Source organism: Dendrobium catenatum, unplaced genomic scaffold, assembly GCF_001605985.2.
Source record: "Dendrobium catenatum unplaced genomic scaffold, ASM160598v2 fragScaff_scaffold_405, whole genome shotgun sequence".
In the NCBI taxonomy this organism is placed as follows: Eukaryota; Viridiplantae; Streptophyta; class Magnoliopsida; order Asparagales; family Orchidaceae; genus Dendrobium; species Dendrobium catenatum.
Window position 1 is genome coordinate 77142 of NW_021318867.1, and position 68685 is coordinate 145826.

Genomic DNA, 68685 nt, shown 5'->3' on the forward strand with positions numbered 1-68685 from the left:
GAATCCCACGCCACGGCCATCAAAACCATTCTCCTTCTTTCTCTCTCTCTTCTTCTCTCCTCTCTCTCTTCTCTCTTCTCCAGCCTATTGGTGGTAGGGGGTTGAATTAGATTTTAATATATAAAAATTACAATGCTCCAACCTATAGCTCGCCTTGCTGGGATAGAATATTTCAGATGTTCTTAAGTAGAGAGCCCATCATCATAGGCTCCATACAATATTCCCCTTATATAGAGAGGGCACTGCCCCTGTGCTACCACATTTATTTCTTTCAAATAGAGAGCGAAACATTGTAGTGCCCCAAGGTAGAGAACCACAATACTTTTAGAGGGATTATTCCAACTCCAATCCAGACTTTTTCACTTCAATTCTGAGCTCTATAATTAAAATCTAAGACACACATAAAGACATTAAAAAGAAAATTTTTACCAAGGTCTATGGCAGCAAGTATCACATTCTCTCCTCTATATAGAAAATATTCTCTTTGATATGTACTTAAATAGATGCTTAAAATAGGTCTGGATACAACACCCCAGGTGGCTTCTCTTTCATCTCAATTCTTCCACTAAATCTTGATCATATAGATTGCTTTATTCCTTAGCTATTTTACATCATATGTTAGATTACGTTCAGGCTCCTACCTATAGATATGATTAGGCTTAATTTCATATTCGCCTTCAGATATCTGTTGTTCCACATAAAAAAACCCTCTTCCTCAGCACATATACATAAAGTACATTATGAATGTTTGACATTTGATAATCTATAAATAGATCTTTCAATCCTTTTAATCACTTCAAAATGTTCAATGTATCTGATACTTAACTTATTGTCTCAGATTGACTTTCTAGAAAATAAAATTATCAATCTAAAATTTGACTGATTTATGCTTTGCATCATAATATTTCTTATGTTTGTTATGAGCTATTTCTAATCTTCTCTGATCAATCTAATTTCCTTTGTAGCACTGTCTATGAACTTAAGACCCATCAATCTATTTTTTCCTACTTCTGTCCAAGCCAATGGAGTTCTGGACCATCTCCCATATAAAGCTTTATATGGGACCATTCCAAAGCTTGCTTGAAAACTTTATTAAAAGCAAACTTGATTAGTAATACATGATCTTCCCAGCTTCCTCCAAAATCTGGCACACATAATCTAAGCAAATCTTTTAATATCTGAATGAACTGCTCAGACTGTCCATACATTTGGGGATGAAATGATGTATTGAATTTTAATTTTATCTCCAAACCTTCCTAAACAATTTTTAGAAACATGGAGGTAAATTAGTCATCTCAATTAAAAATAATGACCTTATGAATCCCATGCAATCTAACAATTTATTTCACATACAATTGAGCTAATTTGCCAACAAAAATAATTTGCCTTACAGGCAAAAATTGATTTGACTTTATCAATTGATTTACAATAACCCAGAACGCATCATGACTCTTCCTAGAATAGGGAAAATCCATAGTAATTTCTTCTGGTTATCAAAATAGGTTTATTGGTTAGGTTCTAGACTAACCCAAAATTGACTTGACACAATTCTAATCAGCCCAGACCTGACGCATTTAATATACAGGTCAACAACTCCAACTTGAACCCAAGCTGCTAGCATCTCGAATGATCCGAGCTTGACTCGTTAGCACGTTTTGTTAAAAAAAAAATTATAGCTTCTTAAATATGAAGTTTATGATATTTGAAAAAAAAATAAGAACAATGCACCCATAAGTAAAATAATTTAAGGAAAAAAGATATTAAACAAGACATTTTTGAATCAAAAATGAGTTTGTCGGTTCACTTGAACTTGACCCATTTAATAAACAATTTAGAAAATCCAACCCAAACCCCAAGCAGTTTATTAAATGGGCCAACCTAAACCCAATTTATTTTTAGGTTGGGTTTGGATCTGATTGGTGAGTTAGGTCATTTATTGAAAGCTCTAAATTTCCTTACATTTCACCTCGAGAATAAACAAAAGATGCAAAAGACTACTTGGCGTCTTATGTTCAACCTTACCATTTGACAAGTCTCACACTTAGAAACAATTTTTGCTATATCCTGGTTCAATCCAGGCCAAAAGAACATCAACTTCAAATCATGGTATATCTTACTATTTTCTACCTGAATGATGTATCCAAAATACTAAGCTTCATATAAACTGATCTTCCCCAAGTCTCTATTAACAAGGATCCATAGTTTACTGCCATAAAATATAATACCATGATCATTAATTTGTAATCCAATCTTCCTCCCAAGCTAAATTTGATCCAATAATTTAGCATATTCTTCATTCTCCTTCTGAGTTTCCTTAATTCTTTCTTTTGATGTAGTCCAAACAATCATCTAAGAAATAATTCTTGCCTTCTATGGGTCTCTAAAAGGATTATACATAGCGAGAAATAGAATGCAAAGGGTTCAATCGCACTATCCAATAGGACAAAATGGTCATAGGCCTTAACATTCTACACAAATAGGCCAATGGAAGAGTAGATGAGATCATATATACGATTAACCATGGAGGATAAATGTTTTCACATACACATCTTAATGGGTAATAATATATATGACCTGATCAAAGTCAAGAGATTTTCCCAATTCAATACTTCAGCTCGAATGATGTTTATTTAATGTGGGATCAGTTTCCCATGAGTGCAAGCCGCTGTGGTTAATTATATCTTAAGCCTCAACTTAAGAAAACTCTCGATTAAGGATGCTATATTATTCTATTCTTAATTTGGTGCACATAAAAAGTTTCTAAGTTCTATTCCAAAGAGGATAAGCTCTTCTCTTTATCTTTAGTGATGATCATACTTTTTTAAATGTATAAAGATATGATTAAAATTTTGAGTTTAAAAGACTAAAAATTGATTTAATATCTAAGAAAGAATAATATATCTAAGACTTACTTAAAATTTAGAGAAGAGACACTGAGGAGTGTACAATCTAGGCTTATACTTGTTTGAAGTGAGCTGCTAGCTAACATCCTAAACACAATAATCACTATATATATACAAGATAAGAAGACTCTATCTTAAGAAATCAAATATTTTAGTTCAGAAATTTAAGTCAGGGGATACATAAAATATGCAAATAAATTTACCTGGAGCTATGTATGATGATGCATGAAACAAATATATAAATTTTATTTATTTATTTATTTGGAAAATAAATACAACCTAGGGTCTATAAGAAAGTAACGTGGCCAGGCTTCACCACAATAAATCTAATTTCTACACCTATAAGACATGTAAATTTAAATATATTTACTTATCATCTTTTAGCTGTGTATTTCCTTATAGAATTCCAAGAGGGAATATCTTCCAAAAGTGAGGAAATATCTTTTGGAACACTCTATATGCATAGAAGCAAATTCTTTTAAATCTATATAATTCTTGACACCTTACTATTGACCTCATTTTTTGTATGAGGCCATTTTTGACCCCATTTGGAACTCTAGACCCTACCCTTTGACTCTAGGTCTTAGGATCGCGTTAGTCCCCAGACATTAGGATTAATCTAGATCTTAACTCAATCCAAACCCAAAATCCAGGGTTATGGACTCAGGTCCTGAAACCTCTTCTAGGTGATTCTTCCATCACCTTGAAACCTAGTCAATTGGCATCTGACTCAGGGTGTTGATGTTACATGTCTCTAGCGCCAACCCTCCAAATTTGAGCTCATTTGAAGTACTCTAACCCCATAAACTAAATCTAGTTCCAAAGGTTGCAAAACCTTCAAATATTTATGACCCATGCCATTTGACCTATCACCTAGTGGGATTTGACCTTGAAGCTCTCTCCAAACCCTTTGATCACTTCTAAGACCCTGATATTGACTTGTTAAGCATTAATATACATTTTTTTTATTCAATTTGACCCAGAATAGACTTGAAGCCAAAATGACCAAAATGCCCTTAAGGGGGATTTTTGGACTTTTGACATAAACTCAACTTGACTTAACTCATCAATCTTTGAAACTTCCTCCAATCATTTCGAACATATTTGGGATCTTTTAGACCCAACTCCAAATCTTGAGTCAAAATGTTTGATTAGGTCAACCTAATTGGACCCAATGACCCTTTAAGAGCCTAAACAAGCTTTTTGACCCAAATGACCTCTCTAGACTTTGACACCCTATCCATTAAGTTTATGTCATCAAATGGGATTCAAGGGACCCAACTCTTGGTCCTAGGTCAACTTGGTTGACCAAGTCAACCAAGTTTGACCAAATCTCCCATACACGTCCTTTCATTCAAACTCTTTGATCAAAACCATTCAAGCCTTATTTAAACTCATGGGATAATCCATTGGACCTCCAAGATCCTCCCCTTGAAGACCCAAGTCTTGGGCCTACTTGGGTTAGCCATTTGGCTTGACCCAAGTGTCCAAATAATGGTCACCTTTGAGTCAAGTTCTTACCCTAGCTCAATTGGATCCAATCAATGGTGGCATTGGGTTCCCCTTGAACCAATGCACTTTCCCTAGTCGACCCAGCTCTTGGGTTAGGAATTAGGCTAACCCAAAGTGGCTAAAACCACTTGGGATTAAGCCAACTCCTACCCTAAGCTCAATCGAACCTAGGCAACACTTCCACTAGATGGCCCTAGGTCCAATAAATCTTCCCCAACTAGCCCAAGCTTTGGGTTGACTTGGGTCAACTTTTGAGCTAGCTCAAAGTGGTCAAAACCACATGGACCCGAGCCGTTTTCCATCTCAGACCTAATTGAACCCAATTTCCACTTGCATTGGGTGGATCAGACCTAGACCCACTTCCCACATCAAGCCCAGGGTTTGGCCTGACCTGGGTTGAGCCCAATTCGACCCAAACTGAGTAGGTTTGGGTCAACCCGAGCCACTCATTCGGATTAACCTCCCAATGCCCAATTGAGCTCACCCTTGAGTCCAGCACATCCCCATCATTCTTTTTAGGTCAACTTGACCCAGACTCCGATTGGTGGCGGCTGGAACCAATGGAGTTCAAGCTCCGGTCGTCCCCCCCCCCCATTTCGACCCTGACCCAAAGCCTTCTAAAGACTGACTGGCTCGCCGGCTTCAGGCTCACGAGCCATCTGGGAGAATCTGCCCTTCCACCTGGCGCCCATCTGAGGCCCAGCCCAGTCGATCCCAGTCGTCCAAGCTCATAGGAGTGAGCTGAATAGGGCAGCTCGTTCTAAAGGGCATCATTCATCCCAAGCTTTAAAAAATGTTCCCAAGAGCTCCCTTATCTTTCCTCTCTCATTCCCTAGTCTCCCAGATGCTCCCGTCAATCCGTTCGAGCAAACTCCGGTGAAAGCGTCTTGCACTCCGCTCGAAGTCGCACCTCCAGCCATTCTCTGGTCCCGGCATCTGAAGGAGATATGCTCATCTTCATCCCCTGAAACTTCTTGATAGAGAAGCTCATCCATCGAGACTTTCTCTACGATAATTTCTTGATCACGAGCTCTCTAAATAAGTAGTTTGGTCAAGTGTGAAGGAAACCTTTACCCCAACGGATCTCCACAGTTGGATTGAAGGTTTACATGCCCTAGATCCTCCCTATGTAATTTCATCAGAATTCACCTGCGGGATCGCTCAGATCACTCCAGAATAACTCTATGGATTCGGGTTCGTCCAGGAGGTTGAAGATACAATCTTAGCCATTGATTTCAATCAACAGCACGGATTAAATCATACGGTTTTGAAGGCCATTTAATCCTGGCCGTCCGATCGTCCATTCAATGGCCACAGTTAATCTGACTGTTATCTAGTCAGCTGTTAATGATTGCCTCGCCAATCATGACGCGTCACTTGTAAAGCGCCGGCTGGCTAGGTAATTGGAGATTAATTTCACAGAAAATCATGAGAAACTTCAAAATTTTATATCTCCCTACACACTTGGCCAAATTAGGTGTTCTTATACTAGTTGGAAAGATCTCAAGGAGATATACAAAATCCCTATGGTTTCAGGCTCTAATTGCATATGTATAAAATTTAATTTCAGTTTGAATGTTTTATGTATTATTGCATTTTTTTATTAATTTGAAGTCACCAGAGCTTGGGACCTTGGGAGAGTAAATTTGGGCATGTCCCTAACATGCCCAAATTTTCTCTCCCCTGTTTGAAGTGTCTAAGGGCAATATCATGCCAATTTTTATATAAGAGTCATGATTTGACCATTAAATTCAAATTGGAACCATGTTCTATCCAATGAGAATTAGGATCTGATTTTGAGTGTGATAATGATGTTTAGCATAAGGAGTTTAGTGCTAGTGAGTTTGCCCCAATCCGACTCTAGGCTCCCTAGGATTTTTTTCTAAGGTGATTTAGAGATTACCTTAGGTGGCTTGGTTAGCCACCTTAGAGAATTCCATTTGAGCTCAAATTTGGTGTGTTTAGGCCCTGAGATTAGGTGATCTCATGGTCCAAATTTCACTGGATTTGGTGGCCATTTGGTCCACCAATTAGGAGCAAAAAAAAATCCCTCCATAGAAATAACCTAGATTTTCATTAATTCATTAAAAATTATTGTTAACTCTAAAAATTTTATTCTAGGACTCTAATTAACCATATTTGAACCATTAATTAGTGAAAATTAAAATCCATTTAATTTAACATTAAAATCCACCTTAATTTAATTTTAACCAAAATCAAAGTTTAGTTAATTTTAATTAATTAAAAAAATTAAAAAAAAAACCCAAAAATTAGTTAAACACTTGCTGATCTCTCCTTAGATCATTTTGGATCTTTGGAATTGATTTCAAGGAGTTTAGGACTTATTTGGGTTCAAATCATTAAAAAGAACCCTTAATTAAAATAATTAAAAAATTCAATAAATACCAAATTTTTAAAATTCATAACTAATTATAGAATATTCCAATTCAGTCAAACTTAAGGGCTAATGACCCTAATTAAAATCTAGTATTTTCTAAAAATATCAAACCCCCAAAATCTGGTTAAAGTAAAAAAGTCAATAATTTGGTCAACCCTAGGTCAAAATCGGGTTAAAACTTTTAAATTCATAACTTTACATAGAAAACTTCAAATTGAGCGTGCTAACAGTCTAACAACTCATAATAAGGTCTAATATTTATTAAAAATCTGAAACTTTCAATATTCACTCTAATTTTAAAATTCAACTCTTAACCCCTTACTTAACGCTTTTAGACAATTCAAAATTTGATAATTCTTTAATATTCCAGAATTTTCAAATTTAATTAATAAAAAGCTTTACCAACGTCTTAAAATTAGTAGCTAATTCTTTTTAATATTAATCCATCCTTAATTTTAGTCAACTAAATTAACTTAATCGATCCCGATTACTACTCGGTAACTCAGGCCTACGAGGCTATTAGCTTAGCCCCAAGGAAGGTGAGATAAACTTCATGACCTCGGTGTGAAATAAATGTAGTAATTATTTAACTCTTAAAATATTTTTAAATAAATTCTTAATATATTAATATTTAAATTCTAACCTAAGTCTCCCTTTAAGCCTTAGCAAATCTGAAACATTAGATAACTTTAACTAATTACCCGACTTAAGATCTACCACAGCCACACGACCTTCTACACACACTTTAGATGATTTGCTAGGACAACCGACTCTAGATCTAGGTTAGGCTAGTGTTTACTTTTTTGTTGTGTGCTAGATTTTTCATGATTTTATTGCATGTTGTGGATGATTATACTTGTTGTATTTGCTTACTTTTACTGCATTATGTAGATGATTGTTGTGTTTGGCGACTAGATTACCCTTAGGATAAGAACGATCTGGATATTCACTGAGTTTTCCACAGGTGGCCACGTTAATGCAGGGTAATAAAAAGGGGGGCTAAATAAAAATTAATTATAAATATGCTTGCATAGGTGCGTCAGCTGCTAAGCCCCCAAGTAATAAAAAGAGTGTGGCCAGTGTGTTTTTTCATTTTTCTGAACATATACATAACTACTTGGAAATATTTTTTTATTTATCAAATGCTTAGGATAACATTGCAAGAGAGTCTAGAATTTTCATTTTCATATAAATATAATTTGTGCAAATGCTTAGTGTTGTGAAAGTGGAGTTTTTAGTTGGGATACATAAATTCAAAGGTTGGATTCCAAAGAGAGAAGGACACCCCTTAGGGGAGTAAACCTTTGTTATTTGGAGATCCAATTTTGGATCACTTATTCCTTACCCAAAGAGGAAAGTGTGGCATTCCCCTTAAAGGAATAGCCCTCTTATCAATTTGGGTAGCCTACTACGAAGGATTCAAGGAGCTCGAAGGAGAAGGAGACTGAAGAGCTGAAGATAAAAAATATCCCACTCAAAACCACTTGCGTCTTTATTAGGTTTAGAATCCGAGTTGTTGTTAATGGTGCCCGACCACTTTACTTTCTACAGACCCTGGTTTGTAATAAGTAAGATAATTTTGCCTATGAACATTTATTAATTAATTGATTTAATTATATCATATGTTTTGATATGATTGCCTTTAGGATTTCCTACTTTTCTTAGTTTTTTTTGCATTTATGTGCCGCTTTTGTTTTCGTCTGAATACATGAAACTCGTAAGGGTGTGAAAGTTTTATACTCATAATTGAAAAGTTTAAAATTTAAGGAATTAAATAACATAAAAAGATAATGAATACAGGGAATTAGCCGAGGATCGACCACGAAATCGCATGCATATTTCTGCACTTATTCTTTCCTTATTTTAGACCCTTCCCTGCTTATGGGTAGAGTCCGGATAATTTGACCTATGAGGATGAGGTGTCAGACCTGGAGAAGTCCAGTCTTCTAAAAAATTATTTTTAAGCTTGTTTTTAAAATTCAAACATACATGATTTGAAGTTATCGACTAGCATGTATTGCATTAGAAACACAATTAAAATAGTCAAAATTTTAATTGCAGTAGTCCTTAGCATTTTTCACCCAACATAAGTCAAAGGAGCTAATTAGGAAAATCTCTAAATGTCGGCCCCAGCTTTCCAAAACTATAAAGAAAATGTCCCTACAACTATTTGATAAAAAGATCGAATTCATATACTTTAAATCGACAAGGTGGTTAGTTGGCTCCCCAATCCAGGCTAGGATAAGTCCAAGTTCTGCACTACATTAGTTAGGTTCGGACGACTGTGGTCTAGTATCCAAATATAGATTTAGGATATGGGGCAGATCTTTAATTATAAGACCCCAATATCTGGGAATATAATCCCAAAATTTTAATAAAATTATCAACTTTAATTAAATCCTCTTTAAATCCAAAATGTAAAACCCAATGTTTAGGTTGGGACACTTCTAGATGGTTCTGGAATCTCAAAGTGTCCCCTACTTTTCTTCCCTTAATTTCGTTATTAACTGCAAAACCTTGCTCCAATCCGTTTTAAAATTCCAAAAATTCACCTCTTTTTTGTGTCACTCTTAGAAAATCATTAACAAAATTTCACCACTATTTTAATAAACACGTGATATTCTATGTTTTTGTTGACTTTTTAAATACGTGCAATTTCAATGCATAATATCAACGATTTACAACAAATCTACATTTATATAATTTCACAAACTTCATCATCAATAATAGATGCCACGAAAATTTCACCATTTATAGTGTACTGACAAATCATATTAACCATTAAATGTATTTGTTTAATCATTGAAGAATTCCCCTTTTAAGATCATCAAACATAGCCTGTTCAAGAACACATATTGAACATTTTCTATATGCCAACAACTTAGATGGGTATAAAGTCCTAAGTTAATGTTGCGTCAACTGACATATTTCTTTTCTATTTGAAATATATAATATTAATTCCATAAGAAAATCTTAAACAAATTACTTAACTCTCCACTAAATTATTTACTTTATACATTTTCTAATTTTATTAGTTTTTAAAAATAGTAAAATAAATAAGTTACTATTATTCTTCAAAAACTACTTAAGATAGTAAAAATAAAAATATATAGAGAGAGACAAATGGTATGTTTGAGACAACTTTCTGGTTGCTTTATTTTCTTGTTGCTTTATCATTGTTTTTATTTTTTTTTGTGATGGAAAACAGGTTTGTTCAAACATAATAGCGAAGTTATTTTCTCCATAATAATTTCACAAACAACTTTATAACATGTAGATAGACCCAAAAACCAATTTCTCAAAAGCACTTTTCATTATTGAATTAAGGCTTTGTTTGGAAAAACTTTTTTTTTTTTTGCTTTCTAAATAAACTTTCTAGTACACAAATTTCTAATTCCAAAAATTTGTTGTATTTAAAAACTTCTTTAAAAAGCAATAAGAAAGCTATCTCAAATGAAGCATAAGTTAAGAATTATTTAATTTAATTATCATGTATGTAAAATAATGAATGAAAGAAAAATAATTATTTTTAACGATAACTAATTAAATTTATTTTAAATCACAGAGAAATTTTAAAATGAAGGCTTTCACGTAATCTAACTTCTGATATACTTAAAAAAAGTATAGGGCTGCAAACGAACCTAACCAAGCGGAGTATGTGAGTGTTCATTTTTGAGTTCGTTTATTATTAGCTTGTTTAAGTTTAGTTCGTGTTTGATTCGAGCCTTATTGTTTGTGTTTTTGTTTGGCTCGTTTAAATTAATGTTGCTCATGTTTGGTTCATGTTCAGTGCATGTTTGGTTTGTTTAGTGTTTATCGAGCTTTAAACAAATAAGTCTTAACGAGATATGTTCTAGAACATATTTAGCGAATTTTTTTACACTATCAAACAAGCATGTTCATGAACAATTCTAATGAGTATTCTTGAGCTATCGAATGAGAAAATTAATGAATAAATACATAACTAATATTTTCGAGCTATCAAATGAGCTCGTTCACGAACAAACGATCTATGATTCATCTTATGTTGGTTCATGAACATCTTAAACAAACAATCTAGCAAACATTGATAAATGTGAAATGTCTCTTGTTCACGAACAAATTCATTCTATTGAAGGTATAAAATAAAATAATATTAAATTTATAACAAAAGCAGTTGTCAATTTAAAATGAAATTATGGTTAATCTTGATATATCCTCAAAAAATTATCTTGATCGGGCAAGAATCTCGAGGTAAAATCGAGCCGGAAACTTCAAAAATTAAATCCGGGATCACCTAAAATTCAATTTCAGCGAACTTATAGTCAAACTGAGCGTCTCAGAAATATGAACTCAACGACATAAAATTCGACTCAATCCGGGCCCAAATGAGTCCAAATCAAGCACCCGAAGCGCTGTTAGATAGTTCAAACCATAATTTTAGTTACCAAACGATTTCCAAATATGATGTTCTTATAATCGAATCGAGCGACTCGATGAGAGAATCCAACAAGCCCAAGATCGCTGAATTCTGACATCATTAAGATCTTCAAATGTCTGCGAACGGTGCACGATCAAGGGATTCAATATCGGCCATCTATTCGACCACTCCCTATTTACCCCTGATCTCACACCTATTTAGAAGTCATGCCACTCCAGAATATCTATAAATATGCCCCTTATTTCTTATGAAAGGGGCCCAAGCAAGAAGAAGAGAAGAAGAAGAAAGGATAGGAGGGAAGAACTCCATCTCGACCACTATTGGAGTTCTCCCTGACGCCGGACTTCTGCCAGACTTTCGAACAACGCCAAAATTCCACCCAACTTTCGAACGATGCTGGAATTCTGCCCGACCTCTAAAGGACGCTAAAATTCTGCCCAATCTCCAAGTGACACTAGAACTCTGCTCGACGTTGTAACTGATTTTTAATCATGAAGAGATTCATTGTAATATGATCGTCCTAAATTTTAAGGACGAGTCAGCATCTTGTATTTCAAGCAAAAACTAGTGGAACTCTTTCAACTGGGCATGGTCTTGTGGTTTTTCCCCTTTAAGGGTTTTCCACGTAAAAATCCTTGTGTTGTTATTTCTCAACTGTTTGTGTGCTAGATATCCGTACAAAGCTGAGACAAAAGTTTTTTAACTCTATTGCCGCGTATATTCTAGCCCACAATAGTTTGACACCGTCTGTGGGAAATATTATCCCATGTTTTCAAATATTGCTTCAATGGTCAAGAGATGTAGCAGTCGCATCATTTTGGTTTCTGGCTCCAACTCTCACCAGTCCAGAAATCAATCTATGAATCATATACGCCTGATGTCTGTCTCTCTTTACCCTTGGGGGGCAAAATGCTACTGGAGAAGGAACCTCAGGAACCTCTTAGAAGAGAGAATCCAAAAGATGGAAGCATCTCAGAACGAGATCCTTCAACTCCTGCGAGAGACTCGGCAGCCCGCACTAGCGCAACGGGAGGAAGTTCTTCTCCCTCGAGATCCACCACTGGCTGAAGATGTTGAACTTGAGCATCTTCGAGCAGAGATTCCTCTTCCTCCACCAAGGAGGCATATACATTCACATATGTACAACGAACTTGTTGATACAGCAAGTTCTACCCATCCTTCACACATCGGTCGGCAACCTCGCATTCATTCAGATCTCCCAGAAGACTTAGTCTAATCACACATTATTGAGCTTCCGCGCAACACCCTACATCATGAAATGCAGAGATTAATATGGCAAGAGTTCCTTGTAGGAGATGTGAGACAAACTCTTCGACAGTGGAACTTCCAAGAGTCATCACCTTTAACTGAAGCCATTCTTTAACACCATATTCCACTTGGCTTCCAACTACCGAGCATTGAGACATACAAAGGGACATCCGACCCATACAAGCATGTCGACCACTATAGAACCATCATGCATATTCAGCAAGCCTCGGATGCACTCATGTGTCAGGTTTTTCCTGACACCCTTAAAGGATAGGCTCGAACATAGTTATAGTCTCTTCCATCCGAAATGATCCCTTCATTTGTCAAATTGGCCAAAGAGTTCACTGTATAGTATGTAGCCAATTGAAAAATTGCTAAGAATTCTTCGTACCTCTCTAGGATCAGTCAAAATGAGAGAGAATCGTAGAAGGAGTATTTTTAGCGGTTTTATACTGAGGCTCGATAGATTCCAGGAGTAGTCCCTGAATTGCTTATAGGAGTCTTTCTTGGAGGCCTTTGTCCTGACCCCTTCTATTTGACACTCATGTGTGATACTGTTCATTCATATGATGATCTGATCCATCGTGTGGAAGCACAAATCTCTGCAGATGAGACCATAAATGCTCATAAAAAATAGTTTGAGCAAACCAATGGCAAGCACAAAGGTGTACCTGGAGTGGATAATTCATCCTCATAATGAAATAAATAGGGGAAGAATAATCGTCCTCTAATCCTCTAATGTTGCGAAGGGAATCTCGATAGGAGAAGGAATATAACCCACTCAACACTTCTCGAGCAAATGTATTAATGACTATTCGAGATCAAGATACGGTGAAATGGCCGATCCCATTGAAGCCAAATATAGGAAATCAAGATCAGTTTTGTCACTTTCATCATAGTCATGGTCATACTATCGAAGCCTATAGGCAACTGAAGGAGGAGATTGAAAGACTTATCTACCAAGACTATCTCCGACAGTTAATTCGGGATCCACCTACCCGAGAGAAAGCTCGTCCCGCTGGGGGCAAAATCAAAAATAGAGACAACCGATGAATAATAGAACAGTAGTTGATGAAATTAAGATAATCACAAGAGGCCCTGTACTATCTGATCAAGTCTATTTGGCTGTAGATGAAAAATCGACGCCAAAGAAGGCTCGTATCGATCATTCTATCATATTTTATGACTCTGATCTGGAGAGAGTAAAAAATCGTCATCAAGATCCGCTGGTTATTAATGCGGGGATACGTGACCCATGTTACAATGTTAAAAGAATTCTCATGGACAATGGAAGCTCTGTTGATGTTATGTTTTACTTAACTTTTTTCAATATGGGTCTCACTTGAGAAAAGCTTCAACCTGCTGCAGGTCCACTGTTCAAATTTGACAACTAACTTGTACGAGCAGAGGGGATAATCATTCTCCCAGTTATACTGGGAGAATTTTCTCAACAGACTACACACTCCATCCAGTTCATTATTGTAAAATCAGAATCATCTTACAATGTTATCTTTGGGAGGCCGCTCCAGTCAATTTTTGGGATCGTCCCCTCTATCCATGTAGGAGTCAGTGTAATATACGGAGATCAACAAATAGCACAAATATGCTATCTTAGATAGGTTAAACCATGCCTAACAGTTACTCTGAGTATCGAGGACTTTGATCTCCGGGGCGAGGATATCCCTCAAAGAACTTTCCCTATAGAATATCTCACTACTCTATCAATGTCAGAGGAACACTCTTCAAGGACTATACATATATAATCCCTTCTCTCTAACGAAGAGAAGTAAAAATACGTAGATTTTCTACATGAGAATCAAGATATTTTTGCATTGATTCCGGAGGATATGCCCATAATTAACCCCGAAGTGATATTACAGTCCCTCAAAGTCAATTCGATGTGTGAATCGATTATCCAGAAGAAATGAAACTTTGCACTTGATCGTCAGCAAGTGATTGAATAAGAAGTGGATAAATTTTTTGAAGTCAGATTTATACGGGATGTACACTATCCTACTTGGTTGGCAAATATTGTCATGGTTCGAAAGGGGAGTGAAATTTAGAGAATGTGTATAGATTATACATATCTTAATAAAGCCTGCCCAAAAGATAGCTTTCTACTTCCTCATATTGACCAGTTAGTCGATACCACCTCTATACATCATATGTCAAGCTTTATGGATGCCTACTCTGGCTATAATCAAATAAAGATGAATCATGTTGATGAAGAAGCGACAGGTTTTCAAACAGACAAAGGTGATGCATGCCCTTCGGGCTAAAAAATATTGGAGCAACTTATCAGTGCCTCATGAATAAGGTTTTCAAAAACCTTATTGGATGTACTATAGAGGTGTACATAGATGATATTTTGATGAAAAGTCTTAAAAAATCTCAATATATCTCTGACTTGGAACAGTGCTTCTACTTATTGAGACATTACAATATGCGACTCAACCCTATTAAATGCACTTTTGGAGTCGCTTCTGGAAAGTTTTTGGGGTTTACGGTAACCCACAGAGGGATTGAAGCTAATCCCGAGAAGATTAAGGCGCTAAGGGATATGGTGCCACTTAAGAATATCAAGGAGGTCTAAATGCTAAATGGAAGAATTGCAGCACTATCTCGTTTCCTAGCACATTCATGAGACAAATATATGCCCTTCTTAAAAATACGTAGAGGTGCTCGTAACTCTAGATTCCAATGGATTGATGAATGCCAATAAGCATTTGAATAACTACGAAAGTATTTGGCTTCCCCACCACTACTTTCTAAACCAACACCAAGAGAAATGTTGTATTTATACTTGGCTGTTTCTACCCAGGCTATAAGTTCAGATTTGGTACGAGAGGAAAATGTTGTGCAACGCCCCATCTACTATGTCAGTAAGATCTTATCTGAAATGGAGGGACGTTATCCTCTAGCAGATAAGACAGCATTGGCATTAATTTATTCTGCCAGAAAGCTACGCCCTTACTTTCAAGCCCATACAATCAGAGTCTACACAAATCTACCGTTTAAAAGTATTCTGCAAAAGCCAGAAGCATTAGGTAGACTCGTTAAGTGGTCTGTAGAACTCGGAGAATTTTATATCCACTACTTGCATAGGCCCGATATTAAATGTCAAGCACTTGTAGATTTTGTAGTTGAATGCACCATCCTAGTACCTGATGTTAAACAAAGTGCTTTGCCTTCTCCTCCATACTGGACGTTGTATTTTGATGGAGCTTCTAGAAGTTCCGGTGCTGGGGCTGGAATTTTATTAATCTCTCCGTAGAAAGTTACCCTTGAGTATGGGCTCCGACTCAAGTTCCCGGCAACAAACAATACAACAGAATACGAGGCCCTCTTTGCCGGATTAAGACTAGCAATTGATTGTGAGGTCCAGAACTTAATAGTCCACACTGATTCCCAACTAGTCGCCTCTTAGGTGGAGGGGGAGTTGCTATCCAAAATTCGTAACTGGCCCAGTATTGCAGCATTGTAAAGTTACTTTTGGCCCGTATTAGAGAGCATTAGATCATACATGTTCTCCAAGAGAAAAATGTGAGAGGAGATGCTCTTTCCAAACTTGCTACATCAATAATGGGAGATGTTTATAAAAGAAAAAGTATCGAGGAGATCCACTTTCCAAGTATTCAAGGTCTGTGGGTCATACAATCAATCAATGAACCAAGAGAGGTGTCTTGGATCGATCCCATCTTGTCTTTTTCTATAAGATGGGATACTACCTGAAGAACCCATGGCTGCAACACGACTTTGGAGACAAGCAGCAATTACACCATTATTGGTGACGAGTTGTATAAACATGCCTTTACTGGACCGTATCTCAAGTGTCTCCCACCTTCAGAAGCTGATTATGCACTTCTAGAAGTTCATTCAGGAGTGTGTGGGGAATATATGAGAGGAAGAGCATTGGCAAACATGATCATGAGACATGGATTCTATTGACCTACAATGAAACAAGATACACTTGAGTTTACTCAAAAGTGTGAAAACTGTCAGTTGCATTCCAATCTCACCCAAACACCTGCTCCATAACTTGCATCACTATAGAGTCCATGGCCTTTCACACAATTGCATCACCACAGAGTCCGACGGCATCAGTGCTTACGTTTCAGTTTTTCACTTTCAATTCACACGTTCCCTGATCTATTTCACTATATATTTGTATCTTGTTTCTATTACCATTTTTTTGATATTTTAGAAGATGAAGGTGTTGATATTTTGTGTTCTTCATTTATTCTTTATTTCTCTGCTATGGTGTTGAGATTTTTTGAAGTTGAAGTTGTTTCGTGATCTCTATTTCTCTGCTAGGGTTTATCTTGGCTAGGGTTTTAATAATTTGTAAGATTAATTGTTATTTTTGTGCAAATATTGTTGGCTACATTTTTTAACCAACATATTGATTTGTCTCTACTCTCTAGCTAGCCCGGTTTGAACTTTTGTAGATGCCAGAAGCATTGAGGCAGTTAGGGCATCATGTATTTTTGATTTGTTTCCATTTTTGTTTTGGTTATTATTTACTGGTTTATTGGTTAGTGACTGGTTTGTTGGCTATGGTGTTTAACCAAAAAATGCCATATTTTTTTTCTTTTTGGCATTATGCTGCAGCTGGCTGCTGGCCCTTAGGCCTTTATGATGTTCAAGTGTTATGTTAAAATATATTTTACAGTTTTAGTTAACTTCATATCATAAATTTCCATATTTGACATGCAATAAATATTTAAATATTCACATTATGAATTTGTGATGTTTTCTAATATTTTTGATAGATGGAGGGCTCTAATACCATTGCTGATAATTTTTGTATTGATGAAAATGAAGAAGTTGTGCCATCTGAAAATGTGATAGAGCCATGTAACATTGAATGTAATGAAGGAGGTGAAGTTGCTAGGAAGCGGAGAAGAATGACTTTGGTTGTTTGGGGTTACTTTGAGATGTTGCCTAAGCCAAAAGATGGTAAGCAAAGGTGTAAATGCAAGAAATAAGGCGTGACATATTTCTGTCATAGCAAAAATGGCACTATGAATCTATGACGACATTTGAAAAATTGTAGAAAAAGAAATATATGTGATATTGGACAACTCATTTTACAAACAAACTTTGAATCATCCATTTCTATAACTGATAGTAAGTTTGATCTATCAGAATTTCGTGACCTATTTATTGCATCTATCATTATGCATGACTTGTCCTTTCAGTGTGTTGAGTGGGTTGGAGTTCGAGCTCTTCTAACGTATCTTCGTCGGCACTTGCAGTTATTTTCAAGAAACACCCCACGAAGTGATTGTAAGAAATTATTTAGTAAAGAGAAGTGTAATATACGTTCATAGTTAGCAAAATTGACAAGTAGGGTGTGTTTAACTTCAGACCTTTGGACTTCTATTAATTCAGATTGATTTATTTATTTAACAATGCATTTTATAGATAATGATTGGCATTTGCAAAAAAAAAATTATTAGCTTTGGTTTCATGCCGCCCCCTCATGATGGCATTGCATTGTTTGAAAAGTTTCAATCTCTTGTTATGGAGTGGAAAATTGTTACCAAACTTTTTAGCATTACTTTGGATAATGTGTCAGCAAATAATGCCTCAGTTGAACATTTAAGAAATCATTTATGTTTACGTGGTACTTTTCTTTGTGATGGTGAGTTCTTTCATATTCGTTGTACCGCACATATTGTTAATCTCATAGTTCAAGATGGTCTGAAGGAGGTTGATGCTTCAGTAATTAAAATTCGAGAGAGTATTAAGTATGTAAAAGGCTCTCAAGCGATGAAGCAAAAGTTTCTTGGTTAATGGGTTTGTCAATTGTGGTGTTCCTCCTTTTACTAATTGGTGTTTGACTATTTGGTTATTGGGTTTGGTACTTTGGTTACTGAGTAGTCTGGGTTTGTGGCTAGTCATGTTCTAATTTCTTATGGATTATGTTTTTCTCTGTTGGAATTAATGATGCCATGTTAATTTTTTTTAATTGATGTTTTAGCTTATCATAGGAGGTGAAGTGGTGAAAAATTGTGGTAATTGGTAACCATTTTTGTGGTAAGCTATTGTGGTTCATATGGTAAGTTATTGTGGTTCATATGGTTTCTCGGGCCTAAGGCTTTGTGTGGGTTGCCCATTGCTAGCTGTTGTTTAGTTCAGTTATTGGCTGCTTGGTTTAGTTTCGGGCCTAAGGCTTTGTGTGGGTTGCCAGTTGCTGGCTGCTTGGCTCAATATTATGTTTAGTTCAGTGAAGTTGTTAGCTGCTTCTTGTATATTCTGTAAATTCTTTTTTGTATTTCAGTTGTGTTGCTACTGTTAGCCTGTTAATCTGTTATGTTACTGGCTACTGTTTTCGATTTTTTGAAGTTGAAATGCAAGGAAGTGAAATGAGAAATTTATAAGCTGGGAGTCATTGTATAAGCGATGAAGCGATGATGATTAACCTTCTAAGATGAAAGTGGGCACTGGCCACTGGGTGGGAGTCGTATAAGTGTAAGTTCTTATGTATTTTTATAATTTACAACCAGGTGACAATTTTTATTAAGTTAGAATAGCATATACTATCTTACATTCTTATTCAAAGAACATATATTAAGTTAATATAAATTGTCACCTAGGATGGTAATTTGTTAATATTGATTAAACATACATCTTACATCGCAATAACCTCATTATGAGATTAAATGATTAATGATTTTGAAGGTTTAATCTGAGCAGAGCAATTAACAATATATTATTTTTACATATTTGAGTTCGCAAACTATATAATTGATTTTATTGCAGGTCATTGCAGATTTGAAGCCGTTATTTAGAGGAGCATTTCAATATTTCTCTTACAGCCGTTATTTTGAGGAGCATTTCAATATATAAATGTATAATTGTATAAATAATTATTCTGAATTGAGATTGAGGTTGTAAATTTGTAACTTTGTAAATTAGTATTTCTCTCTAATTGAATTGAGGTTGTAAATTTGTAACTAAAAAAATGAGCAAATGATTAATTTATTACTTATTAGTATCTTGTAAGAAATTTGATAGATTTGTGATTTGCTCCTATTTTGTTGTTTTTCTATTTTGTTGTTAGAAAGGAAGAAATTTTGCTATTTTGCACTTTTGCTCATATTTTTTTCCCTTAAATTACAATTAAAATTCTTGTATATACGGTTAACCGGGTCGGGTCGGGTTGACCCTAACCCGAGACAGATCGGTTACGGGTTTCGAAAAGCGACCCGTTTATAAAACCGGGTCGGGTTGACCTGAACCTGAAAATGCTGGGTCAGTCACGAGTCAAACCCGAACCCGACCCATAACCCAAAATTGACAGGTCTAGCCCCAAGCAAGAAGAAGAGAAGAAGATGAAAAGGGTAGGAGGGAAGAACTCCTCCTCGACCACCGCCAGACCTCTGCCCGACGCCGGAATTCTACCCGACCTCCTAAGGACGCTAAAATTCTGCCCAATCTCCAAGTGACGCTAGAACTCTGCTCGGTGTTGTAACTTATTTTCAATCCTGAAGAGATTCTTTGTAATATGATCGTCCTAAATTTTAAGGACAAGTCAGCCTCTTGTATTTCAAGCAAACACTAGTGGAACTCTTTTAACTGGGCGTGGTCCAGTGGTTTTTCCCCTTTCAAAGTTTTCCACGTAAAAATGTTGGCGTTGTTATTTCTCATCTGTTTGTGTGTTATATATCCGTACAACGCTGAGACGAAAGTTTTTTAACTCTATCGCCGCGTATATTATAGCCCGCAACAAATCTATATGAATATATTTTTCGAGCTTAAATTTATTATTTTAAATGATAATTTGATTTTTTATTTAGTTTTAATAATTTTTATAACAGTGGTTACTTATTGATGTAGTACTTTTAAGTGAACAATTTTGATTTTTGAAAGCAGATTAATCAGATCTATCTCCATTTATCTTTTTGCTAAACTGGCAAAAGTTGATATATATTAAACTCATTACTAACATAATCAGTGACAAATCTACTCCCCTTCAACCTATGAGTGTAAGTGAGTCAAGCCAACTCGTGTGCTGGGTCGGGCTCGACTCGATAAATAACATGAATTGAGTTCGAAGAGCTAATGAGCGCAGCTTGACCCAACCAGAACTCAACTCATTAGCTCGCGAGCTACCTCGTTTTAAAAAATATTAATAAAAACACTTTAAATATATTAATATTTAGGATCATAAGTTCAAAGTTGCTAAAAATATTTAAAAATATATCTCACTTGTTTTAAATAATTATTTTTTATTTTAACATTCTTTTTACTATTTTATATTAATAATTATTTGAATTATAACCTTTTCTTCTCTTTCACAATAAATGAGCAAGCTTGTGAGCTGGCTAAACTCGTAGATTAAGCTCTAGCTCTAGTCTGAACTTGACAAATTAGTTTACACTCTGCATTGTCACATGCCGCCCTTGCTCTTGCGGTCTTGCTGGTTCTTTTAGTTATATAAATAAATTAATAGGATAGTAAGTTAATATTATAATAGTAAAAAATAATTAACTTTTCTTTAAAATCATTTTAATATGCAATCTTAAATAGTAATCAAACTTAATTAACAAAGAATGATCTTATTATATGTAATTACTAACATAAACATTAAATCTTAACAAATATTTGCTACATGAGAAAATTTGGTTAGATGGACTCTTAGGCTTCGTTTGGGGCATCTTTCTTATTACTTTGTAAACCTATTTTTTAGCACAAAAATCTCTTGCAAGCAGGAAAAAAGCAACAGTCTAAAGCTAAACGACTTTCTTGATACTTCATAAAGCAATTTTCTAATAAAAAAAATAATTTTTGTACTAAAAACTTATTTTAATAAGCAGTAAGAAAACCGTCCTAAATTGATGTTGTGCATCATAATCACTATCCACTTGTGGTTCATTTTATCATTTAGTGCTCATAACTTTTCTGTTAGGAAATACTAGTATCCACTCTCTTACTTACTATTTACGGTTCTATAGTACTACATGATTAGCTTTTTGCTTGGCTTAGCCATTTTCTGCAAGAGATAATGAACTCTCTTGATAGTATTTTTTCTTCCAAGGAAGAAGAACAATTTTTCTTCAGTTTTTACACTCCATAGTTATCACAGTTATTCCTGTGTATTTGCTTGAGTTTTTTTTTTCTACCTCTTCTTCTACAGCATACCGCGACAATCTGGTATCAAAGCCAGAGGCATGATAAGATGGCATAAAGTAGTATGTGTGTGGCGGGAGATGAAGATCATAGCATGGATGCTCTCTGGGTTGCCCATGTTGGAGTTGTTAAGCGGCTAAATGATATGTCTGCCGAGTTCATGAAGCTCGAGAATGAGGTTCGGACGGCACTGTAATTAAGCGGGACTACTCATAGGCAGGAACGATTGCTGGCGCCGAAAGCCACACAAGTGAGGAGACGTACTAGGCTTGCTATTCGGGAAAGAAGGTGCACCCCTCTATTCGACGACTTCACTGATTCTGACAAGGAAGGTGGAAGCCACGTCCTGGAAGCGTTCTTAGACTCTGACGGAGGTAACCTGACCCGTCAGCTCTTCGTCCTGTAGAGCTTGGTCGTCATCAAGGAGAATTTAAGGTAAAACTAAATATACCATTTTTTGAAGGAAGATTGCACATCGAAGATTACCTGGATTATGAGCGGGCTGTTGAAAAGTTTTTTTTATTATATGGAGATAGAGCCGGACGCAAGTGCATGGTGGTCGCAACTACTCCAGTCTAGACGGCATAAAGGTTGTGGACCAGTGCGGAGCTGGATTTGAATGAAGCAACTTTTACGGTCTCACTATTTACCCACTGATTATGTGCAGCTATTATATTTGAAGTATCAACATTGTGTTGAAGGTAATCGATCGGTGAGTGAGTACACATAAGAATTCTATCGTCTCTCTGCTCGAAATGATTTGAATGAAACGGTGAACTAGTTTGTGGCAAGATACATAGGCGAGCGGAAAGACTCTAGACAGGATAAACTAGAACTAAACTCATTGTGTTCACTATCCCAAGCCGTAAACTTTGCACTTAAGATGGAAATTCAATAAGCCCGGTAGTTCCATGGTAATTCCCACAGGCGACACTCTATGGAGCAGGCCACTGATGCTGCCAAGCAATTTGTTCCACAAGCTAGAAAGGATACCTCTCCAACAAAACACAATAACACAAGTAGTTCAAACAAATTGGTCGATGATAACAAATTTCAACCTAGACTGAAAGCCTCTAATAAGGATAATCCTTATTCTAGACCTCAAGTCATAAAATGGTTATGATGCTTTTAGCAAGGCCACAAGTCAAATGAGTTCCACAACCGACAACAATTGCATATGCTAGAGGTGGACAACGACGAGGTTGAGGGACAACAAGAGGATGAGATGCACATGGACGTTGAGTATGTGATAGGGGATGAGGGGGAACCTCTTATGTGTGTGCTGGAAAAACTCCTTCTAGCTACTTGGAAGTAGAATAATACTCAACGACATGCCATTTTTAGGACCAAATGTATTACAGGTGGCAAGGTGTGCGATCTGCTCATTGATAGTGGTTGCACATATAATGTCATATCTCGTGCTGTAGTGTAAGCTTTGGAGCTTAAAACAACAAAAAATCCACAACCATACAAGATAAGTTGGGTCAAGAAGGGTATGGAGATCATAATATCGGACATGTGCATGGTCACGACCTACATATAGACTACCTTAGATGGTAGATACATGTGTAAATAGATTTTAGGATAGCAGATATACATTAGACATTATGGTATTAAATAGCTTTAATATATTGTGTTGATAGCCCCCGTCAAACCGAGGGATATGTAGTGAAAGTCAGTTTGGATCAGAGCATCTTGAATCGAGGAGTTGATAGCGATTTGGTTAGAATATTGGCGATCTGATCTGTTGTGCCAATCGAAAGGAGTCAAAAGTAGTTGTTTTGAATGTGACCCCGTACGAAGCAATGGTCTATTTCATTGTGTTTAGTCCTTGCATGAAAAACAGGATTATGGGCAAGTGTTATTGCCGACATGTTATCACAAAACAGATATGTTGGGTGATCATGCGGTATGTGAAAATCGGTTAGAAGTCGTTTGATCCAGATAGTATCTGCACTGGCGGCAGCAAGTGCTTGATACTCAGATTTCGTCGAAGATTGTGCTACCTTAGTTTTCTTCTTGACAGTCCATGAGATAAGGGTGTCGCCTAAGAATGTGCAATACCTGGATGTAGACTTTCTTGTAGTTGGATCTCCGCCCCAATCCACATCCGAGTAGGTTCTAAGATGAAGCGCAGATTTGATGGTGGGTAGACCGAACTCTATTGTTTCTTTGATATAGCGGAGAAGGCGTTTAAGAAGCCAGATGTGATGCGAAGAAGGATCATGCATATGATGTGATAGAATGTTGACTGCATATGTAATGTCAGGATGAGTGAGAGCGAGATATTGTAAGGACGTCGTTATCCTTCTGTATAGATTTGGTTTGGATAACAGAGGATCTGCTTTAACCATGGTAGGAGGTTTTGTACATGTTGGATTTGTCAAAGGATTACAATTGATTAGATTATCTTGCTGAAGAATTGAGGATGCGTATGAGCTTTGTGATAAAAAATACTTATCCGATAGAGTTTGGATCTTGATTTCGAGGAAGTGATTGGCTAAACCAAGATGCTTCATAGTGAAGTTAGAGTACAGCTTGTGAAGAAGATCCGCAATGGTTAAGGTATTATTACTAGTTAGGAGAATGTCGTCGACGTAGACGAGCACATGAATTTGAGTCTGATCTTATTTGAACATGAGAAGTGATGAGTTCGCTTTGCTGTACTGAAAATCGATTGTGAGAACGTAGTTGGTGAATGTCATATACCACTGACGTGGTGCTTGTTTATGGCCATAAATGGCCTTACGAAGGATACAGACGTGATCTGGATAGGTTGCATCCTTGAATCCTTTGGGTTAGTGCATGTAAACTGTTTTCGTAAGTTGTCCATGAAGAAAAGCATTTGTGACGTCCAGTTGTTGGACTGGCTAGCCGTTAGACAGAGCAATGGAAAATAGTACTTTAATTGTGGGAAGTTTTACCACCGGGCTGAAGGTCTCTCCATAGTCTAAACCATATTCTTTCCTGTTGTCTTGAGCCACGAATCGTGCCTTGAACCAAGCAATCGATCTGTCTGAGTTGAATTTCTTTTGAAAGGTCCACTTGCATCCTAGAATAAATGCGGTAGGTGGAGGAGATACAAGACACCAAGTGCCATGTTTTTGGAGAGCAATAAATTCTTCAGCCATTGCCTGTCTCCATTCGAAACATTTGTTTTCTTATGTATAAGTAGTAGGATCAATTAATAAAGATGTTTTGGAATTTGTATAAAGTAGATTAAATCGACGAGAATGCTTTAGCGAGCCGATTTGCAGCCTTGTTATTATAGGGTGTTTGGTGGGTTGAGAGATTGGTTGAGAGGTTGATGAGCTAGATGATTAGTATCATTGGATACGTTGTCCCTGGGTCATGAAGAAGGAAGTTGTTGCATGTAAGAACTAGAGGCTTGAGTAGCTGGGTTAGATTGAGAGAGATGGTGGGCGAGCTCGGGAGCCTTGGAAACAGGTAGGAGAAGAGATGGTGGTAGCTCAATGGAAGACGGCGTAGGTGTAGTCACAACATGTTTGAACGAAAAAGAAGTTTTGAGAAATTGAACATGACGGGGGATGAAAACTTTATTGGTCTCCCAGTTCATGCATTTATAGCCTTTGTGTGTGTCGAAGTAGCCCATAAACATAGACGAGGTAGATTTCGTTTGGAATTTGGTATGCGTATGACAGGGTAGGAGGGGAAAGCTTTCGCATCCAAATGTCCTAAGATGCGAGTACGAAGGTTGTGTGTTGAACAGAAGTTGAAATGGTGAGATGTTGTTGGTAGTGGTTGAGGGCATCCCTTTGATTAGATAAATGTTTGTGGATGCTGCATCAGGCCAGTACGAATGAGGCATGGTTGCCGTTTGAAGAAGAGTGCGAGTGATATCCAGGATATAACGATGCTTTCGTTCTGCGATGCCATTTTGTTCGGACGTGTACAAACAAGATGTTTGATGGTGGATGCCCCTGGTTTGAAGAAAGTCGTTAAGCTGCTGATTGATGTATTCTCAGCCTCCATCAGTGCCAAGCACTTTAATTTTATGATTAGTCTCGTTCTCAATGAATATGGTAAAGTTAATAAAGATATTGATAACATCATATTTACTCATAATAGGAAATAACCAGATAAAGCTGGAAAAATCATCAACGAAAATAACGTAGTATCTAAATCCCTGATGGCAGGTAATCGGAGCCGGTCCCCATACATCAGAGTGAATTAGTTCAAGAGGATTATGTTTTCTAGTTAAAGACTTTTCAAAAGGAAATTTGTGACCCTTGCACTGCATACATGAAACACAAATAGGAAAATATTATGGTATATGCAACGTGGGATTATTGTTAGCAATGAGCTGAAGAAGCAGTTGGTGCAGGTGTCCAAGACGATTGTGCCAAGTTGTTGATGGAGTCTGAGCAGCAGAGAAAGCAGATGTAGTTATGGGAGGAGTATTGGATGAAATCTGGTAGCGGCCGTCTTTACATGGACCTTTGAAGCGTTTGATTTTTCGTCAGATCCTTAAAAATAAAGCTCGTAGGATTAAAAGTGACAGAAATATGATTATCTTTAACAAGATTGGAAATAGAAATGAGATTATGCGAAATATCGACCCTACTATGAACGGTTGCTAAAAGCTATGCTGAACCTCTGGCAATTAAAAGGATCCATGAAACTTCTGTCGCTTGCGGATGGTTTCTTCCTTCTCAATTTCTCGACTGAAGAAGATCTCGAGTCGGTTTTGTCTGGAGGACCTTGGTTTCTGCTCGGCAAGCCGTTCATCCTGCAGCGATGGTCCCCAAAATTCAAGCCCAAACGCGATGAGGATTCTCTAATTCCGGTATGGATAAAAATCGTTGACTTCCCCCTGTCTCTCTGGACGCCAACTGGTATTTCTAAAATCTCCAGCTATGTTGGTATTCCTATTTCTGTTGATGCGCTTACTGCAAATCGTTCTAGATTAACGTTTGCTCGGATTTGTGTTCTTATTTCAAAAGATTCGCCTTTACCGGATGAAATCCCGATTGAAATCGAAGGCGAAGATATAACTTTAACTGTTTTATAAGACTGGAAGCCTGAAAAATGTGAAGGTTGTGGATCTTTGATACATCCTTTTTCTCTCTGTCCCAAAAACCCAAACCCCAAACCTATCCTCCCTCCTAAACCTTCTAAAACTCGCGGTCGGAGCACTTCGAGACCACCGCACAGTCGACCATCCACATATCAATCTACTGTTCTCGTTCCACCTTCAAAGCCTAATACCCCCCTACAGATTAGCAACCCTTCTGCTGCTCTGTTACCAACCCCTAATCCAGAGGTCCAGCCGTTGGTTAACCAAGTTTTGCAAAATCAAAACTCTATCCCCAATAACTCCCAACTGGTTACAGAACCATTGAAATTAAACCCGCCCACTTCTCCAGCTAAAACAACACTCCTCCCCAATCTCAATTCTCCTACTGAAGAAGCCTCTTCTTCCGGTCTTCCTTCCTCTCCAGTCTTAACTCAACCCCATAAAATCTCCCTTTTAAACAAGTTTGCTTCACTGCAAACTGAAGAACTCATCCCTCCTGAGTCATCTGAGTCTTTTTCCGAAAATGAAAAGACCTCCACCTCTATTGCTGAGGAGGACTCTTCCCCTTCATCCAAAAATCAGAATCTCTCTGAATCGGTCGGGCACAACACAAGATCCTCTGTTGATAGAGGAAAATCTCCCAAAAAGTCAAAGCCTCCTAAAGCAAAATCGGCCAAGAAGGCCAAAGGTCAAAAATCCTAATGTCCTTACCTAAGTTTGCTAGCTGGAATGTTAGGGGGTTTAATAACCCTGATAAAGTCAGTTTTTGTAAGTCTCTGATTAGTTCTTTGAATCTCAAGATATTATGCATTTTAGAAGCAAAAGTCTCTATTACTTCTTTTGATGATCAGTGGTTCCTTCGATCTCATCGTCTTTTTGAGAATGAAGGAAGTTGCAACAATTTTGGTGACGCTGTTTTAGGCAGGATTTGGATCAAAGGGGATGAGTCAGTTTTATCCTTCAACCCTATTTCTTCATCATACCAACATATTCATGGTATACTCTCTGTGGGATCTTTCCCTCCTATTTTTCTTACTGTTATTTATGCTGCTAATTCTGTGGAGGAACAAAAAAACCTATGGGATCAGATCATTGCTGTTTCCCCCAATATGGATCATCCTTGGATCATTATGGGAGATTTTAATTGCTATAGATTTGAAACTGAGAAAGCTGGTGGTTCTGTTTCTTCCTCCAGTAAATTGGGTGAACTCAATAGCTTCATTTTTAATAGTGGGGTGCAAGACCTTTCGACGTGTACAAACAAGATGTTTGATGGTGGATGCCCCTGGTTTGAAGAAAGTCGTTAAGCTGCTGATTGATGTATTCTCAGCCTCCATCAGTGCGAAGCACTTTAATTTTATTATTAGTCTGGTTCTCAATGAATATGGTAAAGTTAATAAAGATATTGATAACATCATATTTACTCATAATAGGAAATAACCATATAAAGCTGGAAAAATCATCAACGAAAATAACGTAGTATCTAAATCCCTGATGGCAGGTAATCGGAGCTGGTCCCCATACATCAGAGTGAATTAGTTCAAGAGGATTATGTTTTCTAGTTAAAGACTTTTCAAAAGGCAATTTGTGACCCTTGCACTGCATACATGAAACACAAATAGGAAAAGATTATGGTATATGCAACGTGGGATTATTGTTAGCAATGAGCTGAAGAAGCAGTTGGTGCAGGTGTCCAAGATGATTGTGCCAAGTTGTTGATGGAGTCTGAGCAGCAGAGAAAGCAGATGTAGTTACGAGAGGAGTATTGGATGAAATCTGGTTGCGACCGTCTTTACATGGACCTTTGAAGCGTTTGATTTTTCGTCAGATCCTTAAAAATAAAGCTTGTAGGATTAAAAGTGACAGAAATATGATTATCTTTAACAAGATTGGAAATAGAAATGAGATTATGCGAAATAGCAGGAATGTGCAATAAATGAGAGAGACTAAGCTTATGAGACGGGGTAGGCAGGATACCCGTGTCGGAATGGGCAATGGGAATGGACCTTCCGTCCCCTGTGATTACACTATCAGAGCCGTGGTAAGCGTTTGGATGAGTGAGATTCTCTACACCGTTGGTCATGTGAGAGGATGCCCCGGAATCTAGGTACCACTCGGTGGAAGGAATATCAGAGGTTGCAAGAAGAGCATTATTCATCTTGGACGGGGTTGTCGGCGGTGTGTAGTTTGCGTTCATTCGATGCCAGTAAACGTCGGGCGTATGGCCTTTCTTTGTGCAGATTTGGCCAGTGGGAATAGAGTTCTGAACAGATCTATTGTTTGGATTAGAATTCTGCGACTGTCTTCAACTATTTCGTCCCCCGTGTCCTTTGGACATGTATAACGCGGTTTGTGAGTCCATCGTGGAGGGAAACTAGATGCCTTCTCATTGAGATGGATTTCTTCACTAATGAGAAGGGCATAAAGATTTTCTAGGCTGATTGGCATGAGCATTGTACGAATTGATGTCTTGAACGATTAGTAGGAAGGTGGGAGTACGTTCAAGATATAGATCATGATCTCCTTAGAGTCCACCGTTGAGCCAGCTGATGCGATTTGATAGACTAGATTTTTAATCTCTGTAAGGTATTTCTTCATGGACAGATTCTTCATCGAAACGTGATGCTTCTTGTTTTTTAGCTGAATTACCTTGGAACGGTTTGTGGCTTGAAATCGGGTTTCAAGAACCTTCCAGATCTCATGAGTAAACTCCAGATGCAAGATATATGAAAGCACCATTGAGGAGATTGTGGAGCAGAGCGCCACCGCGAGATTTTGATCGGTGATGCGCCAGTTCTTGGACGCAGAAGCTGGGCAGGTAGTGCCATCGTCTTGAAGAATCTATGTGGAGGAAGAAGTTGTCGGAGGTTCAAGAAAATGAGCGAAGTCGTTTGCTTGAAGAAGCTTGAGGATTTGATTCCTCCATATCTGGTAGTTATCTGTGGATAGTTGATTAGGAATGAGGGTTTTGAGATTAGAGACAACAAATTTTAAGGACGGAGAGATGGTGTCGGTTTTAGAGTTGGCACCTGAGAGTTCACCGCCGTGCGATGATGTTGAGAGGGAGTTCTCCATGGTTAGATCCTCAGGATGGAACCACCTCTGATACCATGTAGAAAAACAAGAACAAAGAGTAGATAGAGATATAGAGGAATAGATCAAACTGATTTATAATCTTATCTTTATTACAATATACCGTGACCTATATATAAACTACCTCATATGGTAGATACACATGTAGAGAGATTATAGGATAGCATATATACATTAGACAGTATGGTATTAAATAGTTTTAATATATTGTGCTGATACCAAGGACTATATGAATGGAAGGTAATACCCTTTGGGCTATGCAATGCGCGATCCAAATTAGTTTACTGGAAGGAGTCCGTTCAGTATGTCTACACCAAGATGCTGAACCACACTATTGATGTAGCAGTGCTACCTAAAAGCAATAGCAAAACAACTTCGACATTGGTAGAATAGTTTTCTACCATGCTCACTGATGCCTGAAATAAGCTGATTGAATTCAATAGCAAGTACAAGCACTCAACAGACAGGCATCGTTGGGAGAAGCTCTTCAAAACTCGGTGATTTGGTCATGGTTCGCCTCAGGCGTGAACGTTTCGCCTCTAGAGCATATCCTAAATTGAGCCAGCGAAAGATTGGTCATGTTGCAATTGTCAAAAAAATTAATGCCAACGCCTATGTTGGCGATCTACTATCAGAGTTGAATACCTCATCCACCTTCAACGTTGAGGTCATTTTTAACTAGCACCCATCAGATGAAGCCAAGACCATCATTTCTTCGTCCGACTCGGAGTCTTTTGGGGGGGAGAATGATGCGGTGCATCATAACCACTATCCACCTATGATTCATTTTATTACTTAGTGCTCATTGCTTTTCTTTTAGGAAATACTAGTATTCACGCTCTTTCTTACTATTTACGGTTCTATAGTAAAGGATTAACTTTTTGCTTAGCTTAGTCATTTTCTGCTAGAGAGAATGAACTCTCTTGATAGTATTTCTTCTTTCAAGGAAGGAAAATAGTTTTTCTTCAGTTTTTACACTCCATAGTTATCACAATTATTCCTGTGTATTTACTTGTGTGTTTTTTGTTGTGCTACCTACTTCTTCCATAGTATACAACATCATAAATCAAGTCTTAGGCTTCGTAGTCTTCATTTGGGACGAACTTTTTATTGCTTCTTAAAACAATTTTCTAATATAAAAAATTTTAATTTTTGTATTAAAAATTGTTTTAAGAAGCATAAAAAACTGTCCCAAACGAAATCTTAGTCTTTGTTTAGTAGTTGGGATGTGATTAAAATAAATCTAATGATAATTTAAAATGTTTGTATTGCTTTCATTCGTTATTTAAAATATTTACTAATTAAAATGCATAATTGTTAATTAATGAAAAATTGTTTTTAATAAGATTGTAGAAGAATACATTAATTACCACTTTAGTTATAGTTACACAGTAAATTTATATTTCGGAGTAGTAGTTACAATGCTTAGAGAATATGTGCCAGGTGTATGGCTGGGACGAGTTGTGGTCGTTACGCATCAACGGTCTTGATGTAGTAAGAGGGTAGTGGAGGAATTTTTATTACATCCGGTAAAAATCCCGAGCATATCTAGTGTACCGAGCGCCTGTACCGAGCACAATACCGAGCACTTTAGTGACGTGATGTTTTGTTATTAATTTCCGGATGAATTCGGTAACCTGACGGAATAATCACTCGTAGTGGAGCAGGTGCTTGCAGGCTACCTCTACTTTATTTCCAAAAATAAAGTAAATTCGTACATTTCCAAAAATATAATTCGAACCACTCAGTCTATAAATAAAATAAAATCCAAATATTTCTTTTTTTTTTGGGAAATCCAAATATTTCCATAAATAGTATTTTCATCTATAAATAAAGAGCAGCCTTCCTTCGTCCACACTTCTCCTCTGCAGCACTCAGCTCTGCACTTATAATCCCAGAAAAATTTCCAAAATTTGAAAAAACAAGATCACAGATTTATTGAGAGAGAGAGAGAGAGAGAGAGATGGCGAGCGAGGGTTTGAAGCGGGACTACCGCATTGAAGAGCTGCTCGGCTTCGGCCAGTTCGCTATCGTTATCTCTATCTTCACCGGCGAGGCTTTGGATGTGAAAACACCGCCGCTTGATCGGCTCGGAGATCAAGCTTACCTGCGTCTCCGCGTTCAGAAACTCACGCTCCGTCCAGCTCCACCAAATCTACGAGGATGACGAGGCTATCTACCTCATCCTCGATCTCTGCCCTGGCCCCAATCTCTTTTCCTGCATTGAAGCCCACAGCTCCTTCTACGTGAGCGAGGCCGCGCACTCCTAACAGAACTCGTTGAATCTATTGCAGAATGGCATCACCGGGGAATTTCACACCGGGACATAAAGCCGGAAAATCTATTGTCTGATTCCAATGGCTGGCTGTTCTATCTGATTTTGGCAGCGCTGCGTTGTTTGAGAAGGGAGCAATAACTTTGAAGGGAAAAATTAAGATGAGAGGGTGGATGTGTGGAGTGCTGGGGTCGTCCTTTACATGATGTTGGGTGGAATGTTGCCGTTTACCGGTAATAGTGAGGAGGAGATATTCGAAATTCTGAAGAAAGAAGATCCCCTTTGCTTCCCCAATGACTTTTTTCCATTAGTCATCGCCTGAAGCAGAGCATTTGATAGCGAAGATGCTTACAAGAGATCCAGCGAGGAGGCTCTCAGCAGAGCAAGTGCTCAGTGAGTTTTTTCTGCCCAAATTTAGTTCTTTATAAAATGCACTTTTTTAAAATATTTTTTGAATACATCCATGCTTGATGATTAGTAACTTTTGATGTTACTAATATGTTAGTATTTTTATTTGGATTAGAAGACTGTCAATGACATAGGCATAATAATGCACTTGAATTTATGTGTTTTTAACATTTTGTTATCTTTTTTCTTCATGTATGATAGCTTTCAATAAATTCAAAAGAAAATTTAATTTTGCCTTGCATTGGTCATAAGAAATTTTTGGAGCTTTAACATATAAAAGTTGTTATACACATCACTTAGTTTTTAATTTAAGAAAATTCAAATCATAATGAACGTAACTTAATAATAAATTTTTACCTTTCAAAATGGAAACCCACGGAATTACTCTTAAGGAAAACTAAATAAAATTAGAACTCTTAAAATGGTTATTATTATTTTCTTAGTAAAAGTTTTTTAGGTAAAAACCAAAGGAAGAAACACAACAAGCTCTAATAACTTAGCCTTATTAAATAGGCCATAACTCAAACTATAAACACATAATTATGATCATGTTTATCTATGTAATGTTAGATAAAAGATCATTTTTAGAGTAGTTTTGATTAATATTCAAATTGTTTAATGAAGTATTATATATGATTAATCTTTAGTAGTTCACACACAAGGAAGCCTTGAATTATTTGAAGCATTTCATTCTATTACATGATCCTTATATCTCAGTTATTTTAGAGTTCTAAAATCTTATTCAAAATTTCAAGCATAGCATTATAATTCATTGTAATCAAATATTTCAATTCTTCCTAAAATATTTTCCTCTTTAATCCTTTGCTCAAAATGTTGTCCAAAGACAAAATTTTGAAGTTGTTTTGTTTAAGAGGTAGAATTACCCTTTTGAAATTTTCATAATATTCTATTGGATTACAATTTTGATAGTCAAATTGTGTTATACTTTTTAAGTTTTTTTTTACATTAGTTATTATTTTGTTAGATTTATGTTTAATTTAGTGGTCTAATTGTTAGCATGACCATATCTGTAGAATTTTTTTAGTTTGATTAATTTTGTTTATTGTTTATTTAGTTGTATTGTCATGAGATAACATTTATAAAATGTGACTTTTTGTTATGTTTATTTTAATTTTTTGTAAGACTATTTGAGCCAAGTCTATTATTCAATAAAGTGTGTGTGTGCACTTTCAACCATCTCTATTGCATATCACATGTCTCTATTTTTTAACAATTGGTAATTGAGCCCTCTAACTTGAATAGAAGCATTAGTTTTCTGCGAGTGATCTACAAATGATAGTAGAGAGTATGTTTTTATAGCTAGATGTTCAAAAGACTGATGGGTATTATGATCATTGGGCGATGCTTATGGAGAACTTCTCCTGATCAAAGAAGTACTATCAGTATTCATGGAAATATTCAAGCGAAGAAATAGCAGCAAATTATGTAAAGAATAAAAAATAATGCGAAAAGTTTTACTGTTTCTAGACTTTGGATGCAGCAATCTTGTGTGAAATGGAGAAGGATTTCTCAAATCTTGATGGAAGTTTTTGAGATTCTATAAAGCTTGGCAACAACGTATACTAGCATGTTGGTTTTAGGAAATGGAAATGTCAGGCTACCAACGAATGTCATAACTCAAATTATTAGAAGTGTATTTTATATACCCAAGCTAAGGAATAGTTTGCTGTAGTATTGTGACAAATACAAGAAAAAAGTCATACTATTTTATTTTAGTATGAAAAATATAAGTAATACCATTCACATAAAGGTTTGATTACGTATTCAAAAATGTTATCGATTCAAGTGTTTACATACAAACTAGGATTTAAACAAAATATAATTATTGTATATTGTGACGATCAAAGTTCAATAAATTTAATGAAAAATCTTGTGTTTCAAGATTGATCTAAGAATACATATAACTTCATAAGGGAAGTAGTTGTATAAGGTGACATAAGAATTTTAAAGATTGGTATTAAATTGAATCCTACAAATACCATGACCAAATATTTGCAGTTGCACAATTCAATTTCTATTTCGATTCAATAGGCAACAAAGTTCTTAATGTTATTGAGTTATTTTGTTCTATTTGTTTTAGTTGAAGTTTTTTATATGTTGATAAAACCTGGATCATGATAGAGATAAATGGTTATCGATCCATGTTTCATGATTTTGCAATTTTTTTTGGATTAGCATTGTTTTGTTTCAAATTTTGCTATTAGAAAATTGCAGCTGTCAATTCTTGTAAAACTGAAATAATTATTTTCATATATATATTCTGTTTTAGTTAGCTTCAGGCTTCTTTCTATAGCTAAATTGTATTCTTTCTCCAAAACGAAATAAAACATGAAATACTTTTAATTTATGGGTCTGCTTAGTTTTCTCAGTTGATACTTGATACTACTGCATTATGATTATTATGAAAGAAATTGCATCGATTAAGAAGTTCAGCTTGAGAGTAAACAATTTTATAATTGGCAAAAGCATACTCCATAGGCTCAGTGTCAGAACTTTTGAAACTAAATTGAGGATATGCAGCTTATAGCTGAAATTCCAACCAACCTTCTTTTATACTATATTGAAATTGTTTTTAGGTAGATTGAATAATATGCTAAATGTTCTATATAGCAGATCATAATACATGACTTGTTAAAACTTAAACGATTGAGAATATGATTTTGTACTAAAAAGTTGCTTTGCAAAGTAGAAAAAAAAGTTGTATCAAATGAAGCCTATATTGAGAATATGCTTGTAGCTAAACTTCCAACCAACCTTTTTCAAAACTATATTAAAACTATTTTAGGTAGACTGAAAAATAGGCTAAATGTTATATATAGAGATCATAACAACATCAAAGGTCAGAACTTAAAGGATTGCCTTGATATACAAACGTTGATTCCATCCTTAGATGTCATTAGATTTGCTTGAACTTTTAAGTTGTTATCTAGACACAAATAATGCATTAGAGAGAAAATATAGATCATAGAATTAAATCTCCATAGCTAGTCTTTTGCTACTATGAAGCTTACGGAATCCAGTTTCAACTAATTTTTAAAGAAGAAGCTACTTAAGGTGTGATTATTAAAAGCTAAGATAGGTGCTTGCCATATTAATGATGTCTATGATTTTAAAGTAATCCTACAAGAAAATTTTATTAAATTAAATGCATTACTAGAAGCTTGGGTAAATGTTCTATATAGCTGTTCATAATACATGACTTGTTAAAACATAAACGATTGAGAATATGATTTTGTACTAAAAAGTTGCTTTGCAAAGTAGAAAAAAAGTTGTATCAAATGAAGCCTATATTGAGAATATGCTTGTAGCTAAACATTCACCCTCTGTAAGCTAAGGTGGATTCAAATTTGTCCCCTTAGATAAACATTCACCCCAGGTCTACAAGGTCCCCTTGGACGAAGCAACCCATGACTGCCGACAAGGATCCTTCTGTCAGGTTGGGTCGACTACCTCATCTGACTAAGTAGACTAGGGACCATTATGGCCTGGGACGACGGAACCATGGGATCTTGATGGGGTCCATCATCCATTCCCCCACCATCCGCTTTAAGTGCAAGATGGTGAAATTTCTTGTTTTAAATATCAAATCTCCTAAATATTCAAACTTCCAATCTCAACTTCATGCTGCTACTATATGCCAGATAACATGTATACTCTATGTATCTAATTGACGACTAGCCTTAATCAAAAGTTCTCTCTCGTTATCGGGAGGGGTAATTAACAAGGTTTAAAATTGCGTAAATAAGCCTCGAGGCGTTTTTCGTCTGTGAGGCGAGGCGTAAGCCTCGAGGCGGTGTGAGGCGTAAGCCTCACCGACGAAGAATTGCGTAAATGAGAATTTAAGGGTTTTAGCAAGTAAAAAATAGCAAGATTCTAATCATAACATAAAACTCTAAATGTCATTAAAATTGGAGTAAGAAAATACCTGCAATAAAATTATTCTCCAAAGTACAAAACACAAAATAATAGTCTCAAAACTCTCAACAGTACAATTATAGAAGAAATATATATAATTCATCGATGGCCAATCACTAATGGGTCTTCAAGAGAATCTTCTACCTTCCTCTCTCCCTATAGAGTCCACATTCTCCAATCAAGACATGCACTCAATAATGAACAGAACTAAACATCTAACACTATTACAGTAAAGATAGATGAACATAGAAAAATATGTCCGAACTGCCCACCGGGGGTCAAAGGGGGTGCTGCCGCCTGGCGGGGATTCGAATCTTAGAAAAAATTTATTCGTAAAGAGTAATTTTGAAGATTCTATTTGTTTCTTGAAGTTCGTAAAGTTGTATTTATGGGAAAGATAACGCGAGTGGTACCTGAGCATGTACCTTAGCAGTACTGAGCATGTTACCTAGCGGTACTAAAGCAGTACCCTATCAAGGGCGAGCATAGTACCTGACAGTACACTACTTAGCTGTACCTGCATGCTCTGGCGAGGCGGTTACCACATTATGAGCATTCACCTCGCGTCCGACAAATACAGAGCAATACCTAGATGTACTGAGCGGTACTCGCTGAGCATATCTAGACGGTACTTAAGCATAAATTTGAGGCGGTTTAACGCCTCAACTAGAATTGCGCAAATATGGGCTACTGAGGCGACGCACATAAGTCCAAGTGAGGCGTACGCCTCTGCCAGGAGAGGAATTGCGTAAGCCTTGAGGCGGTTTTGGGTCAAATTGCGCAGAGGAGCTCCTCAAGGCGCGCCTCTTATTGCGCAATTTTAAACATAGGTAATTAACTATAGGGGCTTGCGCCTATAAAAAACCAGAACTCAGATCATAAAGTCCTCGTAAAATGAGGGCGAAATCTCTGGGTAGTGTCTTATCTACAAACCCATCTGCCTTCCAAAATTTACTCCAGAACTTATTCCGTTAAAATTCTCTCGCCAAAATAAAAACCTAAGCACTCAAGCGCGGCGAGGAGGCCGGGGCCGAATTTTTGGAGCCCACATCTCATAGCATGAAATATAGTCTTGTAGGATCATTTTACCTTCATTTAAGATCATTTACCTTGTTTTTATTGAAATTATATTAAGATGTTGAGTCATAAAAGAAGTGGGGCAGAGAAAGAACTCAGTAAAGTGCACTCAAGCTAGCGAGAGAGCCATTCAGGAGAAAAGGTGCTCACTTACAAAAATCCCTAGACAATGATAATTAAAACGCTTCATCTCGAAGAGATGCCTATCATGTTAGATATTTTATCCAATAAAGTTACAACCTTCCAACAAGCTTCATCCATTACCAGTGTGTGTCCATTTATTATTTGGGGGATAGATCTCATTGGGTCATTTTATCCCTCTAGAGAGGAATGAATAATCATTCGAATAAACACGAGTTAATAAAAATACCACCACCACTGGTCATAAAATTTATTCATTCTAAGAGTGCATTCCATAGGGGTGGTTATGCTTGATTATTAATGAAATCATGTGAGAAAATAAGTAAGCTTAATTGCTTTGAAGACTGCCTTGAACATCAATAGAAAATCTACAAACAATATTTGGTAGAGTACATATACTAAATAACAGTTCAAATCAACAATCAAAATAAAATAGATCGTATGTATAACCAAATGACTTAAATGTAAAAAGACATTCTGTAGAAGATTCGATTACATCCAATCACACAATCACAACAACTAACAAGATCTTATGGGAAGAGTGCTAAGAATAAATAGATGGAATATAGGAAAAAAATTGAATAGAAGTAAGGTCGTAGTTGATGTGAATTTGTAATAAATGATTAAACAATTTCAATCTCATGAAACTCAACAATATAATGAAATAAGTAAAATATTTAGTTTACAAGTGTATGACTTCAACTAGAATAAAAAAATTAGGCCAAACAAATAAAAACTTTCAATAGTAATGCTACCAAAAATATTAAAAGAAAAGTCAATAAGAAAATATTCTGGATTGCGTAATTAAGTCTCGAGCCTATAAGTGCATCTTCTATCTTGATCGGGTCCACCATCCTAAGTGTTTATCTTTATCTGTATGAGCATTGATTATTGAAGGATGTACTATAATAGGGTGAAAGAAGTGATCACAAATAGCTCATCAGAATCACTTAATGGAGAATGAAATTGGTGTGATGTAGAACTCGAGCATATCTATCCCTAATCTAGTGGATACATTAAAATTACGCTGAATGATAATTAGAGACTGATTTTATTTGATGTTAAGGAATGTATGTGACCTAATGGAAGTAGTTTGGGACTGAGCAGGCTTTGGATAGGTTGAATTCAAAAGGTGCTAAAAAGCTACTATGAGTTAGGGTGTAAGGAGTTTAGTCTATTTAAGTGGCTAGTTTAAAGTAGGTTAAAAAGACAGATAAGGAAGGGTTAACAAATGGAAAGAAGGTAATCATGGAAAGCATAGGATGTTAGAATGAATATGTAAATGGCTCTAGGGCAAGGGTTTGCAAGGGATTAAAATTAAAAATTGAAATTGCATAAACATCTCAAACAAAAATTTCATAAATAAATTAAAATAATAAGTTTTAAAATGAAAATATAACCTCTTTAACAAAATAACTTCAAACACTTGCCATTGAACTAATGCTATAGACTTTAGCTTTTTCAGTTGAACTAATGCTTCAACAAAAAAATTGAATTTTTTTAATCTAATACATTGAAAAGAACAATTCCACAAATCTGCTTCTTTAAAGTTTCATCAATTTGTTGGCTTATTTGTCATATCTAAAACATTGTTCTAAGCCGCTATAGAAGAAGAAAAAAATGTTCTAAGCTGCTATAGAATTGAAATTCACATGAATGATTGTTATATTCATGTCATTGACATTTTCGTGATCCATGGATGCCCTGAAAAAGTCCAAACAACAATACTAATTAATTAGTAACATTGATAATGCCAAATAAAAACATAGAAAAGTTTTTTTTTTGAAGGAAACACACTCAATACTTGCTCTGCTGAGAGCCTCATCACTGGATCTCTCGCAAGCATTTGTTCTATCAGATCTTCGGCTCCACGTGATAACCAGGGGAAGAATTCCTTGGGAAAGCAAACTGGATCTCCTTTCTTCACAGCAGCCACTATCTCTTCCACAGTTTCACCATTAAACGACAATGTCCAACCCAACAAGTATAGGACGACTCCAGCGCTCCACACATCCACCTTCTCATCGTAGGTTTCGCCGGCCATTACTTCCGGAGCAGCATAAGCAGGAGTTCCAACTTTCCCCTTTAATGTTCTTGTTCTCTTCTCGAAATGTGCTGCGCAGCTAAAATCAGCAAGAAGCAGACGACCATTGGAGCCGAACAATATGTTTTCCAGTTTTATATCGCGGTGTGCGATGCCGCGGCGGTGGCATTCTGCTATTGCTTGTACCAATTCGGTGATGAGGGCAGCAGCCTTCTTCTCGAAGAAGGCACCGTGGCTAGCAATGCGGTCAAAGAGATCTAGCCCAGGGCAGAGATCGAGGATGAGATAAACGGCGGTGAAATCTTCATAGACTTGGTGGATTTGGACCGAGTGTTGGTTCTCGGAAGCCGCGAGGAGCGTGAACTTGATCTCGGAGTAGACCAAGCGGCGGTTGAAGCAATCGGAGAACTTGTCGATTATTTTCACAGCGAAACCCTTGCCGGTAGAGACAGAGACGCATTGATATACTGTGCCGAACTGACCGCGGCCGAGCAGTTCTCCAAGGCAGTAATCGAGGTCGAAACTTTCGCCCATCTCTCTGTCTCTTTCTCTCTCACCAAATATGCAATTTTTTTTGGATAATGCTATCTGCGACTGAGATTCTCAGCGAGGACTGCGCAATGTGGAGCAAAGGAGAGCACAGGGGATGGAGGAATAAGTGAGCTCAGTTTAAATAAATTTTAGAAAAAAATTATTTGAACTGAGGGCTTTAATTTATTTAAACTGAGGGCTTTAAATTAAACTGAGGGCTTTAATTCTCCTTACTCATTCCTCCATCCTCTCTGCTCCATACTTCGCAGTTCTCCTCGCTGAGAATCTCAGTCGTAGATAGCATTACCCATAAAAAAATTTGCAGATTTGGTGAGAGAGAAAGAGACAGAGAGATGGGCGAGAGTTTCGACCTCGATTACTGCCTTGGAGAACTGCTCGGCCGCGGTCAGTTCGGCGTAGTATATCAATGCATCTCTGTCTCTACCGGCAAGGTTTTTATTCGTGAAAATAATCGACAAGTTCTCCGGTTGCTTCGACCGCCGCTTGGTCTACTCCGAGATCAAGTTCACGCTCCTCGCGGCTTCCGAGAACCAACGCTCGGTCCAAATCCACCAAGTCTATGAAGATTTCACCGCCGTTTATCTCATCCTCGATCACTGCCCTGGGCCAGATCTCTTTGACCGCATTGCTAGCCACGGTGCCTTCTTCGAGAAGGAGGCTGCTGCCCTCATCACCGAATTGGTACAAACAATAGTAGAATGCCACCGCCGCAGCATCATACACCGCGATAGAAAACCGGAAAACATATTGTTCGGCTCCAATGGTCGTCTGCTTCTTGTTGATTTTGGCTGCGCAACACATTTCGAGAAAGGAACAAGAACATAAAAGGGGAAAGTGAGAACTCCTGCTTATGCTGCTCCAGAAGTAATGGCCGGCGAAACCTACGATGAGAAGGTGGATGTGTGGAGCGCTGGAGTCGTCCTATACTTGTTGTTGGGTTGGACATTGCTGTTTAATGGTAAAACTGTGGAAGAGATAGTGGCTGCTGTGAAGAAAGGAGATCCAGTTTGCTTTCCCAAGGAATTCTTCCCCTGGGTATCACGTGGAGCCAAGGATCTGATAGAACAAATGCTTGCTAGAGATCCAGCGATGAGGCTCTCAGCAGAGCAAGTACTAAGTGAGTTTCCTTCCTTCAAAAAAAAAATTTTCAATGTTTTTATTTGGCATTATCAATGTTACGAATTAATTATTATCGTTGTTTGGACTTTTTTAGGGCATCCATGGATCATGGAAATGTCAATGACATGGGTATAACAGAGGAAATTTCAACTGTACAGCAGTTTAGAACATATTTTTTTTCTTTCTATAGCAGCTTAGAAGAATTTTTTAGATATGAGCAATAAGCCAACAAATTGATGATGAGATTTCAACCAAGCAGATAATGTGTAGAATTGTCCATTCTGTCAATGTTTTAGAAAGATTAAAAAAATTACAGTTTTTTTGTTGAAGCATTTGTTGAACTGCAAAAGCAAAACTTAAATAATTGCATTAAATAATATGTTTCCATTGTGTCTTAGTTGAGCTGATAATTTTTGGTGTTAAAGACGATTTTAAAGAAGAATATACGTACTTATTGTTGCTATTCAATGAAGTTTGCAATCTTTCTATTTTTCTGACAGTTTTGTTCGGTTTAATTTATTTTTGTGATGATGATGGCATAAATATTTTCCTGCTGTGTTGGAAACTAAAGAGATATGAATAAGATATCATAATAACGACCTCATTTCTTCGTATTCATGAAAACTAAAGCAATGCCAGAGAACACCCTTCAAAATTCTTATGGCCAATAGGTTTTCTCTTCTCTTCCTTGTGTGCTTAATATAGTAGAAGATTAGTAAGTTTTATATCAGTAGCTTTGTCAAAATTTGTGCTCAAGTAATGCTCTTGCTTTTGGCCTACAAACAAATTCAATAAAAATACTATTCAAACTCCAAAGCGTGGGACTCAGGAATACACACCAAAGAAAAATATATGGAAAGTGGGCTAAACGAGTATAATATATTGGCTGTGTTGTATTTTACTTGTTCTGCATGTTGATTTCTAAGGCTTCATTTGGGGATAATTTTTTTACAGCTTTCTGAAGCAGCTTTTTAATACAAAAATAATTGTCAGAAGATGTCCCAAAAAAAGCTTAAGGCTTCGTTTACGATGATTTTTTTTGCTTCTTCAAGTGGCTTTGTAGTACAAAATTAAAATTTTTGTATTTGAAAACAGTAGTCTCAAACTAAGCCTAAGTTATGATACTATTTATCTGCGAAGCAAATGGAATTAAGGATTCAATGGTTATGTTCAACCTTATCCGGATGCCATTATTTGTTGAATATCCTAATGATTTAACAGAATGATCATCATAAACTTTATAGGATGATATGTTGCTTCAGTTTTCATAATTCATTAATACTCTTTTAAATGGATGTTGGCTTCAATTTCACTACTCATTGCTCTGCCCATCAACTGATATTTTTGTGCTTGACTTACTTTTTATAGGTATTTAGAGTAAATTATCATGTGGATAATGTACAAGGCTCTTAATTAATAGACTAATAATTTATTCTGTAGTGATAATTCTTTAATTTATTGGTTGTCTCTGTTCTGTATTTGTTTTTTTTTTTCTTTTAATATTTTTTATTTCATAATTAACCATTAGGTGTATAAACATTTACTTTCATTTTACATTGCAAACTATGTACAGGATAGTTGGTTGATGAAAAAAAATTGAGCCAAACAAGTTTAAGAAAAGAAATAGTGTTTTGGATAGCTTTTTTTACTATTTTGTTTTTCAAACGATAATCACCATTTTATTTGGTTGCTATTTCTTGCTACTTTTTCATTGCTTTTAAAAAATTTCCATCAAATTTTTTTTTGCAAACAAGATAGATAAGTTGCTTTCTCCACTGTAGCTTTATAACAAACTTCAACAAATGTTAGAGCAGTCTCAATCAGATTCTAATTTTTTTATCCAATTTGTGGTGATAATCATTAAATTGCATTAGAAGCACTTTTCTTTATTGAATTGAGCCTTTGTTTAGAATAATTTTTTTTATTGCTTTCTAAATCTGCTTTCTAGTACATAAATTTCTAATTCAAAAAATTTTTGTATTGAAAAATTGTTTAGAAAGCAATAAGAAAGCAGTCTCAAATGAAGTATAAGTTAACAATTATTTAATTTGATTAGAATATATGTAAAATAATGAATGACAATAAAACAATTATTTTTAACAATAATTTATTAAATTTATTTTAAATCTCAGAGAAATTATAAAATAAAGACCTTAATTAACACAATCTAACATCTGATATAGTTAAACAAAGTATATTAAATTAACTACTATGACTCTTTTATTTTTCTTTAGGAATGTTAAGCATATTGATTTAGGTTTGCTAAAATTAAGCTACTCCTGATGGAACCTCTATGTTTATGAATCAAATTTATCTATGATAGGTAAGTACAATTAAAGTTATTAAATTGATTTAATTGTATAATGAAAATTTCATTTATGTTTGGTGGACATTTAATATATGTTTGAGTTTAGATGCTCTGATGAGTTAATGGTGGAAACAAGGTTTAAAATTGCGTAAATAAGCCTTGAGGTTTTTTTCGTCCGTGAGGTAAGGAGTAAGCCTCGAGGTGGTGTGAGGCGTAAGCCTCACGAACGAAGAATTGCGTAAATGAGAATTTAAGTATTCTAGCAGGTAAATAACAGTAAGAGTCTATCATATAATAAAAATATCTAATTGAGAAGTGAAATGAGTGGAAAAGAATAAAATAGATGCAATATCAAACCAAAAATCTGCGGTTAACTCCTTTGAACAACACTCAGATAAATGTTCCTTCATGCGGGTAACTCCTCCCTTCACCACATTATAACAAAATTTGCATTTCAAATACACGTATGTCTTCTCACCGCCTACTACGTCAACCTGTACACTGTACTTCCAAGAAGAGTCCTGCCGCAATGACATATTTGACTTTTCCTTGCCCTTAACGATAATTCCTAATGCTCAAATGCAAAATCAAATAAAAATTCTCAAAAAAATTAAAAACTCTAGATTTTCTATAACTTGAAAATTATACCTTGAATTAAAAAAATACCTAAAACCGATAGTAGAGTTGTCATAGAGGGTGGCCAGACACTAGAACCTTACTGGGGTGAGGCGACGCCAGTAGGAGAGGCGGCAGGAAGGGAGGCCGAGTGAAGCTAGGTGGCAGATCTAGGCGTGCGGAGAACTCCTCCATGCGGTTCGGGTAGCCTAAATGACAGAAGCGATGAAATTGAGTTTGTTAATTAGGAACTTAAATGGGTGGGATTGGTTCTATGAGGCATGCGCCTCACTCAATATTGCACAATTAATCCTCTGAGGCACGCCTCATGGACCGTAAGGTGCAAGCCTCACCTAGACCCAAAATTGCTTAAGCAATGAGGCTCTTGGGGGTTAAATTGTGCAGAGACGCGCCTCAATTTTAAACTATGGGTGGAAACAAATTATTGAAGTCTTTTGTAACCATTGAGTTAAAATTATTTTAAAAATTTTGTTAAGCTTACACCCTACCATGGGGCCTTACGGTTTTCTTCCAGGCCCAATGGCAGGATGTGACATTTATGCTTATTCTGTGGCTCTATATAGGTAAAGGTAAGGAGCCTGCAGTGTAAGTTTAAGCCGTGATGATGGTTTGCTGCTAGTTTAGTTTTACTTCTAGCTTTTAGTTTTTTATTAGTTTTATGTGTATTCTTTTGTAACCTATGGTGGCTATTGTATATGCTTTTGAACTTTGAATCAATATGTAAATATTGACTATGTAATGTAATTATGTTTCTTGTTGTTTATTCCTATTTATATTTTTTCCTGATTGTAATTAGTTAGCTCTGATTATCTATGATTTGATTACTAATGAATTAAAAAAAGAATAATAATAAAAAAAGAAACAAAATTCATTCATTTTAGATCTTGGGATGTCACACTTTATGTGAATAATATGGATATGTTTATAAATTCTTGGAGTGGCATTTTGGTTATTTTTCGCCAAGATCCCCAAAAATTCCATCAATGGTAAATGTTGACTCTCTAATTATAAACTATTCAATAGACATTTAAGTATCTTAATGATATTTAAATAAAGTGATATTAGGCTAGTTGGTTTCCTCTAGTAGAAGTGCCCTTCTTCATTAGAAGCACATAATATTTGAATATTATTTAGTCTGTCAAATAGCATCATGAGTTGCTAACAATTCTCGAGTACTTAACTTGAGACAGTTTTGATACAGACCAAGAAACAATAGGTACCATTAGTAATGTTTTAACGACATATTTATTTCAGTTATAAATTTGTTAAAATTAGAATTTCGATGGTACTAAAATTAATCATCAAAATTTTTTATTCTCATGTTTGGATCAATAATCTTACTTGTTTAATCTATTTTATATACAATTTCATTAATAATCTAAAAAATATTTATTTTATTGTTACAACTATGTTGGCATAAAAATAATTGATTATAATTCAATCACATGACACTTTTAGTATTTTTTTAGGAAGCAATGAATTATTTTCAAGAATTAGCATTAGGATCACAATTCTTTTATTTATGAGTAACAAGTTGCCCATAGTGTAGCTGAGTTACTCATGGGCCCACATAATAGGGGCATTGGTCCCTTCTCTCATTATTTTATTTTTAATTAATTTTTTTTTCAGAAAATTATAAAATAATTATATGTTTTGAAATAAGAATGCCAATATTAATTTTTTTTTTTAATTTTGTGTAATAATTTTCATATTTTTTATTATAAAAATATTTTTTTTATATCGTCAGGCTGCACGGTAAAGAGTAAGAGCACGTGGCGACATTTTATTAGCGTCCGGATGTAAAGCTGCGTCAGGTGTCCGGACCTAATAAAAATTCGCCACACTGGCACATTACAAATTTAGTTAGATAGCTCCTTTTGATTTAATGCATAAGAATTATTGACGAGCTTTGTGATTTAATGCATGAAAAGTACCCAAACATAATTTTTTTTAATATCACATCACATTAAAATACTGTTTGCTTTATTGTGCTCAACTTATTAAATTAATGAAGAAGAGTTTGATCACATGAAAAATTAATAAAAAGATTTCGAAATCTATAGTGTTTCACCGTAATATTTTTTAAATGGGCGTAGCATTAAAAAATATATTTTGTTAATACAAACAATTAAGAAAGTTCAAACCATAATAGTATAATACATTATTTAAAAATAGAAAATACTATTTTAATTTTTATATAGAAAGGATTTAAATATTTTAATATTTATTGATCATAACGAAAAAAAATAATAATAAAACAAATATAAAACGGATTTCGTTGACGGGATGGAATTTATGCCCGATCCAAATGCGATCCCTTTGACGGCTGTTGCTACTGACAGACAGCTTGATAACGGATTCGACAACGACGACCCGTTAGAGTACTGCTTGTAATTTATTCAAACTGTCTGGTCATTCGTCCACGATTCCCACTCCATTACCAAAGCAATAAAGCTCAAGGGCCCAGTGCTGTCGTGCCAGACCCCAAAAGCGGCTTTTAGGGGAGTGGTTTGATCAAATTTGGGAGCCGAAGCTTCACTCATTCAGCTGTCGCGGGACTGGAATTTCTCCCTCGACACCGCGGTCCAGTCGATCGGTAAGGAAAGTGAGGATATGTGAAGGATTTTTAAAGGAAGGTAACTAAATTTCTTCCCTTTTTTCCCGGTTTGTTTAATCTCCCGCATTGTTTATTTGAATAAAATCATTCACATCTGCTTTTTCCAGAGGTGAAGAACCGATCTGAGAGACGTAGGTAGAGTGTCTGTTTTTTGGGGGAATCAGAGCTGCCGGACTGGTTCGTCGGACATCTGATTGAACTGGTATGCTTGTTTTACTTGCCGATGCGTTGAGAGGGAGGGTTTTGTGCAAGGCATTTTGGTTTTAGTGGAGTAGGGGTTTCTGTGTTTTGTGGAGCTGAAGCAAGGGTTTCGAGTTTTATGTCGGGGGATTGGATATATTTGTGAATTTTTCATGGAATTATGTGATTTGTGTCATTTGAAGGGAAGATGTTGTGCAAAGGTTCAGTTTTTGAGGTGTATGACTGTTTTCCTTGTCGATCTTGTTTATGAAAAAACGTAGAAATTGTATACTTATTATTATTATTATTTTCTGCTAAAATGTAGCTTCATGGACGTTACTTGGACTGGTAGTGAGTTTTCCTTTGCGAAATTTTGTTTGTGGCATTTGTATTCTTTTTTTAATATTTCTGTTGTTCTTTTTATTTTTTGCTTGTTTTCTGATCTCGTGTTTATTCTGATTAGAATATTTGTTTTCTTCATGTTAATTTTTCTTCTATATGTTTGTTCCTGTGCCCCCATTTCCTTTCCCCTTACTTTTTTTTCTCTTTTACGGTGATCTAAATTCTTATAATTTTCAAATTTCTTATTCTCCCTGTAGGTGTAGTTTAAAATTTGGTTAAATGACGAGGGCAGCTCGTTCTCTTGGAAGCGTGATGCAAAAGGAGGCAGTTCGGTCAGTCTCATCAGGTGTAAATTTTGCCTCAACTAGGTTTCCAAAGTATACAATTGGACCTAATAATGTTCTTATCGAGCCCAAAGAGGATCCCAAAATGCCCTCACTCAAGGAGATTGTTGCCAAGGAGACTGCCCAACTGCTAGAGCAGCAGCAGCGGCTTTCTGTTCGTGACCTTGCCACAAGATTTGAGAAGGGTCTAGCAACAGCTGCCAAGTTGTCTAATGAGGTTGTTCCTTTGATTTCCTTTGTCTTTGCTACCTATTGTAGATATTCGATCTTTAATTCTGCTGCCATGATTTAAATGCATTGTTTAACAGTTGCCATTTTGTCTAACTAGGTTTCTCCTTCGATTTAGTTTCATCTTTTACTCTTTGCTACCTATTGCTAGTTTTATGTAAGTCATTCTTCTGTAGTCTGTAGATATCAGATCTTGAATTCCGCTGCTACGAGTCAGTTGTTTCGTTTATATACCATATATTCTCTTAAGTCTATTTGCAGAACTCATGTTTCCTCTACCTTTCCTTGATTCCCTGTTGCAAACAATGAATAGCTTAGATTGTTGCTTAGTATCTTAATAGAAACAAATATTGATTTTTTTTCTTCATGCTCACATTTGTCAGATAATTAGATAGGCTAGCTATGATTTTAAATGACATAAAGAATGGAAATTATGATCATTATATTTATTCTGTATTTTGCCAAATAGTCTTTTCTTTTTTGGGACTGTGAAATCTTTAAACGGCCTATAACCAAATTGTTACTTTTTATTTCAGACTCGGTTAAGAGAAGTTGCTTCACTTGACAAGCATGTCCTTTTGAAGAAACTCAGAGATATGCTGGAAATACTAAGAGACCGTGTAGTGGGTCGAAACAAGGATGATGTGGATGAGGCCATCTCTATGGTTTGTTCTTTAGTTTTTTTCAATTCCCATTTATTTCATGCATAATTTCTCTATTTTGATGCCTCATTTAAATGATACTTTTGAAATAAGTTGTTGTTTTATGTTTTATATGGATATTATCTTAGATGGTGTATTTCACATTAATTTTTCATTTTTAATTGAGACTTTCAACCAGGTAACCATTTATAAATACATTACATCAACCTACCTATACACGCTGACCACAATTCCCTCACTTGAAGTCTTTTTGGCATAAACTTGAGGATTTGAAGTAGCTGAAAAATTATAGTCTATTTTTTGGTTGTAGACCTCATGTTAGTTTTTTTTTTTAATTTCTTTTATCTAACGATGAGATATTATTACTTAAATCTAATTACAAAATAAGACACTCCATCAATGCTGAACGGCCAAAAGGCCCAAAAAAGATAAACTAAAGTATTAAGATAAAACCAATGAAGACTCTAGACTTGGGCATCAGTTAACCATAATCGGTCACCCATTTCTAATTAATCATATTTGTTAAATTTTTGAGTAAAATACATCATATATCACAGAATTTTTAAGTAATCTTTCTTTTTACCCATTTAAAGCTACTTGTGATAATGAGGTAAAAGGAAATCTTCATTCTGAAGAGACACATCACCGTTTGTTATGTTAAATTTTACAAGAGGATCTAAATTTGTTTCTATAGTTACTAGTACCAATATGTACAAAATAATGATTCAAATAATTACTTGTATTGTTAGGGGTTGTATCTGAAGAGGGAATTGCTAATATTTTCATTTAAGTGATGGGATATTCAATAATATGAGAAAGTAGAGGGTTAAGGATAGATGACTCCAAATGCAGCCTTTGTGTTAAGAGATCCCTTGGAGGGAAAGAGGAAGGGGCCTCCTTATCCGGAGAAAAACCATTAGGATCAACTTGCATTTGAACATTCAATACATTTGAGATTGAAGCAACTTTTCTAGAATAGAAAAACATAGCTTGCCTTAGAATGATACCCTTATAAAGATCATTTTTTTTCCAATGACTTTCCCTACAAACAAATACATATTATCTTCAAAATCTCAAAAATATTATTTTTCATCAACTCCCACGCCATTGAATAGGTCAAGTGTGTGATTGGAAAATCTATACACAATTTGTTGACAAAAATAGCGCCTAAAGAAATAGGATTTCTTTGTCAAAGATATGCATGATGCGATGGGAAAATGCGATCCAAATTTGTACAATAGGGATTCATTGGTTAAGTTAAATATTGGCTGATTGTTTTAATATTTGATAGGGAAACCTGTTATGAGGATGGATATGCAGGCAAACATAATAGTAATCGACTATAATCAAGAGTATGATGAGAACATAACTTGAGTTAAAATAATGATATATCAAAATAAAATCCCCATTCAAGTTGTGGTTCTTTAAGAATCTTTGATAATCATAAGATTGAGACGACATACACGAATTTACTAACAAAGGAATGCTTCACTGCACAAATAGTCAAGCTCCTATTTGGTTGCTAGGAGATTCAAGCAATTTAATCATTTTCTTTTTAAGGTACATCTACTCTTATTATTTCTCAGGGCAAGTGAAAGATGATATAGCCTTTTTCTGCACCACCTGCACAAAAGATTTTCTACGGGTGAAGGCAAAGCCAACACCTTGAGAAGCACTAGAGAGAGTGTGAGGAACCTAACTGCATCAAATATAGGGTCACCACAAGCAGCTGGTATCACCTTGACACCAACGGTTGGGGGATTAGCCGGCGTCAATAGATCCATTGATGGTGACCCCTATAGGGGGTTACAGTAAAGGAGGCTAGAACCATGGCCAGATTTTTCGCCAATGTCCTAATTTGCCAATGTTATGGGTAGAAGATGGCCAGCATGAGTAGGAAAGATGAGCTAGGGCTGTTGCCTCTATATCCTTGACGATTGGAAGGCAAGAGGATGCCCTGTGCTACCCATAGGCCAGGAAGAAGATGCTGCCTAGGGTTTCAGAGTGTTTCTTTAAAATTTATTTTCAAGTTGTTAGTATGTCCTGTTTTCTATGAGTGGACTGAATCTAACTTCTCGTTTAGTGTAAAGTGGTAAATTGTTTGGCCATAATAAGTTGTATATTGATGAAAAGTTTGATTTCTCTATGTTCAATAGGACATTGTTTATTTGATTTTGTGTTCTATTTGTTACTCAACTGTAATAGGATCTTACTGTTATATATTAATCCGTCGAAAGAACTTTTTTGGGCTGTGAAGTGTCAGCACCGATGTTTACACAACTGGATGGTTGTCATAATCGAATTTTTTCTGCCTTGCAAATCCAATTTCTGTTATTCCGCCATTACATTTTGTAATTTCCAACGCATGAAATTATTTCCATCTTTTCTTCCGTGCTTATCCTTTGAGAAAATTGATTATGCTCTGGGCCCATTGTCATACTGGCTGTCACTTTGAAAAACTTGATCATTATTCATTGACCGCTGAATAATTTTTTTAGCATTTTTAAGTTCTCGTTGCAGCTTGCTTGAATTCATGCAATGTGACCATTTCTTTGAATTTTGAAAAAAAGTTTCTTTTAATTCATGGAAATATATATTTTTTTGGGAGCTCCAATCTTCGCATAGCTGAATGATTGACATAATCAGTAATCCATTTCTTCTGCCATGAAAATCCAATGCCTGTTATTCTGGCATTACACTTTGCAATTTCCAAAGGCATGAAATTATTTTCATCTTTCCTGCATGCTTGAGAAAATTGATTATGCTTTTGGTCCAACTTCGTATTAGATCATGTATGAAACAACTCGATCACTGTTCATTGACCTATGGATGTGTACAATTCTTTGTACGCCAATGACATTTATTTAAGCATTTTGAAGTTCGAATTACAACTTCTATGACTTCATTCAATGTGACCATTTCTCCAAACTTGAAGAACAGTTTCATCTAATTTCAGGAAGTTGCTGTGATCATTCATTACCAAACTGCTAACTTCTATGATGATGAACACTTATTAGTTTGTGTCCATCATTTCTTATGTGGTATATGCATAAGGTAAATCTGTCTTTTGCTTGTTATAGGTTGAAGCTCTAGCAGTTCAGCTCTCCCAAACAGAGGGAGAGTTATTTCTTGAGAAAGAGGAGGTGAAAAAACTAGCAGCTTTTCTGAAGAAGGTAATTAGAGAACATTTTTCCGTATAGGTTGATATAAACTTTGAAAGAAGAAACTTTGATCTTTAAAACATCTACTTTATATGTTTTGCAAATAGCTAAACAACCATTTTCCTATTACATTTTCCATGTATTTTAAGAAAGGAATGTTTCTCTGAATATGCTGACAAATGTGTCCCATTGCCCTTGAGTATTATTTTTCTGTGAAAACTTCAGGGTTAGCATGGTTTTGAATGCATCAACTAGGCATTACTTCGTATATTTCTATCAATTAAACATGCATTTTCTTTTTCTACAACAATATTTTATTGTTTGTCCCTTATGAATGTTCTCAAACTTTATGTATCAAGAGTGATATTGAACAATGCAGATGAGAGGGTAATTTGGTTTAGTAAAGAGCTATATTTCCTAGATTTGCACATAGCTCAGTTGGAATCAAAGGAATAAAATCCCTGCATTTTATGTTCTGCTAAGATTCATTCATGAATTACAAAAAAGTCTGAGTGCTTGAAATCCACTATTCATCTATTTTGGCAGAAATTTTCTTAAAACTAAAGGAAGCCATCTATTAAAAAAAGAAAGAATGAATTTACTTCTTAACTAATAAGGCATGATATTTATTTCCCAATGGAGGATGAATTCTTGAATATTTTGGCATCTTTCTACATCAATTTGGAGGATTTTTTTTATAGTCATCTTTAGCTTCCTATTTTCCCTGCATCAAAATCCCTGCAGTTTATATAAACTCATTGTTATGTTGTCCTCTGGAACTTACGTCGTCTGCAGAGACATCTGATTCCAATTGAAATGCTAGATGCAGAGATTGACTGAATTCAGGACCAATAACTTGATCTTTATTGTTTTGCAAGTATATGACGTGGAGAACAGTTTACCAAAATGATATAAAATCTGCACATTAAAATTGAATCCTACTTCTCATTAACAAGTCAGAGAAGCACGTATCTGGTCCAAAAATAAAGTTTGTATATTGGGATTCAAGCAACATTCTTCTTACAGATTTTTATGCTTCAGCTTCAAAAATAGATGGCAGCTTGAGATTGAAGGGGTGAACAGCAATGTCTCATGTTTTGAAAGTGGAATTTAAGAAAATTTATGCATTGATAAGAGGTAGAGTGATTGATATAAAAAGGAAAGACAAAAAAAATGATCTCCTTGAAGTCCTAACATTCTTTCATGGTTGTAGTTTTCATACTAGGTTTGCACTTTATTTTGTTTTTAGGATTTTTGTGTCAATTTGAAGCTCATCTGATGGGACTTGAGTTTCTCTATTTTTTGGTTTTCTCAAAATCAATCATGATTTCTAAAGGTGCATGTGAAATCCAAAAACTTATTATTTTGAATTTCTTAAGAAGGATCACATTTTTTACTTTCATGGATGAACATTTATTTTTTTATTATGTAAGAAGAAGTATATTTTTTGTGGAAGAAGAATGAAACAAAATATGAAGTCAAGTTATAAATGGACTAGGTTGTAAGACCTACTAATTGACTACTTCTAATAAAAGCCAAAATACCTGCTTTACGGGCTACTTTCAATGAAAGTCGTAATTCCTGACCCAAATTCAAATGCTCGGGCTACTTCTAGGAGAAGTTGTAAGACCCGATTCAATTTAAACATCTGGGTAACTCCTAAATTAAACTATAAATCCCAAATTAAATTAACTTTTGGATATTCTAATAGATGTAAACACCAAATCACCTTTTTTAAACCTAAACCAAATCAATCTACATCTAATCACTTTAGTTTACTCGAAATCCATAAGAGGAGACAACCCATGGCTGCTAATCATATTTATTGGATATTACGGTCAATAATTGCTAGTGTTGGTTGACTGAAACCTATGGTATACCATGAACGACATAAATATGGGATCTTGATCGGGTCTATCTCCATTTTCTCCCATAATGGAGTCTAAAACACCAAAAAAGTATTCATCTTTATTCGAAAGTTCTCTCTTACGTATTAAGAGGGGTAATTAACTATAAGTTCTTGTGCTCATGAGAAGTAAGAACCCAAATTTAATTAAACCATGACACTACCTTAGGAGAAATCTGATTAACTACAATGTATTAAGGGTAATGGAATCCTATGTCTGCAAAGCGGGATTCATGCCGAAGAATTATTTTTCTTGAGCCAACAACAAAATAGACCTCAATCAATCAAGTTCCAAAGGAAATTTCTTTAGAAAGTTGATGCATTTATGACATTGTAATCTAGTTGGCCATTAATTCACCCCTTCCAATTCAAAGGTGGTGATTTCCAACTTATAACTTTACTGATATTTATAAGTGTTCTCTACCTACAAGTGGAGATGTAATTGGCTCTTTTGTTGATGTGAAAGGTTAATTCCCTTAGATTCTAGTCAAGCAACTGAGGAAAGTCTTCGGGCAACTTTAAAACAATCTTTCTCTGAAAACCCACAATGCTCTCTTTGAAATTCGAAAAGTGCTAATAGAAAATATATCCAGTGCATGAGCCTTTTAAAGCCCACACTTATGAATGCTTTACAAAACTTATTTAATATATTATGCTGCAATATATATTATATTATTGTTTACATGTTGAATATATTGTATATGTTATTATCATGTAAAGCTTGTGTTATATTGTTTAAGATCTATGGTTTGTACATGTTAGTTGCCATTTGCTTTTACACACACATACATACATATATACATATATATATATATATATATATAGTTGTATGTGTATATTCACAGACGCTTGTATATAGGCACAAAAATATTTATGCATTTAGTATACACAAGTAATTCTATCACAATTAACAAGAGCTTTTACTTCTTCCATTGTTTAAAAATAGGGAGTAGCTCTTCAGCAAATAATTAGAAGTGACTTACGTAGTGTCTCATTCTCCATATGGAGAAACAATGACACCTTTAGCGTATATTCACAAACACTTGTATATAGGAACAAAAATATTCATACATCTAGTATACACAAGTAATTCTATCACAATTAACAAGCACTTTACTTCTTCCATAGTTTAAAAATAGAGAGTTCCTCTTTAACAAATAATTAGAAGCGACTTCCGTGTTGTCTCATTCTCCTATTTGAAGAAACAATGCACCTTAGCGTTGTATGTGGGCGGGGAGCTAAATGCTTAATAACCCAAGCTATTGGTGAACACTACTATAGCCTATTGACCACTAATCACCTCATAGCCCCACGCACGTTCACTCTCAAACGACACAACCTTATGCCAGAAAATGCCCTGCTCACGTAACTCCCACACACGACAACTACAAACCCTAGACGAATCGCTCATCTCCCCCTACTCGACTCTCACGTAGACAAAAATCGAAGGCCAGAGCTCTCATTCTCCCTCTCAATTTCTCTTTGCCGAAGCAAGCGTAGAGGTTGATCAAAGCCTTCCTACCTGTTCATGTGATTCGACCTCAATTAGTAGCCATTGGTCTCTCGCATGGGACTCAGCTTCCCATCTTCGGCCCATCAACTATTTGACCTGCGATTTCAGCAGGGCACACAACCCCTCCGTTCTATCCTCAGCTCACAAACACACACAAGCCAGCCCGGTCCCTCTGTCGCTCTCTGGTTGCCACTTGCAAAAGACCTGACCCTAGCCATGATCTTCTTTGCCCTTCCTACGCCCGTCCTTCAACTTTAGCCACTCGACCTGATCCTCCTTCTAGTTCTGCTGCCTGATCCCAGCCAAAATTCACAAGCCCTGTTTTGTCCGCCGTGTCTCCTGCCCCGACTGAATCAATCACTGTCCCGTTTGTCCGGCTTCTGTCCACTGACCGTGAGTATAAGAATTTATTGAAGGGATGTTTGTTTAAAAAAATAAAAAAAGGAAAAAAAAAGAGAAAAGGAAAGAAAAAAGAAGAATAAAAAGAGTGAAAAAAAAACAAGTATCACAAATTGAAGAACCGAAGATCTGTGCTAGGATTAATTGTTTTCAAGCCCTCATGCCATCATATCTTTGATCCGGCCAAACATATTTAAAGACAAGTGCCTTCCAAACCTCCCTCTGTGAGGAGGCTGCTGAAATTTCAAATGACAAATGATCACCCACATAATTAATTTCAAAGGATTTTTTGTCGTTTTAAATGATTAAAAAAAAATTGAATTGTGTCATTTCAATTGATTTAAAAATAAAAAATTATATAATAATAATAATAATAATAATAATAATAAATACGGGAGGCTGGGCATACATTAAGAAATGCTTATTGACACTTGGAGCTGTTATATCAAAATTGATCGAAGGAAGAACCAGTCATACCACAGACACTTTTGCTTCAATCATCATTAAGTGGTCAAGGGGTGTGTATACTTATATGCACTGTTACTCCATTATCGAGCAATGCAGAAGAAACACAAAATATTAAAATTTGCTCATGATGCAAATTGCATTGTGGTTTTGGCATCTCATAACAAGATTATTGTTGAAAAATCATTGATAAAGAAATATCGATTTGAGATACGTTGCCTGAAGGAAGAATTAGAATAATTGAAAAATAGTATGTTCTTTGTTAATGGTCTAAAAGATAATGGAGATGAAATTGTACTTACTAAAGCAAAATCTTGAAGATGGTCATGTGAATGTAATCTAGGCTTGAGCAAGTAGCAGAGGCTAAGGCTACTCTACTAGGAATGATTCAGAGAATAGTGAAGCTGATTTTGGTTTCAACAAAAACTGTACATTCCCCAAGATTACGGCAATATCCTGTTCTAAGAAGAAGACTTTCTTTTGCAGAAGTGGAGCCTTCATCTCTTCCATTTAGAAGATATGATATTGGATCATGAAAATAGTGAAAAGCAGATTATTCATCAAAGGAAAAGAAAACGAACGGAAAGCCTGGCTCTTAAATTGGTTTAGGCTTAGGAAACAAGATAACGTTGTCACAAGTTCTAAAGGTGATAAGTCTAGTAGCATGAAATTACTTACGACACCTTCAATCCCCCAGGTTGATTGTGCAAACCTTCCTTCATAACCAAGAATTTCAAATTCTTTACTCTCTGTGAATTCTCCTATCAATGTTCTTGCAGAAGCCTCACTGAACGAAGATCTTGTCTCCGAAAATGTTTCACTCCAAGAAACATCGTGGATTCACTAAAACTGTTCAAGAACCCCTATAATAATTTCGATCTATATGCTAAAATACACTCCGCTTGTATTTCATCTTCATATCTAGCTCCTAATTGCAATATCTGAGAATGCTTCGCAAATTTGCTAAAAGTGCTCAAACACTTCGATGATAGTTGCGTTGATGGGAAATTTTAATCGGAGAGAGCTATATAATTTTCATAATATCCTCAAAAGTATAAAATCATTCATTCAGAACATAAATTCAAAATCATACCAATTGTTTAAATTCTTGAAATGAAATATTCCACATGTGCTCTGAGTTTTATATTAAGCTCATAAATGCAAGATCTGAGAATGCTTCTAGGATTCACTAAAAAATTCAAATACCTCGATAATAGCTTTGAGATCTATACGCTAAAACAAGTTCCGCTTTTGCTCCTATTTTTATGTCATGCTTCTAAATACGAAATCTGAGAATGCTTCGTAGATTTATTAAAAGTGCTCAAACACCATGATGATGATTGCATTGAATGTAAATCTCAACCAGATGGGTCAATTCTCAAAGCCTATAAAAAATTCAAAATTTAATATCTGTTAAATTCTAAACATTTAAATGGAAATTTAATTTCTAAAAATTTAAAACTAAAATTCATCCACACTTCGCAACGGTTTTGTGAGGATGATGAATTGAATAATAACTTCAGCTCACAAATAGAAGATGTCTTGTTGTATGATTACTACAACACATTTTCAATTAATTTCTCGCCAGCGGGGACGTGGCCCGTGCCTTCTGATCGGATGATTTTATCACAAAATTACACCATTATATTACAGTCAAAGTTCGTATGCTCCCTAATGGTTAAAAGCCTCTAAAGTAATGTATTATAGGGTGTGTTTAATAAGATATTAAGCTCTTTGTTAGTAATGTTGACTTAAATTCATCTCCTTAGGCAAACATCCACCCCAGATTTACAAAGTATTCTTGGACGAAGCAACTCATGGTTGCCTACAAGATTCTTATGTTAGGTTGGGTTGTTTACTTTCTCTGACTAAGTAGACAAAGGACCATGACAGCCCGGGATGACAAAATCATGGGATCTTGATTGGGCCTGTTAGCATTCCCACATCACTCGCTTTAAGTATATGGTGATAAATTTCAAATTATAAATTCTAAGATCCAAAACCGAATTCAAACCCTAAAATTATTGCTATTATACACTAGGTAATTATTACGACCTATTTAGTGACTAGCCTTAATCGCGAGTTCTATCTCGTTATCGGGAGGGATAATTAACCATAGGGGCATCCGCATATGAGAAACCAGAACTCAGTTCTTAAAGTCCATGCAAAATGAGGACGAAATTTTAGGGCAATGTCTTATCTTAAAACCCAATCTGCATTCTAAAAATTTACCCAAGAATCTTAACCCGTTAAAACTCTCATCGTCAACAAAAGAGGGCGCGGAGAGATCGGGGCGTGAAATTTTGGAGCTCACATATCCTCCAGACCTGTCTTGCACATTATGGAGGGGCTCCACTCAGAAATATAAAGAGGCTACTCTATTTTGATAAATAATATTTTTTCTGGTTAAGGGTTTAACTGTAGTTATCCTATGAAATGCATTTAATGGCAATGCAATAAAATTTTTTTTGTAAACAAGTGTAACAAAACTCTCATGCTAGCTTTTAAGTATGCTTTAGGATTTAAATGGATCTAGGAGAAGAGTTAATTTCTTAGGTATGTAAAAATTTAGTTCTTGAAGCTTGATGTTGATTTGTCAGAGACTGCTTTCATTTTTGGGCCAATACATGTCATGATACTAGAATTCCTCCGGCTGCCAGTATGAAAGATTACCGTATTTCGTAAGGATGTCTTTTGAAGTATTGTTTCAAGTAACTCTAGAACTTGGCAGAAACTACCGTAAAACCAATGAACATAATTTTCTTTATGATTGGGTTTATTACATGAACACTGGGTCAGTGAACGGAAATATGACGCCCGAATGGAGGAAATTTGAAAGGGAAGGAACAAATTATTTTTAGTTTATCAAAATAAATTGGGAGGAAGGGCACCCGTTTTGGCTAGACACAGTTTGGCTTTGAATGGTAAGAAATGAAAGATGGGAGGGACAAAGGAGGAGATGGGTTTGGACAAAATGCCATGGTATAGGTTTCTATTTTTACTTGTTTTAATGATCGTGGCTGGTTTGGAAGCTTGGAATAGTATTTATTTGGATTTTGACAGTGAATGCATTATGTAATAACATACTGTTAATTTACTGGAGAAGGAATTTCAATCTAAAATGCCATAGAACCTGCTTATGCAATAACTTCATTTTTAACCCATCAGGGATACCTTTCTACTTGGAAGCTTCACGTGTACTCCTTTCAATCTTAGCAGAGTGGTTCAAACGGTGAAGGTTCTCTAATGAGTCCATTAGACAGGAAGTAAGGCTGGACATATAATTGGGCTTCAATTTTTCTAATCCCCTTATGGTCTTTTTTTTTTTTGTGACATCTTATGTGGAGTAATTTATGCAACCTGAAGGAACACTAAAAACATTTTAATCAATAAAAATACTATGGCACCAAAAATAGAATTTAGTTCATTATTACATTGAGCAGCATAATGCATGACCTTGTACTATCTAGCAGGAAATGCAATGAATTGGTAGGATTGTATACATAACATAACTTAGCAACTGTTGAAGTTTTCTGTAGTATATATATAATCTGCTTTATTGTTCACTGCTCCTTATGACTAGGTTAAAATCATTCAGGATAAAGTAATCCTTCCAAAGTAAACCAGAAAGAGATGGTAAATCCAAAATGCTGCAAAATCTGTATACAGTTAACCAAAACTATGTTAATTTTTTTTTTTAATTTTAGTTTCTTGCATCATATATATATTCCTTTTATTTTTATGATATTGAATGATACATGTGCTTAAGGGTCAATCTCAATTCAGGCTACTGAAGACGCGAAGAAAGTGGTTGAGGAGGAAAGGGCTCATGCTCGAGCAGAAATTGGCAATGCCAGAGCAGCAGTGCAAAGAATTGAGCAAGCCCTTAATGAACGTGAAAAATTATCCGAAATTGCAGAGAAACAAGTTTGTATATTACATGAATTTTTTAATATAGTTTATTCTAAAGTTCTGTTAATAAAAAAACTATATTTAATTCAATATCACTTTGAAAATCATATATTTATTTTTACAAAAGGTGTTCTGCATTGTAGACTTCTTATTCATCTCATTTATGCATATGTTGATTTAACTGCTATAATTTTCTTAATCTCTCTTATCTTATCATGTTTATTAGTTTATTTTGTAAAATGACAAATGTTCTGAATACCTTATTTTTGTAGCTGTTATATCGTATGATAGTTGTTCCATCACTTTTTTTTATTGAAGCTCCAGAGTCCAGACTGACACATGATGTTCTTATTTAACCTGCAATTTGGTGTTAATTTTGTTGTAATTATAATTACTTGGTATCTTCTCCAGCTTTCTACTTTTGCCATGCATCTTATTCTCCATGTTGGTGTAAAGCCAATCATAACAAGTAACGGCGACATTGAAAGGCCTAATCCACTTATTTTTCCTCTGCGCCACCTGCTCTGACCTCAATGGTCTGCTCCACTTGTACTGACCTTAACGGTCCAGGAATATTCCTCCAATGGCTTATAAAAACCATTGGAAGTATAATGCAAGATATCTTTCAGCTCAACACTGTTCATCTTCTTCCTTCTAACCTTGTCTTTGCAGGTTTCTTAGCATGGTATCAGAGCAATAGCTCCACAACAAACTCTCACTTTTCCAATGGCGGAGCAAGGAGGATCTTCCCAAACTCAAACCTCTGCTCCTCAACCTCAGAATTCCTCTACCCTGTCGGCGTCCATGGTCGACTTCACAGTTCCGCCTCCGCTTAAGTTTCTAATGTCCAATCTCAAACTCCTGGTTCACACTCAGGTCACAGTAGAAAACTATGCAATCTGGAGGTTACAAATCTTTCAAGCCTTCTCAACAAATGGTTTCGAAGGCTACATCACCGGAGAACAACAATGTCCCAACTCACCCAATGATCAAAAACTGTGGAGATTAATTGATCAAAATCTTATCTCTTCTCTGATCTCTACCATTTCACCTAGGGGTGTCAATTTTTGACACGACACGAAACACGACCCGAACCCGACCCGGAAAAATCCGGGTTCGGGTCAACCCAAACCCGAAACGGGTCGAGTTCGAGTTGAAGAAATCAACCCGTTTTAAAAATCGGGTCGGGTTCGGGTTGACACGGAAACACGAAATCGACCCGAAAGTGACACGAAAACTCATATTTAACCCGAAAATCCGAGTTTGACCCGAAAAACGAAGATTGACCCGATTTTTGACCCGAAAACTTGCAATTTTGGGTCAATTCCGGGTCATTCGTGTCGGGTCGGGTTGACCCGGACCCGAATCGGGTCGGGTTCGGGTCTGGAAACCTGACCCGTTTTTAAAAACGGGTCAGGTTCGGGTTGACCCGAACAGTGCCGGGTCAGTTCCGGGTTCGACCCGAACCCGACCCGTTGACCCGAATTGACACCCCTAATTTCACCTTCGGTATTGCCGTATATACTTCACCTCAAGACCTGTCATGAGATCTGGACAACATTAGAACTTCGCCTGCAACCTTCGAACAGGTCACGCGTATTGCAGCTGAAAAATGAGCTCCACAATGTTCAGATGTGTGATCAAACCATTCCACAATATCTTGCCCAGATCAAATCTCTGGTTGACAACATTGCTGCCGTCAGATCACACATTGAAACAGAGGATATCATCCTCTACACTTTGAAGGGATTGCCTCCGTCCTATAACCCCTTTAAAGCAGCTATCCGCATCTCTCCCCATACTATCTCCCTTGAATCTCTATACTCGTTGCTGTGCAGCGAGGAGATAAACCTCCAGTTGGAGATACAACAAGACTTAATGATGCATTTAGATTTTTGCATTAATTTTTTGTTATGAATAATATTAGTTATATTTTCTATTTTTTGTTTTTTATGCTATCCAATGATGGTGGTAAATCCAATGATCATGGTAGGGAAGAGGTTTGGATGTTTGCTTCCTTGGGTCTTGCCGGCTTGGGGGGTCCTTTTTGTCCTTGAATGTTTTGTGGTTTCATGTGGGTTTTGGCTGTTTCGGCTTTGAGCTTAAGTAGTTAAAACATTTAGTTGTGCGCAGCTATCTAAATATCTATGGAAAGTAGCTCATTATGAGCTGAGTCTAATTATAAATATTAAAGGTTGGGAGCAAGGAATTTGAGTGGGTGGAACTTTATCTGTTCACATTCTTCTGAAATTGAGTTGCTTGCACTTTTTTTTTCTCTCTCTTGGAATTATGTTCTCTCGGTCTGCTGACTTGCTTCGCGGATGTGATGTGCCTCTTCGGGTGCTGTCTTCTTTTCCGCTGCTCGGGCATCGCTTTGTTGATCGTGAATTGATTTGCCGCCTGGTTTCCTGTGTTGAAACAACGGCTTGTGCTGTTCTTGGAGGTTTCGTGGGGCTTTGTCTTACGTGACTCTTGGGAATTCAGCGGGAATATGACTCTTGGCTTTCATTATTATGGAAATGTTTGGGAACTTTGGCCTGTTATGTTCACCCCCTCTTTTGGCTATATATATGAGTATTTGGAAAGAGAAGAAGGTGAATATTGAGAGCAAAGTGCCTAGATCCGCGGGTTATCTTTTGGAAAAGCTTGAGAGCTTTGTCCACCCTTTCCCTCCTCTGGAAAGCTTGCGAGCTTTCTCCTCTTTCGTTCTCGGCTTCTCTATAACCTCTTTCTTCTCTACGCAAGTTCCACTCCACCTATATCTTTCTTCTAGTTCTTTTGGTGAAGTTGTTGGCTGTTTTTTGTTGGTTGTTTTAGCGAGGTTGTTGGCTGTTTCGTGAAGTTGTGGACGGTTTTTGGTGGCATTTGCTGCTGAAGTTGAAAGGACATTGGATACCCTTAGATGTGGTGGACCCTTGGTTTGCATATCTAAACCTTATTTTAAAATATATTCCTACAATCGGTGCATTTGAGGAGTACTCTTGTAGGATGTTCTGAGGATAGCCTTTTTTTTAAAAAAATTGTTTCTTTGTTAGTTTTTTTTTTGTTAGTCGTTGGAAGTTGTCTTTTTCCTATTCTGAAGTTAGTTGTTTTCTCTAACCTATTTTGTTCTCTAAGTAATGTCTTAAATTTATAAAAGTAAGATTTGATTCTCTTTGTTGTTCTCTCTTTGTGTTTTCTTTAATTTGCTTACATCACTTAACCACAACCGGCGACGTTCAGGCTCTATACTCCTCACGAGGAACAGGCGGAAACTCTGCCTCTAGAACCAACAGAGGAAGAGGCGGCAACTCCAGCTCAACACCGTCCAATTTCAAAACTCCTCAAACCAGTCGCACCTCTCAACGTCCTACCTGCCAGATTTGTGGGAAAACAGGCCACTCCGCCCTCTCATGCTGGCACAGATACAACTCCAATTACACAGAGTCTCAAAACTCAAGTTCCAGAGCCTACATCGCTCATTCACAATCCCAGCCCACCACCGACTGGATACTAGACTCTGGAGCTTTAGCTCATCTCACCCCTAACATTGTCAATGTCCAACAACCAGCAACCTATCATGGCGGAGACACTATCTCAACTGCAAGTGGATCGTCACTGCCCATTCACCATAGCGGGTCTGGTCTGCTTCCCCTCCCTGACAGCAATCGTAAGCTCAAACTATCCAGACTTCTCCATGTTCCATCTCTCTCACGACCTTCTATCAATATCAAAACTCGTTAATGATAATTTTTGCTCTGTCTCCTTTGATCCCGGCGGTTACATCATCAAGGATCTTCGGGACAACACAACACTCCATCATGGCCATAACCACAATGGCATTTACCCTCTTCGAGCATCGGCAACCACTAAGTCATCCGCTCTCCACACAACAACAACTTCGGCCATCATCTGGCACGCTCGTCTCGGTCATGCTCACCCTCGTGCAATGGCTGCTTTATCTCCTTTTATTCCAGCTCTAAATAGTAGTTCATTTACCTTGGTCTGCACTTCCTGTAACGTGCCTAAAAGCCATCATCTTACTTTCCCTAAGCAAGCAAATCATGTAACTACTCCATTTACCTTAATACACTCAGATGTTTGGGGTCCATCCCCGATTTCCTCTCTAAATGGCTACAGATATTACGTTGTGTTAATTGATGATGCGACGCACTTCTGTTGGATATATCTAATGCACACTAAAAATGAAACAATAATTAAATTCCAACAATTCATGCGAATGGTTCATACTCAATTCAAAAATACAATCAAAACCTTTCGGTCCGATGTCGGAGGGGAATACTCCAGCCACGATTTCAAGAACCTTCTCCTCACCCACGACATTCACCATGAATTCAGTTGTCCTAACACACCCCAACAAAACGGTGTCTCCGAGCGCAAACACAGACACCTCCTCGAAACGACCCACACCCTTCTTCATGCCGCTCGTCTTCCCTTCAGATTTTGGGCTGAAGCCCTTCAAACATCCAATTATATCATTAATCGGCTACCTACCTCAGCACTCAACTTCCAAATTCCCTTCATCCTACTCCACGGCAGGACTCCCAATTATGATCATCTCAAATCTTTCGGTTGCCTATGCTTCCCCTGGCTTCAACCTCAATCTCCTCACAAACTCGCTCCCAGATCTCTTCCTTGCATCTTCCTTGGGTACTCTCCTCATCACAAGGGATATCGCTGCTTCCATCAACCAACAAACAAACTATACATATCTAGACATGTCAAGTTCCATGAACACCAACTAACTCCCCAAGAAACTCCAATCAACTCTTCCCCTACTATACCCACCACATACATTCCTCCAATGCTACTAACTCCAACCTCTGCCTTATCCAATTCTGCCACTTCAGCTCCCTCTCAATACAACACCATACCCATACCAAGTCCTGAATCACCCCATGAACCTCACTCATCACCTCTACCCTCCGTCCCACCCTCAATTCCACAAGACCACATAATCAAACCAACCATCCCATATCCCATGGCGACCAGATCCAAACGGGTCATCTAAACCCAAGCAGATTTATGATCTCCTTGCAGTTGCAGATACCTCCTCCGTTCCAACAACTTACAAGGCAACATCCAATTACAATCATTGGAGAGACGCAATGTCCGCTGAAATAGATGCTCTTCATCGACAAAGCACTTGGTCTCTCACTCTACCCCCTCCTCACACCCCTGTCCTTGGTTGTAGATGGACCTATAAAATCAAAACCAAACCAGATGGCACAATAGACCGGTACCAAGCCCGCCTAGTAGCTCAAGGCTATACTCAAGAATACGGAGTTAACTATAAAGACACATTTAGTCCCATCGCCAAGATGCCCACGATCCGAATTCTGCTGATCATTACCCTCTAACGTCACTGGCCTTTACTCCAGTTTGACGTCGCCAATGCATTCCTCCACGGAGATCTCACGGAGGACGTCTACATGCAACAACCACCACGATTCGTCGATGCTACCAGACCAAACCATGTATGTAAACTTCACAAGGCCCTCTATGGGCTCAAACAGGCCCCTCGCCAGCGGTTTCATAAACTGACTGGATTTCTAGTTCAGTTCGGATTCAAATTCAGTCGGGCAGATCCATCTTTGCTTATCTACAATCAGGGCACCACACAATTATACATAATCATCTATGTCGATGATTTACTCTTGACAGGCAATCAGCCGAACACCATCCACACCTTGCTTCAGGCCTTACAAGATAACTTCGCTCTCAGACAAATGGGACAAGCCAGCCTATTTCTCGGAATTCAGATTGTCTACACCAAGATAGGAGCGTTTCTTTGTCAATCTCATTATGCAAGAGACATTCTACTAGCCTCTGGTCTCCAGGATTGCAAACCCGCCAGCACACCGATCAGTCCATCTGGCTCTAAAATTGCTCCAAACCTCACACCATTTGACAATCCGAAGCATTATAGACAACTCGCAGTATCTCTGCACTACCTCACCATTACAAAGTCTGACCTGTCGTTTGCAGCCAACACGATCTGTCAATCCATGCACAATCCGACTACCACTGACTTCATAAGGCTCAAGAGACTACTACGCTACATTAAAGGTACTCAGCACCTTGGTCTTCCAATGTCCCCAGGACCACTTGAACTCTCCTCCTACTGTGATGCCGACTGGGCATCTGATACCACCGATCGGAAGTCCATTTCTAGATTCTACACCTTCCTCGGCCCTAACCTTGTCTCTTGGAGCGTCAAGAAGCAAACCACGTGTGGGCTCCGAATATTCGGCCCCGGCCTCCCCGCCGCGCTTTTCTTTTTATTCGGTGAGGGAGTTTTAACTGAATAAGTTCCGAGGTAAATTTTGGAAGGCATATGGGTTTGTAGATGAGACACTACCCAGAGATTTCGCCCTTATTTTGCGAGGACTTTATGATCTGAGTTCTGGTTTCCTATAGCGCAAGCCCCTATAGTTAATTACCCCTCCCGATCTCCCCGATTAGGGAAAAGCGAGAGAGAACTTTCGTTTAAGGCTAGTCCGTCAAATCAGATACGTAGAATATACGTGTTATCTGGATTAGTAGCAGCTAATAGGTTTTGGAATTTTGGAGAACTGGATTTGGAATTTGGAAAGTTTTGAGATTGGAAAATTTGATATTTAAATAGATAATTGCACCATCTTAGTAATCTTAAAGCGGATGGTGGGGAAATGGATTGATAGATCCCGATCAAGATCCCATGGTTCCAGTTTGACCAGGACATCCGTGGTCCCGATCTACTTTAGCTCAGAGAAGGTAGTCGCCCACCTACAGAAGGATCCTTGTCGGCAGCCATAGGGTTGCCTTCATCCAGGGTACCTTGTAAAGACCGGTAGGGTGAAGTTTGGTCTAAGGGACAAATTTGAATCACCTTAGCTAACAGAGGAGCTATTGTGCCCTATCGATCATATCCTTATGATTCAATTCTGAAGATTTAACGCCATTAAGGAGCGTATTGGCTCTGGCCATAACCGCTATCCTGTGGTGCCATTTGGCGGCAAAACCACTCGGTTAGAGGGCTCCGGGTCATCAACTGTTTACCTGCAGTGCCATTTGAGCGGCCGAACTGCCGGTTAGAGGACACGTACAACATCCTTACTAGCAAGAGATTGTTTGAAACTGGATCCTAGTGATATCTTTCTGAACTAGGCATTTGGCTCTTTGTGAGCTAGAGTTTATTTGATTTGTCCACACCGGCAAGATGTTGCGGAAGGGTGGATGGATTTTGCTTTAAGTAGCGGATGGAAGATTTCAATTTTAATGATTTTTTTTGGAATTTTGGGATTGTCTGGAATTTTCTGGGATTTTGGGTGGAATTTGAAAGATGTTTTGAAACGCATTTGAATCACCCCTCCGGTTGAGATTTCATTCAAGGCCGGCCATACATCGGGGTGTTTTGGGGTCATTTCTTTTTTATGGATTGAACTTTGTCAACGTATGTGCGGTGCTATATCGACAGAGGATTCGGGTTTTGTAGGCTTTGAGCCTTTGTTAGTGAATCATATTGTTGTCTGGCCTTGATGGCTAATATAGAATGTTTTAAAGCAAAATATACGGTCGCCACAATTTATATTTTGCTTAACAAAGTTCGAACCTTGTTCGGACTCTATTGACCCGTATAGAGGAATCGGTTTCGTAACCTGAATTCACTTGTCAACCCGCGCAGCATCCTAGACGTCACGTGTGTACCGAATAACCGTTCGCTCGGGTGCGCATAGCGGGTTTATAATTATTTTTACCACGCCTTTTTAGTGTAGCCTATGTGTATACAATTTAATAGTGCCTCCGGGTGCAGGGGGTAGCTTTGAAAGTACTTGTACAGCCTCTGTCCGCTTTGCATAGAAGTTTGCGGATCCGGTGGCTTAGAGTAGCAGTAAATCTGAAAAGAATTATTCGCTGCTTCGTACCAGGTAGACTGTCGTGCAATAATTGTTGATTTTTCGTAGGCGGGTCATAGTGCATACTAACGAGTCTCTGGCCTTCTTAGTCGTAGGATGCCTACACTTATTATGGTCTTTTGACATTCTGTTCGTTATCGAATTTAATACATGTGATGGGTCCTCCACGACGGTTTTGCAGATGGTTTTGTACTTGCTACAATGTGACATTTCTTTTGTTGCGTGAAAAATTTTACTATATTGATCACCATTGAATTGGTTATTGATTGTAGAAGTGTCATTTGTTTCTTGTATCCTACCACCTTTCATCAATCTCAGGTGGGATCTGATTGATTGTTTGTTTGTAGATCAACATTTTTCTTTGTTTGTAGAAGACATATACATTTATTTTCCACTACTTTATGGTAGGATATATAGACATCCTACCACTTGGTAGACTACTTGCATTCTCACTCACCTTGCAAATATACATGTTGTGTGGCATAGTGGATCCTCCTATTGACCTCCAATGTCGCCTTCTTCAATCAACAGGCATTCGTTAGGGATTTATCGTAAGGGATTCCAATAGTACATTAACGCTTTGTTTGTTTGCAGATCAGTTTGTATGTTTGAATTTTGATGTTGATAGTTGGAGTGGTCCTCGTTTGAAACTTATTCAAAACACATCATGTCTTTGCAGTTCATCGATGTTGAATCCCCCAACTTGTTAGGAAGACAAATGCATCTAATTGTTATGGAAGCTTTGTTCACTTATAATGCCTATACAAGTTAGATCTTATATGGTTCTATTT

The 68685-nt window shown here is 36.7% G+C and overlaps 2 protein-coding genes across 2 annotated transcripts; one reads left to right on the forward strand and one right to left on the reverse strand.

Moving 5' to 3' along the window:
- Nucleotides 1-39282: 39282 nt before the first annotated feature.
- LOC110112112 (phosphoenolpyruvate carboxylase kinase 1-like) lies at nt 39283-40186 on the reverse strand. Its single transcript, XM_028694144.1, has 2 exons — nt 39413-40186; nt 39283-39312 (listed from the first exon to the last, which is right to left on the reverse strand). Exons 1-2 carry the CDS (start codon nt 40184-40186, stop codon nt 39283-39285), a joined length of 804 nt encoding a protein of 267 aa, XP_028549977.1.
- Nucleotides 40187-46701: 6515 nt separating this feature from the next.
- LOC110112111 (stomatal closure-related actin-binding protein 1) lies at nt 46702-60011 on the forward strand (the record flags this gene model as incomplete). Its single annotated transcript, XM_020844208.2, is given in 6 exon segments — nt 46702-46903; nt 46992-47086; nt 47664-47967; nt 48515-48643; nt 51721-51813; nt 59871-60011. Coding segments are annotated over 4 exon segments (645 nt in total), but the record flags the coding sequence as incomplete, so codon positions are not given.
- Between the last annotated feature and the right edge of the window lie 8674 nt (nt 60012-68685).

Coding starts and splice junctions, on each gene's coding strand:
- LOC110112112 (XM_028694144.1), bottom strand. CDS start 40,186: ATGGGCGAAAGTTTCGACCTCGATTACTGCCTTGGAGAACTGCTCGGC. Junction 39,313..39,412: donor TGAGGCTCTCAGCAGAGCAA/GTATTGAGTGTG, acceptor GGACTTTTTCAG/GGCATCCATGGATCACGAAA.